Source organism: Anarhichas minor, unplaced genomic scaffold (assembly GCF_050575085.1).
Source record: "Anarhichas minor isolate MPS153535 unplaced genomic scaffold, ASM5057508v1 ptg000014l, whole genome shotgun sequence".
NCBI classification, from domain to species: domain Eukaryota; kingdom Metazoa; phylum Chordata; class Actinopteri; order Perciformes; family Anarhichadidae; genus Anarhichas; species Anarhichas minor.
Window position 1 is genome coordinate 7,811,413 of NW_027466460.1, and position 72,089 is coordinate 7,883,501.

At 40.9% G+C, this 72,089-nt stretch overlaps 3 protein-coding genes across 3 annotated transcripts; all 3 read right to left on the minus strand.

Moving 5' to 3' along the window:
- Window positions 1-12,098: 12,098 nt before the first annotated feature.
- Window positions 12,099-13,842, minus strand: LOC142949955 (uncharacterized). Its single transcript, XM_076091852.1, has 2 exons — window positions 13,686-13,842; window positions 12,099-13,429 (listed from the first exon to the last, which is right to left on the minus strand). Exons 1-2 carry the CDS (start codon window positions 13,840-13,842, stop codon window positions 12,099-12,101), a joined length of 1,488 nt encoding a protein of 495 aa, XP_075947967.1.
- Window positions 13,843-24,161: 10,319 nt separating this feature from the next.
- mogs (mannosyl-oligosaccharide glucosidase) lies at window positions 24,162-31,746 on the minus strand. The gene is made up of 5 exons (XM_076091299.1): window positions 31,673-31,746; window positions 30,676-31,039; window positions 29,130-29,353; window positions 28,821-29,014; window positions 24,162-27,735 (listed from the first exon to the last, which is right to left on the minus strand). Exons 2-5 carry the CDS (start codon window positions 31,022-31,024, stop codon window positions 25,965-25,967), a joined length of 2,538 nt encoding a protein of 845 aa, XP_075947414.1. The 5' UTR covers window positions 31,025-31,039; window positions 31,673-31,746; the 3' UTR covers window positions 24,162-25,964.
- A 1,455-nt stretch (window positions 31,747-33,201) lies between these two features.
- Window positions 33,202-48,277, minus strand: pdcd4a (programmed cell death 4a). Its single transcript, XM_076091300.1, has 11 exons — window positions 47,818-48,277; window positions 41,272-41,574; window positions 40,761-40,858; window positions 38,789-38,902; window positions 38,369-38,590; window positions 38,166-38,263; window positions 37,675-37,789; window positions 36,014-36,121; window positions 34,974-35,084; window positions 34,700-34,839; window positions 33,202-34,353 (listed from the first exon to the last, which is right to left on the minus strand). Exons 1-11 carry the CDS (start codon window positions 47,861-47,863, stop codon window positions 34,302-34,304), a joined length of 1,407 nt encoding a protein of 468 aa, XP_075947415.1. The 5' UTR covers window positions 47,864-48,277; the 3' UTR covers window positions 33,202-34,301.
- Between the last annotated feature and the right edge of the window lie 23,812 nt (window positions 48,278-72,089).

Sequence of the window (72,089 nt, forward strand, 5' to 3'; positions counted from 1 at the left end):
AGAGTCAGAACAAGATAAAATCAAATCTTAGATGTGTTTGTAATTGTTTGTGTAGACATTGTGTCTTGATGGATGATTGTTATCTTTTTTATCAGCCTGTATTTTTCTTATTTCTATCAAATCAGACATGCATAATGCTAAAAAATGATTAGCTGAATAGTGTAATATGTATATAGGATCTGACTGCCATCAAATCTTCTGTAAATATTAAAGAGAAATTTCACAAAGCTAAACTCAATGATCACAGACTTCACACGAATGCACAATGACCGGCAGCCTGGCTTCCTCAAATGATGAGGAATTCTACTTCAGTAAGTCAAATCGGCTTTTGCCATCTGTTAACACTCAGAGTAACACAATAGAACAACATACAAGCCTATGGGAGTTCAGCCAATATCAATATATCACCTCAAGTGCCAATTATACTCATTAAAGGTCTAAAATGTGATGAAACTGCAGGCTAACAGCTTGGAAATCATTATCACACTCACTGCACAGCAATGCAACTCAACTGTAAGTGTGCAATTTATCACCAGACAGCCCAGCTATGAAAAGGAGTGTGTGCAGTCACACAAGAGAGGCCAAATACATAAATAAAAAACATTTTGATTTCCGTGAATAAAAACAGCAAACTGCTGTTGATACTTACAGTTGGTGCTGAACAAATTGATCAGTATTCTGCAGAAATGTACAATGTCAACTATAGTGAGGAATTATTATCTAATTTCTCTACTGATACAAACATATATTTTAAAAGCTTGACGGTTCGGTCCAACGTTGTTTCTTGGTGTTTCAGACAGTGCAAGCTTTCATTTTCACATTAAGAAAATCAAAACTAGAAAATAAACGTTTATTTTTTTTTTAACTCACTGTTTGAATTTATTTGTCAAATTAAAATGCACAATCAAACATGAGCAAAAGTGTTTTGGCGTGATTTGTTTGCACAGTGTAGACAGAAAACGCATTCTGACACCTACAAAAATGCTCTATTTAAAGTAAATGCATATGACAAACATATGCACTATACTACAATCATTTTATTCATCTTACATTCAACAGATTAATATCATTTATGCCGAATATCCAGCAGATGTTTCATGTGGAATACATTTAAAATATTCTCCATTTGCGTCAACTGCCACAATAATTAGTGTAATGTGCAACTCATGTCTGTACAGGAAGGAGTATGTTAATCTTGAACATGGAGATAAAATGAAGGACAGAGGCGTTCGTGTTGCAGGCAGCTCAGTGTATATATAGCCATTGTTGAAAAGATTTCTGAATGGAAACTGATTTTGCTGACTGCAAACGCATTTATGTTCCAGTGTAGCGATACACATGGTCTTACAGCAAAACCCCATGTTTCACAATGACAACGATTATCCAATTCTCTGCATTCTTTGCTTGAGCCATGGATGTTGCCATAGTAACACAAGTATGTCTTATCAAGTACGGCCCTTGTGATTTTTCACTGCAACTTATTTAGGCTGTTCACTGTAGGTATGACAACAGGCTATTGAGTTGTTGCATTCATTTCCATGTTAATAGAGTTAACAGCCACTGTGTGTTAGCTCAACCTTTGATCTTGCCCTGTCACATCAGCTAATATTGAATTAGGTTAGTAATAGAGGCTTTTTATGCAAATGATGTAAAATGCTTTAAACCTATAAATAGGCTTAATTCAGCTGAGAGGTTAGTCGATGGTCTCTGGGATATCAAAACATGTTCTGCTGCGCTTTAATGATTCGATTGTGAAAAGTCATTTATGATAGAGGATTTTCAAACGTGCTGATTGTTCAATGTTAATCTCTTTCATCATTATCACAGTATTTTGGATTTAATACCATCATGGCTCAGAATGCATAAAGCAGATTTTTGCAGATTTGTTGCTGTAGAAGCTAAAATATAAGTCTGGATTTCACATAAATTCCATCAATCTCTATATAAATATGAGTGAAATCATCTGGAGAGACGTTTGAATCTCTGCAGCATTTTGCTTGCATAACATAACCACAAAGATTCTATTTGAACTTGGTAGTCACTTTGTAGCTCCAACTCGCCACACATTTACGCTTCCTCCCTCCATGAAAAATAATGAGGCTGTTTGATGTGAGACCACTATGGGCTGTGATGAGTGGAGTAGACTGTTCAGGACACATGAAAGCTCTTCAGTCCATTTGGACCACGAGCGGCCATTACGGCGCTGGACCGGGACACCGTAAAGGTCTGCTGACTTTATGAAGGGGTTGCGGGATTTAATGATGGAGGCAACAGCTAAATCTGTCACCCTTTTAACTTCTCGTGGAAGAATGGAGGAAATGTTTCAGAGGTGTTAAACACAGAGAGACCTACAACAATTCAAGGGCATAGTGAATGGGCCATACGAGCAGAAGCACGGTCACATTAAAAAGGACTGTCTGCAGCTTGGGTGCTGTGTGAGATCACAAATGAAGAGAATCTGCTACATAAATTAAAGTCCTTGATTGTACCAGCTCTGCGACTGTTTAAGTGATTGTTCAACTTCAATCATACTTCTGCATTCGTTCATAATGATAATTTATTTGAGGGTTATTCTTTGCTAGAAAAAAATACAGTTTTCACGACCAGCAAAGTGACGAGTCCAAAAATGATCTTTTTTTCTCGTCCAAGGGCAGGAAGCAACACATCTACCTCTCATCATATCAATCTCTTCCTCCTTCACAAGACGCCACTGTCAGTGGTGCCAGAAGAGACACAAACACAGAGAGTGGATGAGTAGGAGGAGGGAGAAGCTGATGGTGATGGAAGGATCAGCATCTCCTCATTTATCTGCAGAGGACGGCAGAGGAAGAGCCCCAGCTGAGATGGGGTTAATATTTCTCCAGCCTAAGTTCTGGGAGACATTGTGATTTGTCACCTCAGTAGTAAGTCAGAGTCCCAAGAATCTAGTTAATGGTTAGACACAGCATCCTGCCACTGGGCACCATTTTGGCTCCATAACAAAGGAAGACCTGCCTCAGCCACTGAGTACTGAGGAGGACCAGGGGCCCTGTCGCTATCTGTCTCACCAAAGATGGCAGTTCCTGATTAGTTAACAGTTAACGGTCATGTGGATGCATCAATCCTGAGGAGTGACAAGGAGTATAAATGCACAAATACACAGACGGTGGGAGCTCAATGCTGATGCTGTAAACATATCTTGTTAACAGGAAGCAGACCCTATGCCGCCACAGCATTGAGTGACAGGATCACTGATGACTAACAGCAACAGAGCCGACTCTTTTTTCCTCTCTTCTGTTTCCTCACTAAGCATTTGTGCTGCTAATTTTCCAAAGCTGAATGTAGCATAAATCCCTATTTGTATTCTTTGCAGGAAAGTTGATTTACTGGGAACCAGATTAAATGATTTGCACCTTTGACAAAAAATATGCATTTATGCCATAATGCAGGAATCGGAGGATTGTGAAATTAATACATAATACATGTATTTTATGCATTTTAGTATTACATATCCTTATCTAGCGTGCTACGGTATAAATCACAAATTTCACGTCCCTCAATTCTTCCGACTATAAATGGCCATAACTCTCCAAAGCTACAAAAGCAATTACAAAAACTACAACCTAAATCACATTGTTAATTCACATGGTGATTGCTTACAACACAAGACAAGGGACTTTCTGCAGTGAGCAGAAAGTGTTTTGATTTTTAAATGTGTGCTGCTGATCTGACTCATACACATGAAAGCCACCATTTAAAGCACAAGGAATCACAGGAGGGGGACAAAACACGTCTCTTTGGGTTTCCAACACTCGACGGGTTTGAGATCAGAGACAGCTTCTGTCTGATACATGGCCAGGGTTTTTAGGCTTGGAAACGTACTGTAGCCTACCGTATATACGCCCCTGTGTGACCCCAGCATGCCACACTCAGACAGGGAGATACGTCACTATATGCGCCCCCCCCCCCCCCTGTGAAAGTGACAGTCCATCACCAGCTAAAAGCCACTGGGGGGCAGAGCTGGCCATTATGCACTACTGAGGGGGAACCTCGAGGAATAAGGAGGGGAGGGGACTGGGTCATGGCTTTGCTATGCTTTTAACCAGAGGGGGGTAAAACAGCAGGTACACGCAGGCAGTGGTGGACAAGTATTCAGATCCTATACTTAAGTAAAAGTAGTCATACGTGTCAAAATACTACATTAGAGGTAAACTCTACGCGTGCGTAGGTTATATGCGTTTTAAGGCTGAGCATGGACAAAGTGGAGGAAATAACTGTTTATACTACTGGACAGTTTAATCTGCACCAATGCAACAAATGTAACTGTGGCTGTCAATCAAACTCCCTGAAGAAAAAGGTTCAGTATTTATACTATCTAGTCAGGTGCCCATATTTTTATAATGGTCATTAAGAGATCACTTCCTAATGTTTCTTCAATATTAGACACAGTCCTTGTTCAGTGCAAAAATACATTCCAACGTTTATCTGAGGTTAATTTGAGGCTTCACCAGAATGAATTAAATAAAATCAATAAAAAAATATATGTAACCGCTTTAACTCGTAATGGCATGTTTTATAGATTTTGGTATTGCTACTCTTACTTTAGTAAATTATTTGACTTCTTCCACCCATTGGTGGGAATTATAGCTGTTTAACTTTACAGTAACAGAACATATCAGACTCTATGTCATTGTACAGCCATAAAGCAGCTGAATAAAGAATAAACATAAAGACTGGAACAATGAGATGGACTAGACTCACAACTTTACGTTTACATTGACACATCTTCAGCAAAAACTTGCTGACTCAAACTCATAGAACAGAATAGAATAGAAAATAACATAACATAACACAACATAACATTAAAAAAAAGAATTGAACAGAACAGAACAGTAATAGGGATCGTCAAGAACATAATAGAATCTAACAGAGCAGAATAGAAAATAAAAGAAAAGAACAGAATATAACATAATAGAAGAGAACAGAAAGGAATATATCAAAGAGAACACAACAGAACAAAATATAATAGAAAATAACGTAACACCACATAATAGAATAGAATAGAACAAAATGAAATTGAATAATCCAGACTAGAATACAACAGAACAGAAGAAAACAGAACAGAATAGCACATATGATCTTAAACCTTTATAAAGAACCAATGTCTGATTAAATCTGTATGATTTAGGTCACTCATGTACCTGACTAGAAAATAATGAGGCTCTGTGTTCTCTGTTATTTTTTTACTAATGGCTCCAATTCAGAAACAGAATCAGAATTCAGTGGGCACTAAAACAACTGTTGCGGCCGAGAAAGCAAACCGCTAACGCTGAAGTAGCTACATTTTGCATACATTTCATGGAGATCCAAAGAGCGATGCTTGATTTCGATGGTTAATTTAGATGCAGAATACATACTGTAGTTGGCGTCGAGGCTGGTGTGCACATGCAAATCGCCGCCCTGCTTGACGGGAGGGTGCACTGTATGAGCTGAGCATGTTCAGCCCACTCATTTTTATACTACTAGTCTTTATGTCCCAGCCCAGCCTCCTCTCACAGTCTCTGATTCCATCTTGGCAATGACAGACATGCATAAACACACACACGCAAACACGTACACACACACACACACACACGCACACACACACATACTAATACACTTCACAAACACTCTCTCAATCGGCCTCACTTCTTTCTCTCAGTGAAAACACACATGCGCAGTGTCCTCAGACTTCGACACATTCTCTCTGCTTCTCTATGGGTGAGCCATCATTATCTAGAGAGAGTGCCAGTGTTTGGCCACAGTATGCCTCCTTCCAGCGTTGAACTGAGCAGCCGAGACATAGGCTGCCGGTAGTGACACAGCTGTCACAGACATGCCTCATTACTGCTGTTGCAAATGTCAAAGCACTAAAGTAATCACTCACGGCTCTACTGGACACATGGTCATACGGTAATTTATTTTATGGGAAGAGGGGTTAACAGTTGTGTGTATATGGCGATGTTTTTATAGATGAGTGGATTTTACACGTTTTTTTATTTATTTCAGATACTTTGCGAGGTGGCTGTATGCTAATGTGACAGCAGGTTTCTAGATATTTGCAACAAGTAATAGTTTTTTTACCCACAAGCACAAACTTCCTTCAGAGTCATTACTGTCAATCCAGGATATATATGCACCCGAAGCTTATTTCCGCAACAAACAAATGTATTTGTGCTGGCCATGTCATTGTTAACAGGTCAACGTAGGTGGGATTATTATAATCACCTCTGACATAAATCATGACTGATTTGACTGATCATTTATTGTTCACAAGTGTAGTATTCTGCCACCAGCTGATCGGGTTGAAGGTTAACATTTCATCCTATTGTCACTACAAGCTGCTGTCACAGCCGTCCAAACCATCTTGAGCCACAGTTATATCATATACAGGCCTTGTTGTAGCGTTAGTTATTTGAAGTCTCTGCTAATTGAGAATTATAAAGAAAATGTTCAGAAGAACTACCAAGCAAACCAAAACGGAGAACTTATTGTGTTATTATATAGCGCACCTACCATGCCGAGCAATATGTCAGAGCTCAGAGGTCTATTTGAGCTCAGTTAAGATCTGGCATTCTGCCTTCGGCTGTAAAAACGGTATGCTTCCATTCAGTCCCAGAAGAGGACAGAGAGTGTCACCTGTGTTATTTGAATGAGGTCAAATGCATTTTCTATTCTACTGTCACCGTGAAGTTTTTCCTGAAAATGCCTGTTTAATATGACAGATTACAGATTACAATACACGTTTGGATACAGTTTTTGTTAAACGCTTACTTTCAACGTATTTCAACGATGTCTGTTTAATTTGTTGAATTTGTATCTGATAAAATGTGTTCGACACACGTATACAGTGTCTTTCTCTTTGTTCTTTCTTGCTGTGAGGGTAGTGTAAGTAGCAAGCCCATGTGGGCTGGGCACCTTTAGGTGTATGACACTTGAATAAAAGATATTCATTCCTTCGTTATGGAAGGAGGGGGACAAAAGCTAATCAGGTCTGTTTTGATGTAAGAACATGAGCAGGTTGTCTTGATTGAAAACATGTGATTGCAATTTGCCTTTTTTCCTTTAAAATAAAAGAAAAAATTGAATTTGTCTCAAGAATAAAAATGTTGGAGGTGCCAGAAACAAACTATGAACACACATCAAATGATCATGTTGATATGGCAAACCTTGAATGCTTCAGTATGTTCACCAGCTAGTTACTATCTCTGTCTACATGCTGTTTGAGCAGCAGTGTAGAGTGGGCTTTTAGAATTCTTTTGTTGAAAACAGCTGCCTGCTGCGGCCAAAAACTACGCTATGAGCCGTATACCAGTGAATCAAAAAACAAAAGTAGCAAGTTGTGGAGCTAAAACAATTGTCTCTGTGGGTTTGTCACTACGAGCGTCCCCTATCACATTACACTTAGTCATGAAAAATACTGAATACAGCATCTCAAAATGATATGTTATGTTACAAGATACCAAAGAGTGCCCTGTTCCTATAACCTGAAGCAACAAGCATCTGCGATTTCAGACCAACAGGTTGAAAAGAAATGAACCTATGGTTAGAACGCTGTTTGTATGGACTGCAAGATTACTGGATCCAGGTATTGTACGGGTTCAAACCTGGATAGTTCCAAGGGCAGTTGCTATGAAGTCATTAATCTAGCACGGGTATGCTCACCGCTTTCCATTCACTTCAGATGCAGCCTATACTGCATCCCTTGCGTCCCTTGAGCTGGTTACCATAGAGATGACGTGCCCAGGACAAAAGTGGTAGACTGGACTCCTTGAACCTAGAGTTCACATGTAGTTCATGAAGGAGCAAAGTTATTTTCTCAGTTTTGTGCTTCGCCTGCTCAGTAATACAAATGAAGAAAATTTGGGAGCCAGAAGAATGGAAAGAATTAGGCACTTTAAAATGTGTGCATAACGAGCTCCTTCTCACCGCAATGGCTCTCTTCCTTTTAATCACCTGCACTCTCCAGACCACCTACACCCTTCTTCATGATCAGATACAGGACCGACGGGCTGATGTATGATCCGAGGAATTAGTCTGCTAAGCCTGATTGCCATTACCGCCATGCGATTATGCACCTTGATTACTGAGCCCACCCCAAGGACCATGACGTGCCCCGGTGAACATTTTAAAGGTGCGCATAAAATTATGTGGTGATTACCCCACAATAGATCAATCCACACGCGAATGAGACTGTGTGGCCATATAGACCGTCTCAAGTAGGACTGTGATTATTAATAGGTACTTGAGGTGACCTGATACCTGAAGCTTGAACCACTGGAGCTGCTTCTGGTCCTTCATATAGGTAAATAAATTCATTTTCATACATTCTGAAAGTCATTATTGGATTATTGTTGTAGAGGTAGAATTGTTTGGAGTTCAAGCATGGACAAAAGGGATGTTAGGCTCTTCAGAGACGACTAGGGCTGCACTTGTCCCTCTTAAGACGGACTTCAGATATTTAATGGCCACATAGATGTGGATGGGCTTGACAATGAGGAGGACATGCTCCAGTTATCAGCCTATATAATATATATCTACTAGTGGTCAGTAATTGCTTGTGTATAATGCAAAACATTAAAAAAAACAGATTATGCAGAAAAAAAAACCTTTGTGTGCCAATCAGCGGAAAAAGAAAGCGTATAAGTCATGTACATGTAAGTACATATCATTCTGCAATGACACTTATCCTCAGGATTTGGGCCCATCTAATCCTTCACTGTCATTTTTAAGGATTTTTTTCTATTTAATCCTGAGCCAAAGTACTCATTTGGTACAGCAGATAAATAGTCCCATTGATTTATCCAGAAGCAATCCTACATTAAGCGATTAATTAGATGAGACAATGAATAAGTGAAATCACATCTGTTCATGGTTTTCTCGCTGGTTACATATGCAATATGTTAGTCACACTAACCTTGCATAAACCCCCCCCGGTGAAACAGTCCTAATTTTAATATGTTCGCATTAGTAACATCCTGGCAAGGATTTAATGGACTTGATGTGCTACCATTCACAGCAGAGGTGCGCGTTCTGAGAAATCATGGTTCTCAGTGGCGGTCATGTGCCCTCGCTGCACAATTACTTAATGGCTTCAGCAATTACGCATATCTACGGGAGTAAAAAACAACATAAATGTCAGTCAGAAAAGAACCGATTTATGTCTTTAGTCTGCATCAAAGAATGAGTTCGGAGGGTTTATGACATGGTTAACATACTTGATAAAGACAACGCAGCTGGAACTGTACGCACATGCTGTAGATATATCAAGGACCATTTACAGTATGCAAATGTGAATTTGAGCTTTCAAATGCACAAATGCAGAAATTCCATCACTGGCCAGAGTTCAATAACTCTTCAGTCTTCAAGTGTCTGGATAATGGTCACTGTGACTGCACATCACTGCAATTCAAAACCTCAACTATCCATCACTGGACAACGTTTGCCACTAAAACAACACGGATAAGGGAGTGCGTACTGGTTGGGCCCTGTGCTATTGTAAGTGATGATGAGTGATGGACAGGAGATGGTGGGTACATGCTATTTACAGTGCTCCATGTGGCAGCTTGCATTTTCACACTGGTACAGTATGTTTGTCAGCTACAGACAACGCAGGCACTTACGCACTGCCGTGGGCAAGCATAGTGTTCTGCCAGCCGACTGCGTCATGGGCACATGCATGTCCTACGTACCACAGCGGAGTCCCTGGTAAGACATGCCTGTATAGTTTACAATGACAGATTGTATGATTTTGGCATCCTACAAAGACGCACGGAGCCCCACGCATCTTGAAATTCCATTTTACGTATAGACACAAGCTATTTTTTTATGGTCACATTGGCTTACCTTATACATTACTTGTGCCGCGTTCAAGGTGTTTTTACCAGTTCAAGTGAAAATTCAGCGCCATTTGGGTTTGTTCTTTATAGTGAGATACAAATTGTGTTGCTTTGAAAAGATGCCCTCACTATCACAAAAAGAAGCTATGGCTTGCACCACTTTTTTATTCTAGAGAGGTTTCAAGGCACAGGGACTATTAACTGCATTTTTGACAAGAGGAGACTTCAGTAGCACCATTCTGTGAGAGAGAGGGAAAAAAACATGATAATAGACCATAATCGCGATCAGCAATTGAGTGGAAATTAATATCCTTTTATTGCAAAAATGGATGAGTGAATGAACAAAGGAATGAATGAACTGAGAGCATCAGATCATTTCATTGACATGGCAAGAAAATGTCCTGTTTAACAAGTTTCCTGTAGAGATTACCACTTTGCTCATGGTGTTCATCTCTACATTTAGAACATGAGAAAGGGGATCTTTGAAGTCGAGGGGATTCAGAATCACAGCACTGAGTAATAGGGTATTCACTTTTATGTGCTTGAGCCAAAATCCTTGTGATTCACAGGGCAGAGTTGTGATGTCTAATGTTAGGGCTACAGTGTGGTGCCACAGGTGGACTGTTATAATGTATATTCTGGGAATAGATACACTCATCTGAATGCTCCGATGGGGGGGGGGGGGGGGGGGGGGGGGCAATGCTCTATGAAAAACAGATTGGACAATGGCAGGGAAAAGAAATAGTCGTTTGATCTTTCTAAACCATGCACAAGAAACTTGCTGCTTCCAGAAAATGTTTATTTTGTTCATAAACTTTTCATAAAAATAACAACATCAATATTAATTTGAAGTATTGTAGAAACTGTGTATGTACAAAATCTTTACTTGAACAGTTAATATAACTTAAGGCGAGTTAAATTACTTTTTTTGCAATACCCTGTTGGTGACAATTTCACCAAACTCTCAACATTGTTCTTTTTTTTTTTTTTTTTTTTTTTTTTTTTTGCTAAAGTTAACATTTCAGCATACAGTATCTCCAGCTAAAGATACCAGGAGTTAAAACCCTTTTATGGTAAAGTCCAAGGTAAAGTCCACAGAAACTCGCAGCAATGTGTGCTACCTGATTACTCAAAAGCAATGTTTATATGATTTGCTAGTCAATTCTAGCTTGATTAAACATACTTCTGTACATACTGTAAAATCATTTTAGTTGAAAAGCCGTACCACAACTAGTGTACATACTGATCCCTTTTAAATCTAGATCAGCAGTTCAATTAAATAACTCTTATCATACCAACAATGGGATGAAGTGCGAAAAGTTTTCTGATATCAAATTGTAACATTTAAAATATTGTGTTACTAAACAATATAGCCCTCAAAAACCAAGACATTATTAATGATTTAAAATACATTTCACCTTGATAAAGGACGCTCAAATGTGATAAATGTAAAATATACAGTTAGCTATAAAAATACAAAGAAGTACAGTAATACAAATATATTTATTTCCCATTTATGATATATCTTTCACAATTGTCATAATTCAAACAAGTGTAATACAACACAAAGACCAATGACAAAAACACTGACAGTCAAATGATAAGAAGTTAAACAAACACTAAATTTGATCAAAGATGGACAGCATTATGGTCAAAGCCATAAATATATTCACCTACATTCATGTCAATAACCCTCAGTGAAGGAGTACCTTGACAGTGGTTGATATTCCGCTTAAAGAAAAGAAAAAAAACACTGACATAAACATGCGTTTTAAGAAACATAGTCCAAACCATTGCTCTAAGAATGCTAAAAGCAGAAAATAAGAATCTTAAATGGAGATATTAATAATCTGTAAGTGCAATCCATCTAGGCTCTGAGGCGATGGAGGTTGGAGCTGTCCAGGTGAAGAGGTGCTGAACAGCAGTCATGCAATGCCGCAGCAGAGAGGTTTTAGCTCTACTAACAGTAAGAGCAACAAGTCACTGTTGATCTGTTTACCGACTTTTACAACCTATGCATCTTTGCATAAAGTCAGCAGCATCAGCAGCAAGCAATAAGGCCGAAGCAGACCTCTCTCCCCTTCTGCTCCTCAAAAAAAAACTGCAATATTTGCAAAACCTCTTGTGCCAGGCATTGGCTTTGCCAGTCGAACGAACTCAGACATCAACTCGTATTTAGCTGGCTTATCTTCCAAGACGGAAAGATCCTAATATTGTATGTGTGGACACATAGCCTCGTCTTCAAATCCCCTCGGGAAGAGTGAAAGTCCATGCGCCGGTGGTCACCTGTGGCTTTATTTCCATTTTCTCCTTCTGTTTCAGGTGTACGCGTCCGTGCCGTTTTCTCTCGTCGCTCCGGGCAAACCGTTTGCCGCAGACGTCGCAGGAAAACGGCTTCTCCCCGGTGTGAGTCCTGGTGTGGGTGGTAAGGTGATCGCTACGGCTGAAACTCCGCAAACAGATGCGGCACTGGAAAGGTTTGTGGCCCGTGTGAATGCGGATGTGCCGGTTGAGCTCATCCGAGCGAGAGAAGCGCCGGTCGCAGCTCTCCATTGGGCAGGTGAAGGGTTTCTCTTTGGCTGGGCCGTGAGAGGCAGCGGGGCTCTTCCTGGCCCTGGGGGGCTTTGTCGCACGGGTGGTGTAACTTTGGGCGAAAGAATCTGGCAACAAGGAAGAATAGAGAATGGAGTCTATGGTGCTCGGTAAAGCTGGTGATGTGTATAAGGAATCACACTGATTAGATTGCTGTGGAGGTTCGGGGAAGGGTTTCAGGTTGGAGGAGAGGCCCATAGGAGGGGGTGGGAGGTAATTATTGTAAAGGGGGCTTGAGTAGCTCTGAGAACAGGTGTCAGAGAAACACGGCTCCTGTTTGATACCTCCCTCCACTTTAAACTCCATCTCTGGGTTGGGACAGATTGGGGGAAATGTGTCTAAAAGTTCCTTAACATCCATCTGCTGGTCAGGGGGGAAATCACTTGACATCGGGAAGGTTTCTGTCTGGAAACTGGTCTCCAAACAGCCAGACTTACTGAATGCTCCCCACTCGTAGCAGCTGCTTTCAAACTCATTCTTGACCACGACAGGGAAAGAAGCGGCCTCTGACTTTGGTTCATCCTTCTTCTGGTTTGGACCTCGGGAGGAGCCGAAGCTCAGCTGGGAAGTGGACGGGTCTAGAGCCTGGCTGCCGGCCTGATCATCAGCATACCTCGTGCACGTCTGGTCTGGGGAGTATAGGGGGGGAGTAGGTCCGGAGCAGGTATAGGATTGCCTCTTAACGCCGGGATCTCCAAAATTGCCGTTGCTGCTGTCCATCGGCGCAGGCGATGGATAAGTTCCCCGACTGTTGCCGCTGTGTTGCACTTCTGAAAGTGGCAGTGTGGATATACCCACAATCTCAGTGATCATATTGAGAAGTGTTTCGGTGCTGCACGGCGCTCCCTGAGATGCCTCAACATAGAAACTGCCAGAGTAGGCGAGCGAAGAGGGGGTGTAGGTGTCTTTTGGGCACTCGCAGGGGTTGAACGCAAATTCCGAGTTGGAGGCTTCGGTTTTGAGGGTTGCAGGGGTTCCTTCTGTTGAATTAGCAAGAGAGAAAACTTTGTCATCGCGAGTGTTTTATATTTGAGAATATGTGCAAATTTAACGAGGATGACAAATAGGCGTTACGTAAACATTCATGCGTATTTTGGCACAGGAATGCCTTGATAAGATGCCTTGACATACACGACTGCACGGAAAGAGTTCTCTATCTCCTGTGGTGCTCGTATTCATTATATTCAAATTCTCATGCATGCACATTTTATCGACTGTGCAAAGATGCGAACTCACCGTGGCCAAACTGGGCAGGTACCCCCCGCTCTGCATCGACGTACACCTCCTGGTTATCTTTCCGCGCGCTGTTTTCCATTCCCAGGGAAGAACTGTTGCAATTCTCAAACTGAGGGTAAAAAGAATCTTTCGCATTCAAATCCATATTGTTCAACATACTGATGCACTTAGAAGTCCGTCTCTCCCAGGGAAAAAGGTAAAAGGGGAAAATGTAAAACAAATTATACAGACGGATGTTTTCTTTCAACCCCCCTTTTGATGGTTTTCAACAAATGATCCAAAGCAGTCTGTGTTAAAAGGTGTAAAAAGCAATTAAAGGTATTCCTTTTCGTCTCTGCTCCTCGGTGGCTATTTGCTTGCTGTGGATTTCACATCAGCGACTTCCCCTCTCTCTCCTTATATACACTTTGGCAGCTCCCTCGGCCCTCCTCCCCATTCATCAGCTCCAGTGAGAGGATTCCCCGCTGCGTGTAAACTTCATGCCCATACATGGAAAGAGGATGTGACGGAGTCCCCCCTCCTCTAATCCTCCCTCCTCCCATACTGGAGCGATGGAGTCTGACGTTGCAACAAGTGGCGACCAGTGTTGGGTGGTAAAACGTTGTAATGATGGTATTTCTTTCCACAGAAACGATTTATCATTTCGATTAAAATGATATTAAACTGAAGACGGTCTCGTTTCTCTTGGTATCACCATTCACCTCTCAGAATATCACGCTGGAGGTGAAATATCTCAAACGGCGTATAGGTACCTCCACCATCCGCCGGTTTAGTTTTGACCGTCCTCTCATGGTATGAGATGTAAGACCTGGTGGAAAAGTGGACACCAGCGCTGTTTGACTGACTTGATCAATCACACTGAGGGACATTCCAGATTTTGGAGGTAAGAAGGCATGCAAACGCCAGTAATGGGAAGGTAATGAGTAATGTGACATATCAGAGAGTCTTAGTGTTGGAATACGAATAACGAAATCAGAAACGAAATACTTTTTAGGTCTTAGGTGGAAACTAAAACTTTATCATCTTTTTATAGGATATATCCTGAAGGATATAATACTCATGTAGCCTACATATACTGTATAGGTCAAATACACATTTTTGGAAACCACATTTGCAACAGGTTTGTTCCACAATAATAATACATTTTACATTTTTGTATGTTAATGTTTAACTACTTAGGCTATATTCTTAAATTATGAACATTTTATATAAACTTGTAGTATTATAAACACAGCGCTATAGTCATTCTATCACACATTTAAGAGAGATATTGAGGCCTATAGTTGTTACAGCATGTTGTAAATGCATGTAATAATAGAACACAGATAAAATATCAGAAAACGATAAGATAGCACATACTAGATATTAACATGTAGGAATATCAAGATGCTATAAATATAAATAGGCCTGTATGTGAAAGGACAGTGTGAAATCATCAGCAGTAATATTGTACCGTTGTTGTTCCTTGAAGGTCTGTGTGTTTAGCGATAATACTAGCGCCCAATGTCCAGTTCAAGTTCAAAATCAACAAACTAAAGCAACACATGACAGATAACGAAAGTACTGTAATATGCAGTAGAAAAGAGGTTGATGTTTTGCCTGACACCTGCTCTTTGTAGACCTGACAGCCAACGTTGTTGATCGGTGCGATTCAAGGTCAAATAGCTATGTGAAGCCATTGTACATTAACGAAATGTAATAAAGTAAAACAAAGGAGTACAAAAGCAACACTGAAGGATGATTAATTAAACGATTTAGAGAAAAACTCTGAGAATGTGAACAAATAATAAGATATTTTCCTAAATCAGAGTCTGTCGGGTTGTATTTGAAGTAAACAATAATTACTTCGTTTTGAAGACAAATACAAAACCAACCAGCAGTCCAGTTACTAATCTCTCCCCTGACACTTCCCTCTCTGTCCGCCTCTATCTGGGCTAGACTGCATGGCCTACATGTTTCCAGTTAAACTGAACAACTCTTCCTGGCAGTCCACCGCTTTGATTTACTTTCACAAATTCACCCCCTCTCTTGTGGTCGCTGGAAATTGTGGTCGCTTACACCATCAGGGCGAATAACTGCAAAGCCCAGTCCAAACGAACCCTTGGCCTTTGAAAGCATCGAAGGGAGTCGATAACACCCCTGAGGTGTTCAGTGGTTGAACCCAACTGTTCACATGACATTTCAACCCCCAAAGCATTTTTTCTCTCTTTCGCATCTGTTGCCGGGTGCACACCGTGGTCACACTTCCTATTACAAAAAGTCGATACTCTTTTATAGGACGTTGTGGTCTGCAGCAGACCTCTGCTCTTCCACCAGTTAGAGGTTCAGGACCATGGATAGCGACGCTGCCGCCGCATTCAGCCATGTAATCACACATGAACCAGCAGCACACGAACACTTTACTTTCACTCTACTCTCAATGGTTCCCGTGGTTCTGCATTCATATAAATGGCATTCTTTTGCATAAAATCAACGCAATCAGACTCTGGGAAATTCTAACTAACTATTAACACAATCATTTTGCATTAGTCCTATACAACATATGAAAAGGCACTACACTACAGGCACTACATGTAATTGACAGCTTTAGTTAATAGTTTCTGTTCTAGATTGAGATTTTACACACAGAACATATGACCAGCCTGTATAATCTGAAACATTTTTATGGATTAAAAAAATCCAGCAAGGCTGTTAAAATGATCTCCATTTGAACTACAACCATAAAGTACTGTTTAGATGATTGTGTAAGAAATATCATAACATTGTCTGGAGCCATTTTGCACACATAATATTAGTTTAAGTAGTAAGGAGTAGTTTTTAAGTAAGATTTGGAATGCAGGACTTGTACTCGTGATGGTGTTCTTTTTAGTGAGGTATTGGTACTTTGATTTGATTAAATTATCAAAATACTGTATATTGTTGCAGTAGCAAGAGGGCACATGGCTGTACACAAGCAAGAATGTATTGATAAACAGACCAAAGCTATAGACAATCACTACCTTCACACCATAAAAGACAGCATTTCTTCCAATAATCACAGATGTTTAACTGTACTGAAAGGACTCCTGTGAGCTTAATCCATTTGAACAGTATTTTAGGGCGATTTGCTGTGGACAAGATTCGTTATGGACAAGATTAATTGCGGATAGGAAAGCTTGTGGGCTATATTGAATAAAATATATTGTGACTACTGCAACACAAAGGCAAAGACACTATTAGACATAATACAGAGCCCGCTTGTATTAGACTACTCAAATTTAATGGAATCTTCTTCCATACTGAAGGAGCAGTGGAAAATGTATCAAAGGATCTCTGAGTCGCTGCCCTGTCATCTTTTAAGGTAGTGTATGATAATAGCATATAAGCTCTTTCATTGCAGCAGTGACATTCTCCTGAACAAATCGTTTTCACCTCAGATGTGCACTCTAATTCTAGGCCCAGAGATGTTTAGCTTTGAGGAACTGCCTCCAAGTCATCCAGAATCTATTAAAACCAATCTGATCACACAGAGTTCAGATCACGGGATGCTGTTATGATAACTGCAGTGTGGCTAACCTCTCCCCTCCATAAAATGCCACAGCAAAGGGACTAAGTAATGGATTTATGTAATGTTAGCACTTACCGACATTATAGCGCAGGGGTAACTCCATACCTGTGAAAGTTAAATGAAAGCCTTTGTTTTATTCCTTTGCATCGAAGCAATGTGAGACAGAATTCTCCTGTTTCTAAGGAATGAATATGGAGCAATACAAAGTTGCTTCCATGTTTTAACAAGGATATTGACTTCAAAAGAGGTTGAAAGTACTGGCTAAGGACAGAAGATGAAACATTTCTTTAATAAAAGGATATTTTGGCACTTCTTCTGAATGGATTATTTCAGCAAAACACAAGTGGAATGCTTTAATGTGGTCCTGACCTGAAAAGGGTCAACTTGTGGTGTGTCTTTCTAATTTAGCCAATGTAATTTGTCTGTCTCAATAAGATAACAAATTAAATCTATAAATGTAGCTATAAATGACTCATGCACATATGGCACCACCATGAATGTATGCATTTTAATCAATGTATATTTGAATGCATATTACAACATTGTAAGGCTATGATTTGAGCCAAATGCTAATGGTAGCATGCTAACATGTTCACAATGACAATGCTAACATGCTGTTTTTAAACTGATATAATGTTTAAACCAACGTTACCATCTTAGTTTAATGTGTTAGCATGCAAATATTTGCAAATCAACACTCACAAAAAGTGCAGCTGAGGCTGGTGGGAATTAGTTTGGCAGGTATTTAGTCATAAACCAAAGAATTGGACATATTTAAATTTTGACCTGATATAGAGGTCAGAGGATCACCAAAGTGATTACAGTTTATTCTGAGGGGAGCTTGAATGTGAGTAGCAAATTTCATGGCAATCCATCCAACAGTTGGAGAGTAGAGACGTTTCACTCAAAACCACGAATGTCAACCTCATGGTGGCGTTAGAAGAAAAGTCCATCGTCCATCATCTGGGATCCATGAATGTCTGTATAGAGGTTTGTGCTTATCCATCCAGCACATGTTGAGATATTTCACAGGATAAGTGTAAACCTTGACCTGCTGGACCAAAGCGACGGAACTTCAGACTGACATTGAAATCCCTGGAGCCACGATAGTAGCATGGCTAAAAATGCTCATGCACAGCAAAAGTACAGCTCCCTTTACATATAATAAATCCTGTGTTTTTCAAAGTACAGTAGTTTATTCACAGCATGCCTAAACATATCAATGTCCTGACAATTGCAGACCCACTCTGACTTGCATTTAAACTGTCAAACAGAAAACATTTCAGTTTTTGTTGATTACATTTCTCCAGCTGATTTGATTGTGTGCTTGATACCCAATATTATTTTCATAACAGCAGTGGATGTTTTGTGCCCCAGGGAGAGGTAAATACTGTTCTTTATGCTGCATATGTAACCCCATGGCCGTGTTATTTTCAGGTTCACTCCTGGACAGGGTGTGGGAGTGTTGCTTGCAGGTGGGTGCCTGATAGAGTTGAAGAGGCAGTGAGGACTGACTGCCCTCTGAGATCACCGCTTGCAAGATGCAGGGCGGTTATGTCTGTTCTATATTTTCTTATTTTGACTTTTAATATTATTCTTCAGTGTTCCTTGGTGTTTTAGTAGGAAAGAGGGCTGCTATGCTGTCATCAATAAGCTAATCTGTAAACTGTATTAAGGTTTTGTGAAACATAACCACAAACGACATATATAAAAAGCATCACCTTTCACAAGATGATTCTACGTATACGGTCTGCTTCACATAAAGCTGATACATATCTAAGGACAGAATCTATGAGCTGTGGTATGTTGTTGAGTTTGCAAAACTGTGCAGCAGTCAAGTTATTTACAAAAACTAAAAGCACATCAATGGATCATATTACATCTAATTTGGGTTCTGTCCATGTTAGAGTTTAGACTTTCAACTCCCCATGAGAATGAAAAGCAGATCATCATTCTGGTTTAAAACAAATCAGATGTGGAGTGGAAGACTTTTACCCACTATTGAAAATCAGTAGCCAGTCTCTGTTCATCTATGGATTTGCTATTGGAATTCTAAATTCAGTGTAGAGTACAGCTCCACTGTTTTCTATTTCCTGAGAGATATTAAACCCAGGCTAGCTTTTGTCTCAAGACTGTAAGAATTGAAGTGTCAGCTGATTCTGGCATTGCATCCACATTACTACAAAAAAACAATCATTTTGTACTTATAATTCTGATTTTAACATGAAATATATCTCACTTGATGTACAGTAGCTTCTCAAAGTCTCAATGCCTTGGCATTTTGTCAACCAACTATGCAACCCACACTGTTTGAGAGTAAATAATAGAAGAACCTTATCCATACCAGGAAATCCACTGAGATGCAGAGGCTGCCATTTGCTGTTTGAAATGAAAAAGCATTTCAAACCATCAGTGATCTGGAGAGGTTACACAGGAAATACTGTGATGGTTCTCCAAGACAACAACATAAATAAGGTAGGCTATAGCTTTGCCTGCATCTAATATAATAACTAGATGCATATAGAACATAGAGTACATGCATTTACAGCCTCAAGTGCTGTGTTGTACTTTCGACTAATGCCAAAGTTTGTGGATGCAAAGCAGATTTTTTTTGAGCAATCCTTAGAAAGCCAGGGTTGCACAAGAGCTGGAGAAATCCATCTGCCTCCCCCAAATCACATTCTGACATGTCTCACAGTCAAATCTCCCCCCAAGGCGCTAGATGAGGGAACATCTTCAATCTAAACCTGGATACAATAGGGCCTGTAAGACACCGCAAAAATGGATTGGGAGTGCTAAAACCACAGAAACCTCTGCCGGAAACACGACTTTCTATAAATACAAGATACTCGCCTCAGCTGCCAAGTTCGTTATTTTCTCTCCCTCTCTCTCTCTCCCTCTGTCATGTTGGGCTCTGCATAGTTATATATACTACATCATCATTCAAACGCTGGGCAATTGAAAGACAAATAGCACAAATAAGAAAAATAAAAGCAGCGGAAGCGTGGTTCTTCTTTTGGAGGAACATCTCTCTCCTGCTCTTCCTCTGAGAGTGGGAGTGGGTTAGGGAAGCCCGGTACCAGGCCCCGATGCTGCTGTTGCTGCTGTTGGTGTGGCAGGTTTCCCGTGTGATCCAAAAATACTTTCGCACTCGCCCACTTTGGTCCCCAGCCGCCTGTACTCTTTGGTTCTACAACAGGGATGGCTGAGAATCGCATTCAGCTCTCCAATCGTGATTGCGGAATGCCCCAGTGTTTCTTTAACCATGCCCCCAGACTCCTCCACACACATTGCACTCGCATGGCACCCACCTTGCCCTCTTCTCTGCTGGATCCATTGCTTGCAGCACTCCGACTGATCCAGCTACTGTACCTGCTGTTACCTAACTGCTTGGACATTTTTTTAAGAGAAATCTGTAAAATAGGACAGTGAATTTTCCTATTTTGACATGTTTGATTCAAACTAAAAAAATGTCTTCACTCCCAGATAACTGACAGAATGTTATAACAGTAGATAACGTGTCAAAATGCAAATATAAAGCTTATGTGCAGATGCAACACAATCCCCTGAGAGTGAAGCTCAATAACATCCACTACACAAAATCCTTATCACTCAACATATATGACAACTATACCAACTAAAGTAAATATCATATTCTAGTCTCTGACTCATCTGCACCCACACCTATATATATATAATTGTATGTGTTGCATTGACACCACAACATGTAGGAAAATATATGATTGTTAAGAATCAGATGCACATTCAGTCATTAAGGGGACATGCAGTGCAAACAGATTCAAACAAATAGCTAACAGCAGACATGTGAGGAAACAGATGAAGAATGTTAAGAGCTTGCAGCTAACAAAAGTAACTATGGAAACGGCCAGCTCTACATTGCACTAGCTTCCACAGCTCTCTCCAGAAATAAAAACTGTTGGGCTAAGAGCGAATCAGGTAAAGACAAAAGATCCCGGGTGAACCTATTTATAGTGGGCCTTACATAACATACATAGACCTATGTTGGCTGAGGCAGGTTTGGTGCTCAACAGCAAGCTTCTGGGGGGCAAAGGCAGGGTACAGAGAGCCAGAGATGCTGGATCCTGGAGGGTATTTTATAGGGGAAAAAAACAAAGTATAAACAGCAATTAGGCCAGTGTGGATGATGATGCTGATGGCAACCAAATTAAAAAGAGGAATGACGGCTTTCTGTTTTGATGTCAGGGAGAACAAACACTGTTACACAGTCCTGGGAGGGCAGTGATGTCAACGCCGGAGTTCCACAAACAATATTAACAGGCAGTCAGCAGATGAAAATTGACACATTAAGAAATTCATAGCCATGAGGCTCGAGGGATACACAAAGACAGAAAATGGATAAATTGATACGTCACGAGGAGCAGACGTTCATAGCCAGTTTGTTCAAAGGCTTGCTTATTTGTATCAGAGGCAAAAAAGTTGTGTCAAAGGAGAACACACACACACACACACACACACACACATGCACACGCACACGCACACACATTATACTGTGGCCTCAGGACAAAACATCTGACATCTCCAGTGAGACAATATGAACATATAAGCCCACATACGCACAGAAAACCTATGTGAGCCACTCTAATGTAGCAGCAGTGATCATCTAGAAATACAGCCTGCCACCATATCTTAAATCCAAATTGATCCATTAGCATAATTATCCACTTACACTGCTTTAATTCCAAGTAGCTCTCCATTGTAAGTAAAATGATAGCTAAGCTGTATTCAAAAAGCCTCTTTTCCACTCACAAATGCCTTATTAATTAGCTCCCTCTAGCACAAGTTCCCAGTAATTACATTCAATATAGCAGTCAGTGCTACAAGGGGGGTATTTCCAGCAACTATTAAGACAACTTTATAGTTACTCTGCAGATGTATAATGATTTCTAGCATAAAAAATATCCTACTTCAACACGCAGCAGCGGTGGACACTGCATTCTCTCCATGTTCACTGCATTCTCTAGCAAATTCATTGGTTGTAGGTCATCACAAAATATTCACTGTATCGAAGCTCTGATAAGGTTGGGATGATATGTAAATGAATACTCCCTGACTCATCTGTTTATTATGCAGTCACATTAGTTAGCTCTGATGCTGTTTGGCTATTATCCCATCTCACTGTGAAAAAAGGGTCTTGGGTGAGGGGGATGGATTGCGCAGTGAGTGCTTTAGTCACACAGATTGTCCGCACTCTTCAAAGAAATAAATGCATTTTCGACTGTAGTTGCATTGAGGGGATGTGGAAGCCATTTCCTCTGAGAGGAACAGAGAAAGGCAGAGGATATGGCTCATCTGTGTCCAAATCCCTTGATACCGTGCTTTGCGTTAACAGGTCAAAGGGCCAAATGATGAGCTTGTGTCTCCCACGACTGAGCCCGAAAGCAATCATTGCACACTGATACATCATACACCGGTTTTTAACATCGAAACGATTTAGCCAAGCGAACGTTTCACAATGTTGAAAAATTTTAAAAGATGGATTTCAAGCCTTTTCCAAGATGCAAACGGGTGCGGTGTATATTTGTGTTGCTGTTAATCCACGGTATCTATCGTGAATCCTGAATAGAAATACTGCAGCTTCTAATAAATGTAGTGAAGCTACCGCTCTTCTGCTGTTCTGCTAACTGATAGAGGTACTATTTTTATCCATGAAACCTTAATGCACCATGCTAAGCCATCAACTATACAACTGCACATCTAGCCCATTCAAAGGATTCATAAAAGTCTAGAGGTTGGAACCCAGTGGTCATGTAAACAGACAGAGAGAACCCTTAGCAGTGCTCCCAGTCTCTATGTTTTATATTTGGTGTCAAAGTATTAATAAGAACATTGCCACTGTATGCCCTGGTGTGTGAATCTATGTCAGCACATGTCAAGGAGTGAAAAGAATTTGCCATCTATATACTCTCTATGCCTTTTGATTTTAGCTAATTAAGCACCAGGACCACACAGCAACTGTGCTCCATGGAAACCATGTAAAGAAGCAGATTGACGTCAGCTCGAAGCCTTCGAATGTGCCGTCTGACAAAAGAAAGACAGGGCTGCTGTACTTAAGGTCACAGCAACTGTCTGCTCTGACTGACAGGAAGGCTGACATCTTTACAGAACAGGTGAGGAATAATTGACTTGCCAGCTGAATGAAATATCACGTAATGTCAATACTTTACATTACATGCAAAATGGGGAGAGTGCATGTCTATAGCTGGAACTGGAGGTAGGTCTCAAATCAATGAAATCCCTGCTGTTAAAGCTGTACATTGGGTATGAAGATAACATACCTTGGCTCTCCACTATACTGTTAAACGTTCATTCAATATTACAACTCTTAGATCTAAAGCTTATTGCCATTTTGGGGCAATATGCATCCCTAGGCATTTGTGTGTTAGAAAGATTTGAAAAATAAAGGAGAAGGAGCCTGCGATGGGATTTCAACTACCGGCAATAAGAGCAACTTTATTAATGCAAGATTATACTTACTATCCAAAATATACAATGTGAACACATTGTACAATCCTACCCGTGTTGACTGATGATGCATTAATCACACATGTACTGTAACATGAATTTAAAATGCAGTTCTAGACACAGATGTTCTATGTTAAGTTAATGAAGGACAAGGATTCATTGATTGTGTTTGCAAAGGATTACAGAGTCAGCTGACACTTGTATCCACAGCAACTCACGAGTAGAGATAGAATAACCACCAATCATCAGAGGCCCGTGTAAAGGTGTGTTCGGCTCTGAGCTGCGCGTTATGAAGGGAGGACGGGTCAGGTAGAGGGTTCATTTCTGGTCTGTTGCATTTCAAGCAGAGATTGTAGCTTTCTGCTTAGATTCAATGAATCATTTGCACCAACATTACCAAAAAACAAACAGTATGACAAAAGAAAATTATTCAAACCATTTATTGTTTTTAACAAAACAAACCAATGTCACAGTCAATGTTGTATTCCCTGCCAGTCAAACCACAGGCTGTGTGTACAAAACATGGCTGCTTTTAGAAGCAGTCGTTTTAAAAATGTTGAGCAACACTGTATAGAACTTTTTTTTTTTTTTTTTAAAGACTGTGATCAAACAATTACATATCAAAAAGACCAATCACTAAGACAAAGGACAGAGGATTTAAAGAGAGATGACACAATAGAGAATAATGGCTCTCAATCATTTTCCCAGAGAGAGAAATCTAATAAAAGTTGTTCCTATGCAGCACCACACATACGGTGTGGAGGCATGAACCCTCCCTGAGAGAGGTGCACCTGCGGTCTCCTGCGTATTTAAGAGCCGTCTTGATTTTCCATATCAAAAAGTTACCATGTGAAACAATGAAGTTGCATGTGGGATATGACCTCATTAAAAAGGACCTCTCCAAATTAGGTATATAGTGTGCAGTTGTCACTAATGTGTTGGTGTTCGGTATGAAGCACTTGGTATACAGAAGAACTACAGCTGAGAGTGCTACTCTCAGCTTTTGTAGCTGTGGGTTGCAATGCCGCATAAAACTTCTTGTTCTTATCGCTTGTGTTACGTTTGTAAAAGTGAAAACATGAGTTCAGAGGATGTTGCGGATGAGGATCATTTACAGTGCACATTTCAGATATTTTCCGGCGTATTCAGCGGGAGAGAGGCAGTTCCAGGCTGCTGCTGCAGCGGGGAGGATGAGGCCGGCGGGGATCGTCCAGAATCTGAGCTGCCGAGAGCAAACACCGACTGGTGGTGCCTTTGCTCAAATTGCCCTCCGATGCCGACAGAAACGGAATCATTCTGCTGTAATGAATGTCAGCGTGGGCAGTCAGAGAGACCGAGCTGTGTGTGCGTTTAAATGCATGAAAGTTTCCCTCCTCCCTCAGACAGAGGTGTGCTGGAGACCTTCTTCGGGATTTAATGGTAGAAGGAGTGAGGGCCGCCAACGAGCTGCTACATCGGAAAGCCGGAGAGGCAGAGACACAGTGGGGGGGGGGGGGGAAACCAGCTTAAAGAGTCGGCATATTTTCACATCCAACTCTGTGAATTAAGGATTTATTTTGACCAAATCAGTGGCTGATTGTTGGACAGTGGAAAGACCAACCCAGACATGTTTGGTGAGTTGTATTTTGTTTCTATTTAGTTTAAATAAAGTGTGTTTTACGATGAGTTAACAAGGCAATTAAGCTCGTCTTCGTTCGGTGTAAAAGAGAAACTTCAGAAGGTGTCCGGTTGTATTTTTTGGTTTATGTGTAAGAATATTTTCTTCATTGACGTTTGAGAGTTTATTCTGTAAATTCATCAGACGTAGCGAAAACTGGGGCACACACTGGGGAATATATTTAAGTGGACTACTTTTACCATCAGCACTGATTGGAAGTCCACATAAAAAAAAAAGGTGGCGAATGTTCCTTTGAAGTGTTTCCTTAATGCATCTTGAGTATATAACCCAAGCACTAAAGACAGGGCTTGGCTACACATAAAGTAAAGACAGGGTAGCTGCACTTAAACTCGTTTGACATTGTGAAACCTGGTATTTTAATTAATGGTTAAGTGTGGCAATGAGATCATAAATGCCTATTTTTCAGCTGGATCTTATAATTGCAGTTTGTCGAGTTTCATCAACCAGACAAGACCCATTGTATTTACACCTGATCATGATGTTGTTTCAATCACATCCAGACAGATGAAGGCCAGTATCCTAGAAAACATGACATGAAGCCAACAGTTCATCAGTACTGCTCAGCCATCATTAACACTGTCAGGGCCGACCAGCCGGTGAAGGGGTGGCTTCCTTGGCCCCTACCAGTGCTGTCATTGTACTGTTCCCAGATATACCCTGTTTCAATATACTGTCTATAAACATTATTGACGATGTTAGTCCTGAGTTCCTCATAAAGAGCAGCTGCCTTCTCTTGGTGCGGCCCTTCCGTGTTGCTGTAGTGGTGCAGGGCTCGGACTGCCAAGTAGTTGATGTTAATCCATATCGGTCCCCTCCAGTAGGGGGCGTCATGCTCCGTGTTTCGCTTCATGTACATTGGATCGGCTTTAGAAATTGAACGCAGGCCGTAGGGTGTCCACAGCTTATTGGAGTCTCTCATGTCGCGGAAGATGTGTTCTAGTTTGGGTGAATCCGGTGTAAGAATGTGCAGCAAGAAAGGAAACAAGCTAACGTAACCCAAAGCGTTAACGTACTGGAGCTTGGGGGCCCGGCGGACGGAGCGCACGAGGCGCGCCACGGGGAACTGGTGACGAGGTTGTCCGGGAGGCACGTACACCTTCTCCTGCTGCAGGGACACAGCCTGGGTGTGGTTGCCAAAGTCACTGAAAGCACGAAGCTGATCCGACCAGTGGAGCTCATTCAGTAGGTCGTTGTCACGGAGCACCTGGTGGGACAGCTCGTAATCGTGATGGGGCTCGCCGAGAAGCCGAGCTACACTTGCCATGATGCCGGAGGCCAACGCCATCCAGCAGTGTAAATCTACATGGCGCTCATCTGCTGACGGATGAGAGGCCCGGGGGTAGTCGTCTAGCCCAGAAGTCAAGGTCTTGGGATTGAGGAAAAGATTTGTGTCCTTGTCGCGCCCACGCCAGCGGTAGGAGTTTGGTAGAGGCCCCGTCTGAGTGGTGTTGTACCAGTCGAACCAAGTTTTCAGTCGGGGGAAAAGCCGCCGAAGGAAAGGCAAAGTCGGTCGAGATGCCGGCTTCTCTGGATTTGACGAGAGCTGTTCGATAAGCTCCTGAAGAGCTAAGAAAAGTGTCGGCGGGTTGGCGTTCTCGTTGCGCTGAACTACAAACTCAGCTGGGACTTTACTGCGAGCCTCGTCTCCCAGGATCTGCTCGCGTGGGATCCAGCCCTCCATATTCATCAGGTCTATCCAGTGGGAAATCGCCTCCCTTGTCACATGGGGATCCCACTTGCTCAGCAGCAGCTGGTGAAAGCCCTCGTCCCAAAGGAACCCTCTCGGAAAGAAAGAGCGCGATGGTACGGCGGTGAACAAAGCGCCTTCTGGGTACAGGAGCGGGTACTCATTGTAGGCTGACTGTACCACAGACTGGCCATGGAAGTAGCCCATTCCACCCAACATGTTGCTGAGCGCTGCCTTGCCAAACTTAACGTGTGCCTGGCTAAAACCTTTGCTTTCGAGGCCAAATATCTTCTCGAACTTTGAGTCGAACTCGGCTTTCCTCCTCTCCAGCTCCTGAGTCATGACTGAGCCCACGAGCTGGTTGGGACGGCTGTGGAAGCTCCCGGACTCAAACAGAACTTCGATCTGGAATGGCGTCTGGACGGTCACCTGGTGAACCACGAAGTCACTCTCTTTCCGCGTGTCGGCGGCTTTCTGTTGGTTTTGGTGGTGGGGGGGCTTGTAGGTGTCTACGGCTATGTAATGCCTTTTCTCACCAGAAGGAGAGCTGTAGACAAACCTACGGTTCAGACTTTGCTTCACAATGTCGGTCAGCTTCTCCAAGCCAGGAGAGACAGTCTGAAGATAGTTGTAGCTGGAAAGAAAATAAACTGTTGTTAAGATTATTGAGTTTATATATTGTGTTATTATTGTGTTTTAAAATGATGTGAAATCAAAGCAATCGCATCATCTTTAAAGTCGTCTATCTCAACTGCACTAGCTATGTTAGTGAAGCCTAAGCACACTGTGTCATAACCTGAGTCCCAAAAACATGTACTGGTGAGGTTAAGTGACCATGTTAAACCCCACATATAGTTCAACAACCATCTTTCTACAATAAGCTATAATGCAAACAATTCTTAGAATTCCTATCAGTGCATACTGTACCTTTATATTTTTCTATGCTGTCTTCTCAAGCCCTCGTGAAAGTCTGAAGAGTCCTGATCCACTCAGTACAAAAAATACTGAAAGGGTGCATATCACCCTTCTTTCTTCACTAATTAACCGACAGTTGTGCCATTTCACAAAAAGCTAAAAGAGTCCTTATGGAAAGGAGCTGCTTTTCAGATGGTATATTTAACATATATCTGCTATAATGTTTATCAGCACGTTCAAAAAACTCTCAGAATTAAGAAAACCTAATTCCTCCAGTGTGTTTTTCGATTAACAAATTGATGAAACAAAGCTACAAATCCTGCTTTTGCTGCCATCTAGTGGTCGGAGTTATTGTATTTCTTTTTACCAATGTCGTTATGTCTATAAACATTCACTAACAACATGACATTACTACAGAGTATCATCAGAGGACTGATACTGGGACTCAGGAGAGGTGCAACAGACTTCAGGGTCATTCAAATAGTGCTATTTTTTGTCATGCATCTTTTCCTCATATGCAGCTTAAATGTCCTCTGTTCAGCTCTGCTATATGTCAACGTCTTCTCCCTTTTCTATTGACATTTATCTACACGTGACTTTTCCTGCACTCACTGATTGATAATTGAACTATTGGGATCAGCATTGCAAAACAGAACAATATTCTGTGAAAGAAAACAACCAATTGTTGCAGGTGATAACCCCCAAACTGACTATAGTATGCTTCCTCCAGCTGCCTTGTCTATGATCACTCTCTTTTCAAACTGCTGCCGACTTAACCATTCACTCCTGTATTTATGCACTTACCTTGCATATTTGGCACTGGATAATTCCCCGGTAACCGGCTTCCGGAAGGTGATCTTAAAGTTTCCAAGCTCCTCTGAGGAACCAGTGATGGATGCGAGGCGGTTTCTATCCTCAACGTGAGCCTCCAGGGAGCCCTGGGTGTCCGCTGCTGTGTAAAACAACAGGGAGATGACTGGCGCTTGAGGGGCCGAGCTCTGGTGGGTAAAGACAAAAAGCCTACAATTATCACAACTTAACAATAGACATTTTTCATTTGGGTCACGTTTGGGAACATCTGCTCAAAAGGCTGAATGAACAGTCAGTACTCACATGCTGTTTAGCAGTGACCCTCCATGTCCAGTCTCCTCCGTGAGCCCCTCCCATCCTCTTGACAAACTCTGTCGTCAGTGTGAAGTCGTTGTCGCGGATTTCCTGGACGCCAAAGGTGATGCCATCATGCATCATCCAGCCATAGCCTTGCAAACGATCCCCTTGCTCACAGATGTGCCTCAGGTTTACATCCATGTCGGCAAACTGACGCATCCACATCATACCTGGGGAGACATAACGATGGAAGTTATTTGGTTGTATTGTACACCACAGAGGAAGCACAAATATTTCATTTGGAAAATAATAACTAGTCAGCTGTCTCACAGAAAAAAAAGGTAAATCACAAAACTCACTGGATACATGCAGCAAGTTACCGGCCAACTGGGTTTTGGGAACAGCAGTTCTGAACTAAGTGTTGGTACTCAATATTGGCAAATGTAGCCCACTTTATGCTGTTACCTAATAAACAATGTTGGTCGTCCAAATTGACTGACCGGGTAAACAGCTCTAGGGACTGAAGCCAAAATTTACTTGAATTTGTCAAGTGCCTGAGCTCGTTTCCCACCATTTCCCCAATCTAGTGCAATTAAACATTAAAGATCTGATTAGCGCTACGAAGCAAATGTTTTTGTGAGTGCAAACTATTTAATATTAAAAAGGGAAAATCCACCTCAAAACAGACTGCAGTGTGCCAATGATTTGAGACATGATTCTACTGTGGATATGAAAATAAAGACAGCATCAACAACAGAGAAAACTGTCTATGTATACATTTATAGTTATATACACACATATATAGTTATATACACACATATATAGTTATATACACATATACAGCTATATACACATGTACACATATACAGCTATATATACATGTACACATATATAGTTATATATACATACATATATACAAATACATACATAATATACATACACAAACACATTAAACATTGTCGGGGGTTTTGGTATTATAGTGGTACATTTAACATCCAGGTCTCCTGAGACACCATGTTGTTTATAGCTTCACCATTCCATAACATGAAGGAGCTCTGGATTAAAATTGATGCTTTGTTTTATGTCAATTTCCCAAATATTCTACCTGATATATTTAGTATCTTTAGAAACTTAAGGAACTCTGCTAGAATGTTAAATGAAGCTCAGTGTATTGCACAGCAGCATCAGTAGGGTTTAAGAGGTTAAACGTGTATTTTCATATTAATCTGAGTGAACAATGCTCCTTTACTTGCTTTGTCATCAAAGCCAACAAGTCTGAAATATGAAAACGTTTTCATATTTAACAAAAAAGTTAACTTTACATATTTAACAAAAAAGTTAAGTTGGTTTGGATTTTCCCTTTAACTCTTCCACCACAAATTAGGAGCAGATTCCTGAAGACAATGTTTTTAGATGTGCCTTTTTTCTGTCTGTAACTATGTGTTCTAGCCCTTGGGTAAAAAGATTCTTATTCTCAAAAGGGATTCTCCTGGTTAACTAAATCAAACATAACCGGCACAGCTTCAGCTCCACACTGAACGTGTCAGCCTACCTGCCACAATGGACCTGGGACTCCTTGTTTTCATGCCGAAGTAGACCTGAGGCCTGTATGAGCCCCAGAACCTCTCGGCAGAGACCTTGGCACTGCTGCTGTTGGCATCCAGGACAGGAGGGGACGGGTGCAGGGTCACCACCCGTTTGGCCAGGCTTGATCGCATGTGGAGGGCGTAAAAGAACCAGACCAGGCTGAATATGCCAAGACCAATGGAGATGTTGATGAAGACTTTGCCAATATCAACTTTCTTTTTCTTCTCTTTTCGGGGAAATGCAGGGGGCTTCTCGTCTTTCCGCAGAAGGGGAACAGCTTCACCGGTCACCACCCTCTTCCTCTGCCTACCCATCCTGCCCTTCTGAAGCTGGAGACAACAGGGAGGAAGACATTTGTATTTAATAGTCTACCTTTGTGTGTGGCAGTGTCAATGAAAACTGGGAGGGATCTGAAGCTCTGCACTTATCAAGCAACAAACTGATTTGTGCTTTTGCCCTTTATAAAGAAATAATAATGCATACAAAAATATGACTTGACTTCCTTGTGTGCGGGCTTGTTGTACTTGTACAATACAGAATCTGACCGCTATCATAATAATAACCTAGATCGTCCTCATCGTTCCTGTTGTGAGTATGAGCTGTAACGTACGTTAAGATCACGTCACATCAGGCTGTTAGGTTAACATTGCAAGGAGTATGATGGCAGGACACGTGCTAATTAAACTCTGCTTCTATGCAAAGTGTTTCCAATTTAATTAACGTTAAGTAGTAATCACCTACACCCGTTTTAACCAGAACACATCCAGTTGGTAAATCGCCACTCCGCCCCGGCAATACGTTGCCTGCAGGTTGCACGCTTCTCGTTTGTCATGCTAACGTTCCTTTTTAGCGAAACCGACCGGTTGTGGCAATATAAAGTGGCTTTAATTGGTAAGGAAATAGAAAATACGGCGAAGGTCGACCGTTTTAGCTTGATGTTCATTGAGTAAATAGACACTAACCTGTCAAAGTACCAGAATCTCAGCTGCTCATTCTACGTTGCTAGCTTACTAGCCACTTCCTGGTTGGCAATTTTCTTTTCTTTGACAACGTCATGGCCCGCCCTTCTCTGCCTATGATTGGCTAGTACCTGTTGCCTTCGTAGGCTCTGGGTTGGATTGGTTAGGTTTTGGCAAGAGGCGCGAGATTGGTTAGGATACAGAGGCCCTACTCAGAGCAGAGTAGGGCGGGTCATGCCTTCACCATTCTAGGAAACAAAAATATCACTTGTTTTCACTGACGTGTACTTTTTTATTAAACACTATACATGCAGTATAGAGGGGATAGTATACAAACAGAACAATAACAAGAGCCAGGGGTAAATCACACTACACAAGAGTATTATAAAACCTACAGCCTTTTTTTCAGCCGAATTAGAAAGTAGTTTTATATAATGTATACAACATCCTTCAAGAAAACCACAAAATTCGATTTTCTATTGTTGAATTTACATTTATAAGAAGAAGAAAAAAATTGCCAACATAACCACATTTATTTAAAAAAATATATTTGTCTTTTCTTGGATTTTTGAAAACCACCTCATTCACCCACAATGATCAAATACGTCTTTAAAGATATGATTAATGACATCTTCAAGGGTCAGAATTTCTTGGAGTGAGATCAATGTCAACATACATAGGTTTAAAAAAAGTTTCTGAATTTTCATCACAATAGGAGAAGTTTGTTTGTTTTCATTTATGCATGTAGTAATTAGCAGAGTAATTATCTATGACCTTAACCTTATTCACGTTTACAATTTTATGAGGAAGCATCGAGACCTTCTTCCATGCATATAATTGACCACTAACGTGTACTCCAGTGTATTTGTATGTGATGTTATCAATTACCCTGTTGCTTGCTCATCAACTAAAGACTATATAATATACTACAGACAGTAGTAGAAAACAAACCATGCAAGTAAAACATTGTAGAGGTAAATATGTAATTTAATTGAAATTTATCAAATGAAGTCCTTATGTAGAGGAGTGTGTTGTGAATAGTTTGCCGAGCTAAATAGTTCAAATAGCTCAATAGTACAAAGATGATTGGATAGAATACAAAACATTAACAATTATAGCACCTATTGGACAGTAGACAGCCACATGCCAGAATGAGTGTCCTGTGAAGTACACCAGTTTCCAAATGTCCCTCGACCGCTTATTTACACTATAAGCATAATAAAACTATTATGACCCATGGCCACTTATCTTAGATGTACCATAAATGGGGTCAAGAGTCAGAGAAAACAAATCCAAGCTTTGGCCTTAAACTGCTTCTTGGTTACAGATAAACATATTTACACCTGCTCTGATCATTAATCATTTAGACTTACAGAGAAGGTACAGGTACAAGACAAGGTTAAAGTATACATTAAGGATCACAACTGACTGATCAGCAAAGGTGATTGATCTCTACTACACTTGCCAAATCACTTACTCCTGGTTATTCATCAATACTGCTGGCATAACCACAAAAAAGAAAAGCAGAAACATAATTTTGTTGCTTTTTAATGAGTGAAATATATTTCTTAGCCACATCTTTAACATTCGTCAACATGAAAAACTGTTACAAACAGTGTCGGAAAAGAATATGCATATCCGAATATGCCTTTAACATACAGTCTTCCAAGATAAACCGAGGTTGCCATTTCACAGACGTATCAAGTTTAAAGACAATTCCCAGATTAATTCTGCTCTCCAGGGTATCATCAGGTTACCTGTCTGGAATCCATTTCTGACCATGTGAGCTGTAGATTTATTTATTGCAAGCAACATCTGAATGCTCAAAATAGTGCTTGTTCAATCTTTTTACTTTTTTTTTTTTTTTTTTTTAAACACAGATTAAACCCCAATTTCTTTTAATATTTTTTTTTTTTTGGAGAAAAGAGCTTCCAAAGTATATTTGCCCTAATGCAAGTTTTAAATAACCACCCAAACACATCTTGATTTGACTGCTTTGCTTTATAAAGTGAACGTTTGGTCTGAGGGACCCAAGATGCAAGAAAAAAAGCGCAATGTCCTTGAAAACATTTCAAATGATGTGTGGCAGAAAAAAAAAATAAAAAAGGAAAAGTTAAATCTTTGTTGTTGAGCTAAATTACCAAGTGCTCACCGACTGTACAGTATCAGCTGTCTTCTAAGTGCTTTTTTTTCATTTCTAGCACTTTACATGGAAAAAAAATAGAGACATGGCAACAGGTGAAGCAAAGCCAGAGACAAAACACCCAAATTCATCTCCCACACACCCCTGCCTGTCAACCTGTTTTTCTGCAGCTCTGACTCAAACTATTCTTGAGAAACAGGTACAAAGGGGTGCATCAACCCAAAAAATAAAGAACTTTCTTACAAAAAGAAAATGTCCAAAACAGTGATTAACAAGATGAATGGAACTCAACACTTCTGTCTACTTTCACCAAACAGCAATGCTGGTTTGTGTAATGACAACATTATTGGGAAGGAACAAGGAAACTTAGGACTGCCAGCATGCCTGGTTTCAGAGGAAAACATGCTGGAGCGGAATCTGGGTCTAACAACCTGTAGACACCCCCCCCCCTCCTCCTCCTCTTCCTGCTGCTGCTCTTCCTCTTGTGGATTAGTTCTTTATTGCCCCTCCATCTCCCTCGCTCACAAAACGCTTTCGTCCTCTAGTGGAAGAAAGAGAGTTTAGAGAAACATGTTAGTGACCAAAAAACCCCAAAACCAAAAATGAATTGATCCTAATAATCTCTCTGTTGTCAAAGCTCGATATAGGTTATTTCTCTGTACCATAGAGCTACATTGGTGTTCAAAAACTTAAAAACCCAACCAGATCAATGAGCCACACTATTGTACTGAGTGACATAATTCTTCATTAAACACTTACACTTTTTGGTTTTCTTATTTTCATGATATTTGTTGACAATAAAATAACACCAGCCATTAGGAATGATTTAATTATGGCGATAGGAAAATAAAACAATGTTTTAAAGTGGTGAGAAATGGCCAACTCACCTGGCGGGATATGCATCCCTCAGCTGTTTGGTGATGACGGCCTCCTGGTAGCAGAGGTCCACAAAGGTCTCCATGATAGAGTGGGCATGTGGCACATCAAGGCTGATTTCTGGGAGCTCATCATAGACACGCTGGAAACCCTACATGGAAGAAGCAGCATATAAAATGGATAGTATGACTACAAGGTGGAACGCACATGAATTTTCATCCGATATGCAAATCATGTCCTTAATAAAGAAAATGATACAAAAAAAACTAAACGCAAGGCACTGACCCTGTTCATCTGATCCACAGTGATGAGGCCTGTTTTCCAGAAGGACTGCAGCAGCTTTATCATCACGTGACTGGCAGTGTCTCCTTTCGACTCCAGCACCATCACTACAGCCTGAAAAAAATAATATAACATATAGAATGTGTAAGAAAGAGTATTCTGCTGCCATCTAATGTCTATCACCTAATAATGAAAAGTCAATGATCAATCCAGATGTGCAATGACCACGTTTAACCACATGGTGGCAGTATTTGCCATTTTACATTAGTTTATAGCAAGAAAAGAGAAGGCGCAGTATTTAAACATTTAACAAACATATTTGAACAAAAACACATTTAATTTGTGGTTATTTGTAGATAATAAAACTCTGAAAAAGTCCAGCCGGGTGAATCCTTTCTAAATGTGCTGCATGTGTAGAACAAATTCCACCTGGCTATGCAACAGTACATGGTGTACTTTGTACACAACTGAGGCCAAAAAAAAATAAATAAAAATAAAATAAAATAAAAAAAAAAACTGAAAACTTGATCAGCCATTTGGAACCAACCCATAATCACACATTTTTATTTACAAAATAAGATGCCACTCAGTTTATTGCCTTTACAGCTACACTCTGTAAATAATCACGAAGCAATTACATTTGTATGGAGGATAGGCCGTTCCCTGTTATGCAATGTGCCTTTCTATTTTGGATTGATCAATTTGGGCTGAGCTCTGTTAATACATGCAGTACAAATGAGACACGCCTCTGCCACACACACACACACACACACACACACACACACACACACACACACACACACACACACACACACACACACACACACACACACACACACACACACACACACACACACACACACACACACACACACACACACACACACACACGTAAGAGACTTTAACCTGTGTAGCTGTTATCTTATCATTATGTGGGGAGAACATGGAGAAAGCTTTTGTTTGTTTTCTTGGTGAATATGTGGAAAAGTGTGTGATGACAAAACCAAACCAAGACTGACACAATAACATCACGTCTTTAATACCTCATAGACCAGCTCATGGTGGAAGTGTGGGACTTCCAGGTCCCGCAGACAGTGCTCTGCCTCAGACACGTCTCCTGATATCAGGTACTCCTTGAGCAAGAGGTTCATCTGGAACAAAGACACAAACAAGCACACACAAATGAAAAAATGAAGAGGGTTGCTTGTTTTGCCTATAAAAGCTAGCTGAATGTAATAAATATCCTTTGGAATTTATTGTGAAGAGACTAAAAGATGGATAGACTGTTAAAAAGACAAAACCAGAGCAACAGAGTGATGATTGAGGCATGAATATTGATGGGTTAGAGGTGTAGAAATATGATGCTAATTATGCGGGATTGTCCATGTTTAAGTGCAGGTACCTGGCCTTTATCTAGGGCACACCTGTATTTGATTCAACACACCCTGGATAAAGAAAAAATAATTCACAGGACTTAAGAGAGCTTAAGTCCTGTACAAAGAGCTGTGTGTGTGTGTGTGTGTGTGTGTGTGTGTGTGTGTGTGTGTATATATATATATATATATATATATATATATATATATTTAAAGGGATTTATTCTAGCAATAACCTGACTTCCTTGGGAAATAAAACTCAGCACACATCTGTCTTCTTGAAAAAGATGAACATTTCTTTTGGAGCTGTGCTTGAATATTTTATTCTCTGCTTCATTTGTTAGTATTCATTTGTTATGTCACTCATAACACATGAACCATTTTGCTTTAAAGCTATTTATGGACCGATTACTCACGCCACTTGAGATTCAAGAGGAGCTTGACAGATGCAACCAGTAAAAGAAACGTTAAAGCTACAAGTCAATTCTGGGTCTAATTCACGGAGCTGGGGGAATGTGTGGTCGTCCGAACATCTGGGGGGAAAAAAACAACATGGGGGGGGTAACGTGGACAGGCAGGGCAGTGACAGAGGACAGCCCGTAGAAACTGAGAGGCTGCAAGTAAGAGCACAACAATAGAGTGACTCGGAAAAAAGTGAGAGCAGCGAGCGAAAGAGGCCTTGTGCCTCCTGCAGCCCAGTGTGTCCCCCTGAAGCTGCGCAACCAGGCAGGAAATCAAAACAGCCTGAGGCTCTGGGGGCTACTGAGGCTCACACAATGCTGTATGACTGAGAACACACTGACAGACAACTCGCACATTTCTAAACATCACTTAAAATGTTGCATAACCTACAATTTACAAGATGTGCACAAACTCCCACACTATCCACACACCCACATTGGCACAAATAATTCCAGAAATTCCAGATCATAGAACAACAATTGTAAACAAAGACAAAGCCGACAGCACGTGGGGTGCAAATGTGTGCATGAACACTGTATGCGTGTGTGTGCGTGTCAAGTCTGTTCAGTTAAAGGCTAGGGTGTGTATCCGTGTCCGCACCTCCTGTGCCCTTGTTTTTGCAATTCTCACTTTTCGGAGGAGAAAAGGCCTCTGCTGACACAGCAACATAGCAGAGGGTTGGCCTGTGGCTCTCTAACCAGCATGCATTTCTGCCTTCTGTTTACCTTACCTTACGTAATGTGAATAAATAAGCAGAGCTTGTCAATACAGACACTCTGCCCTCAGTGCTATGGATCATGAATAAAGATAATTTTGAAAATGGAAACAAGAATGTGACTTATCAGTTTAATGGTTGTTGTTTTTCTTACCTCTTTGACGAGATGTTTGACAGGTCTCAGGCCTCCACCCACGCCCCACACATTATCGAGACGAACCATCTCCCTCTTCATGGTCAGCAGCACTTCGGCACGGTCTAAAGCCACTCTGAAAAAGGAAAACACCAAAAATATTATCTGCACATAAATGGGCGTACATGAAGTCTAGTTATTTTTATAAGCTAGAGTGAGTTACCCAATTTAGCACGAAGCTCCAAAATAGCCAAGATAACACCACAACACCAATGTTTTATTCCATTTAAACATGATTTGATAGGAGGAGGACAACTGCTCCTCATAAAACGTGAAAAGTAGAAGCTTTTCCCAACACAGGGAAGAGGAACGTTTCAGTTGCATCTGTAACCAGGTTTTTGATCAAGGTGCGGTAAAATTAACTAAAGAAAGGCTTAAGAAATCGTACAACTGTTGCAAACAAGGTTGATTTTTTTTGTATTTGCATTTAAATTGCACTCGTCTCAGCTCACCTGGCATGGTCACAGTCCACTTTTCCCTTGTAACAGTCCAGGAACGACATGGGGAGGACGTGGTCTGCTATGGCTCGGGCTACAAACTGGCCCAACATCTGTGAGACATCAGAAGAAAAAAAAACAACATCAGAATGCACGTCCGCATCACATATTTTAGTAGTCCGATAAGTTCAGCAATATGACAAAATGAAGAGGTCTACCTGCGGAGCCTCCGGTGTATCCAGTATCAGGTCTGGCAGCTCTTTGAGTATCTTGTCAAAGGCGCGGGCCATTTCACTTTGTGACAGCATCTTGCCCGACAGATCAGACAGCAGGCGGGAGGTCAGCTCTCTGTGGCTGGCTTTGCCTTCCAGGGACAGTGCCACAGCCAGGGAGGAGAACTCGAACTTATGCTGGCCCAGGTTGAGTCCTTTCAGCAACATCTGATAGGCAGGAAGGACAAATAAGACAATTGAAGATACTACAGTCTCTAACCAGTACTGTTAAGTCATCTAATGATCTGTGCACACAAGCCCTCCATTACTTTGTTCATCCGTCGATCAATTCTCTAAACTCGCTCATTCTTGGTCTGCATGCATTTAGTGAAAGGAAGAGGAAATGCTTCATTTGAAATCATTTACCTGGACCTCTTTGGTGTCTCCATGTTCAAAGTACTCCTGTACAATGGGGTTGACCATTTTTTCCAGTTCCTTCTCATCTACCTCGGGCACAACTGTCGCATAAACTGTGTCTCCCTGTGCAAGAACAAACGCATCGTCAGTCCATCGTCATACACACATATGCCCAGTCATTAGAACGAGCTGTCGAGTACACCTATACGTTTACACTATCAAGGTTTTATTCATGTGCAATCCAAGTCTGAAAAGTTATAACATGGATTAATAATTTCAGATCAATATCACTAAGATTTCTTTTGAAAAGTGTTATCCGTCGCCTTTCTGTTCTTCTGTTATGATATAACAAACTTCTCCCTTTCATCTCAACGTTAGCATTAGCCAATGCCAAGAATGTCGGTCAAAACTGGTCCAACCAACTTTACAGGTGACCAGGTTTTGATTAACCTGGAGAACAATGGACGCATTTATGAAATAATAATCTTAGCAAAGACATAAAACAAAAAGTTCCTACAAACTATATCAGGAGAATAACTACTTTTGTTTTTTTTAAAGGGAAAAGCTGGCTCCAATTGTAAGTCCAACAGCATAAAAAAGAATTACTCAATTGTCTTGACCTCTTGTAAAAAGCCCAAGTTTATTTAACAAGCAAACCAATATCAGTATAAAGAAGGGCTGTAGCTAACAGTCAAAAACACTTATTCACGTTCCTGTTTCCTGCTCATGGTGTGTGATTGTGTGACTGCAGGAGTTGATGGGAGAGAACCAAAACAATCATTTATGGCCAAGTACAGGCTAAAGACTGAACCTGAATGCAACATCTCTTAATGATACTTTAACCAAGATTTGATCAAAAGGTGAGTAAAGGGAGCATTCTCAAGCACATTATAGTTTCCATTACATGGATACTGAGATTATTTTCACATTTTCTCATGTACAAGATGACCTGTACCATTCAGAAATCCTTCATCAGGTGATCCCCTCAGTTGGATTCAAAGGGGCACCGTCTGCACACGTCCCGTGAACTTTTCTGTACCTCTCTGTCCCAGTTCCCATTCAACACACTGACGGACATCTTTCCACTACTCTCCTACGACATTCAAGGACAAATCGCACTGGCTTTTCTGAGCTGTTCCCAAAACCGATATCAACTATTTGACTGACAGAAGCTCCATTCCCACTCTGCATTCAGTCAGCCTGACCTTTACAGGAGACTAACAAACTCGGCCTTCAGCAGCGTCGCACAGAGCATTTGCTTGATAATGGGGTTAAAGATTTAAAAAAAATACTGTTGAATGAGCTGGGACGGAGCCACCGGGATGAAACATTCATGTGAGCGGGTGAGTTTTTAAATGAGCTTCGGTCAAATCATGTGAACTTTTATATATAAAACAGCGTTTTTCCAACAGTTTAATAATAATAAGTTATAATAAATCTTTTATCACATGCCACCCAAGGTATTACAAGCTATCAAAAGAGTTTGATTCATTAGATTGTTGTCCGAGTGAGGACAATCATTATCTGGTTTACAGAGCAACGCCTCTTTTATATTTAGTGGGTTTCAGCAGCAGCCCCTTCAACATCAGCACGTTTGTTTAACACAAGAAATAAAAGGTGTCAGCTTTGATCGATGGGCCTCTTTGGAACAAAAAGCTGCTCCGCACAACAGGTCGAACGCAACAACAACTGTGATAAACCAGCCTCTGCTGGTGAGGCTCTTTCATCAGTGGCACACACAGTTCAGAGTATGTACAGACTGCTGACGGTCAGGTGATAGAAACATTTAGAAAATAAAGGATCAACTTCCACAGCGGAACATAATTGTTGGTTGCAGGCAGCCTGACTTTAGTGACAAAAAATCACTTAAAAAAATGAAACAAAAAAAAGCAGAGAAGCTATGTTTTTTGTTTGAGTCCCAACTCTTTCTCTCTCTTAATATGCATATTATTAACAGTCCATGTCTGCTGTACCCACTCACCTGAGCAGACTCATCGTAGTTGGGGTCCCGCAGATCAGGCTCCTCATCTTCATAAACCATCCCAGCAGCCCCCCAAACTCCTTTCCCACCTGCTCCACCTGCATACAAACCATAAAGGCATGTTCACCTATGTGATTGTGGGGAAAAGAGCCATGGCCACAAACACATTTGGTGCAGGGATTGAAAAGCAGGTCATGTAACATTTCCAACTAAACTAATTGCTGTCGTCAACAACAATCAGTACATGTGCACGAATCACAGGCACCAGAAATTGTGACAGCTTCATGAGCAGAGTCTAGAAGTATGCTAATCAATGTCGTTTTTGTTGTTAACTGCTCAACAAGAAAACAAAGTAAGCCCATGTATTAAGCTCTCGCTACAAAGTTGAACTTTCTCAGGATATAGACAATGTGTCCATAGTTGTTCTCTTCCCTGTTACTGTAAGAAAGGCTGTGCCAGCTTCCCAAACAAAAAGCAGAAAGCTGCATACACCAGAGTAGTTCAAATGTACCTTTCTTTGGCAGGCCTCTGCCTTTACCCGTCCTGGATTTGCGGTCACTGGTGTTGACTTTGCCCTTTGGACTGTTCGGGTCAGTTCCTGACACTTCTCCTGACTCGGAGAAGGACTCGCTGGTGGAGTTGCGTGATGAGGACTTGCGCAGGCGGCGCTTGGCTTTGGCTTTGAGTCGAGCCTCGTGGAGCGCTTTCTCCTGAGGAGTCCAGTTGCCGTTCACCTCCGCCTCATTCAGCAAGTCATCGTCAACGCTGTAGGGATGGTTAGCCTCTGCCAGGTTGTCGTCGAAAGAGAACGCCCCTGTGATCAGAAAAATGGAACAATTGATTAATAATAGCGTTTGGATTTTCAACGGGACTGTAACAAATACTGCAAAGGAATTTTGCCATTACACTGTCATAAAAACATTTTATTTGACATCATTGGACACTAGTAACATATACGATATAGCTCAAAGTTTGGGGAAGACTCTTTCTGCCTTTAACATGACAATGTTCACACAATAGGACAGAACTTGTCATTAGTGGACCTATCTGATGCCCTTGTGGCTGAACGGGAGCAAACCCCTGCAGCCAGTTTCCAAACTCTTGTGGAAAGCCTCTCCAGAAGAATATAGGCCGTTATACATTCAACCGTATGTATGGGTTTATGGTGTCCACATAGTGTTTGCCATGTAGTGTGCATCTATATCTTTAATTTCACTAGAGCGACAAGAGTCCCAGAAACAAAACATATTAGAAAACATGTAAACCACACAACTAAGGAAATCCTGATGGGATACTGAGTAATGATATGTGAATCTATTCTATTATAGATTAGTACAAACAATAGAATACTAATAATCTCAATAATAATTAAATCGTATTTACATTGGTAAATTTATTTCAGACGCATGCCATTTTTACAACTGTAAACTGTAAAAATAATAACAATGAAACTGTTGGAGCTTTGAGACAAAAACCAAGACTGCCTGTACACCTAACACGGTTAATGTCGGTCAACACAATGCTGCCGTTGTGGTGAAAAGACACGGTAATGTTCTGCATTTTGTTGCTGTACATGCAGAAATATGACTCGAGGATTTGGTTTGCACCAAATGGCTCACAACAGTCAGACATGTTTATGGTGTTTGTCTCAGGCTTATCTACGCTACATTACAGATCATATCAGGTGCATTTCGAAAACTGCACCACACCTTTACACCGCAGCAACACCGGCTCAGGGCTTGAAAACAATGCCTTCTGCCTGCGTTTGCTACAGCCACCTCCATATGCCAGGGCCATGTTTTAGGCACACATTAAGCCAAACAAAAAGGCCTTAAACATTAAACACGAGACTGGCAGCACATACTCATGTTGCCTTGCAACACTCACCAGCTCTATCAGCAGCTGCTGTTAAGTTTAGGAGTGACATTTAGTGTCAAGGAACTGCATATACTATTCTATAGTGAGTGTACTGAAAATACTGTTTAATGTAACAAAACATCTGCCCAGGTTGCTTCTTGTAGGTACTGAGACAACAACAACATCATCATGTGGGACTGGAGTGTTCCCGCAGGCATGGGAGGAGGGAGGGAGCAAAGTGGAGCACATGCTGGAGAAATGCTTACACCACATTTTTTATTATTATTCCTGTCTTCTCGCGATCTGTCCGCAGCAGCCAGGACGTGACTACATATGGCATGGTTGGGTCCATGACTGGTCACATGGCCAAGCAGGAGGAGGAAGAATGTCTGGGAGTGTAATGAATACTTATAGTGCTTATGCATGTGCCCAAATGGCAGTAAAATAAGTTATGGCTCTGTAGATTACAGGACATGTGGAGAACACACACACACACACACACACACACACACACACACGCACGCACGCACACGCACACACACACACACACACCTGTTCAAGCCACAGATAAAACTAACTATCTTAAGACACAGCTGCAGTCTGTGTGTTGCAAAAGTACCAAATGGTTTATTAAAAAAATGTTTATTATTCAACAGGTCTCAGATGTTTGACTTGGAGCGTGAATAACAAATGAAAGGAAGCACCTTTGCATGAAGCAGGTCACCTCCGTGAATTAACCCGTTGCAGTAAAAAGCAGCACCACACCCATGGCCTTCAAAGTCTGTAAACAGCCCACCATGTGTCGTGTCCTCCTCCTATTCCCTCTCCTTGCCTCATGTAGGCCACAGGGCCTGCCAGTGCAGGAAAAAACTAGCCAACGGCAGCGTGCCATATACATGACCGGCCAATTGGAAAAGAGCAGAAAAATGAGAAGGCAGGAAAAAGTCGGAGCAGTTTGCCAAGGCGAGAGTTGCAAAACAAGCAGCACATAATGCAGCCAAGCTAACACAGTTTTGTTGTTTTTACCTCTGCAGGGATCATGTGCCTGTGTGACACAGACTTCAACTGCTAAAGAAGTTATTGTCTTAAAAGTTCTAAAACCGTCTGTGTGTCACGATTGGTCTCATAAAGCTGCAGCAACAAGCTCACTCGACAAAATGAAGACCAAACCACACAACAGTGTCATGGTGGCTTTCAAAACCGCCCCCACATTTTACCAGTTCCTCAACACACAGACAGATGCAGAACAGCCAAGGGCCTCTGAACATGAACAGCAGTGTTATGGTCTCCATACAGTAGCAGGGTTTATGAATGAGGGGGGGGGGGGGTCAGTGGAGCACATTCCTCCTGAGGGACAGTCCTAGATTTTGTAACTGTAAGTACGCAGTAATGTATTTTTTGGGGGGGGGGGGGGGGGGGGGGGACATCTGTCAAATACAGCAGCATTTTTTAAAGTCCCCCTCCACCTCATAAAACCAGTTCTACTTGTTTGTGCAGCATTTGACACTGAAAAGTTGTTTTGGCATTTGTCTGCTGGAAGGGGAAAGTTTCTCTGCGCTCACATTAAATCTAAGATTGAGGTGTGTACATATGAACAGGATATTCAACAGCAGCTGGGTGCAGCAGGCAAACTTTTAATGACCACAATATTTGCATTTTCCATAAATTCTTGTTGTTGTTGTTTACAAGTTTTAACTCAAAGACCCAAATCATTATTTAGAGCAGAGTATTCACATGTTTTAAAGCAGCAACACATTTTTCTGCAGATGACACAGATTTTCTTTGCAGGTCTACTGTCAAAATCCTCAACAAACTCACAAAGTGTTTGGATTTAGATTCAGTCAAAACTTTGACCAAAGTTTTCTCAATCTCAGTTGAACATCCTGGTTAAATAAAAAAAAGATCTTTCTCTGTCTACCCATGCACAGAGACACATAAGCAAAAATGTGTGACATCCTGTAAAAAGGTCAAGCAAGCATCTGCTAAATAATATAGGGGACAGACAACCGCTCTACTGTGTACGGACTTGTGGGGATTATCTGTCGGAGGAGAAAAGGGCGGGGACGTCCTGAGGTTTAACTGTCATTTCATTTAAGGAGACTATGACAGAGCTTAACTTGAAAACACGTTTAAGACACATCGCCTAAACGCGTGCGCCTAATGCGGATTAATGCTAATGTACAACAGTGACATTGTAAGCTGGGACCTGGCCGCACATGCTCCACAAATACAAGTACAAGGGTTGCCACTTGTGAAAGACGGTTACAACTTGTTTTTATCAACGCAGCAATGCGTTTTTGCTGACTGTGCTTCTAGAGTCTTCCCATGTACCAGCAGCAGAGCGTTAACACAGATAAGGTGCACGGGGAGGTACATAGAGAAGATTAGAGCTACTAAGATAAACAGTTAAGAGGCTGATAACGTGCTGTTTTTTTTTTTTTTATATATACACAATCAGACAGACTAATTTCCACTCATGTAAAGCAACGCACTACTTTACGGTTTGCTCAGTTTCCAAGCTGAGGAGCTTGATGCCAACGGACAGGACAGTGTGTGCAAACATGTTTTCATGAATGCATGTGAGGGAGAAGGGTTAACAAAAGAGGAGCGGGCAAGACAATAACATGTGTACTCAGCAGGCCACGAAGAGATCTGGCTTGACATCTATGGCAGTGGGATTCTTCTCAGAAGTTTGTAACTGCATGTGTTTACACAAGGAGGTGTGGAAATGCTCTCACGGGTGGGCCTCTACACAGGATTTACAATCTGCAGCTATGAAGGGCTCTTCTCACCGCACAGACCTGTAAACAGGTTATTTGTGGCGAAAAATTACAAGTTGCTTAGTTCATTGATATAAAATGAATCGAGTCTAATGGTCAGATCTAATTTCAGAGTTTATTAATCTAAATGCACCCTCCCTAAAAAAACACAACAGCAAGAGGATTTTGCTTCTAATGACAAACAAAAGCATTTCAGTCTCCTGCACATAGCTGCACCATGGCAAAACTTCATAACTCCAACACTTCAAATATTCATGGAGGGATGTCCACTCGTTGCAGAGGCAACTGCAGGGACGCTCGACTCGACTGGCCCGGTGGCCGCTTTTGCAAAATGACAGGAGGCCAGGAGCCAATTTAAAAAAAACGTTTATAAGTTAATTTATAAGATAAAAATGTATGAACATTATCGCTCTTTGAAATTTTTCCTTTTCAGAATAACTGATTTATTAACTTAAAAACTGACTTAAATTAACATTTTATATGCTGTTCTATGCACTCTGGCACTTAATTTACAACTCAAGTACAAAAGAATTCACATAGTAAATCCATTTAATTTTATAGTTAATTAGAAAATGGTCGACGGGCAACATGGCACCCAAATCCGGCCTGTGCCGCCCGTAAACTAAGTATCACATGGGCTACTGTGTGTAAGAACTATTAAGCGTTCAACTGTTTTGTTATGTGTTGCGTTTATGTCATCAAAAGAGAAGTTATCATTCTGTAAAACTATACTCAAGAACTCTCACACTCAACATAGATGATGGTTTTAGATCTAAAAAAAAAAGAAATTCAATGAGAGGCTTGTTTTTTAGAGATATTTATTATTTTAAAATCAAGTACTTTGGAATTTTCGGCTGCCGGTCAGACTAGTAATTTTAAGACATTGCTTTAGGCTCTGGCTACTTATCAATAATAAATGCATAATAAAATGTAATCAAATGACCCCAAAACAGAAGTCTGTAAAGCCTGATGATTTTGGGAAGATCCATGTTTGAAAAGACATGTGTGCCATACAATGCACGGTTTACATAGTTCTCATACTGTTGACCCACAATGTATAGAGGAGTTGCCCCCCCCCCCCCCCCCCCAGCACAGACAATAGAGTCTTTGACAGCGTGTGTGACCACCCCATCAACAGAGCCCGCTCAATCAAGCGTGGGGTCGTTGAGAAAAGACGGATAAGTCCACACAGACAAGCCCATCTGTGCACTATAGCACAGGCTGCTTTTACGCACACTGCCATAACGCACCAGTTTAACAAACCACGTGGTGTCTCAAACGCACTTTGTCTTACCTCCGTGTAACCTGTGAATCAGTTGTGTCTGACAACACAAACCAAGGTTGTAATGTTTGCGTTTAAATGCCACTCACACCTGTGAACTATCCGTTTGATACAACACAGCTGATCTCGCGGTGCTAACAATACATTATGTAACCTTTAAATACACAGCAAGAGAGCGCTTATGTAAGGCTCTATTGGCTCTTATAGTAGGCTATACATGTCGACGTCATTGCTAGGCTGAGCGAGGAAAGCAGTCCAGGGTAGCATGGGATCAAATACCATTCAAATAAAGCGTCTAATGATTATATCATTATTCAGACATGGTGCGTTTAAGGGACGCGTGTTTGATTGAGAAATCATTATTTAATCGTCGGCGCTACAAGGATCGTTCGGTTTAAATCAAACTTGCTTCCTGTTTTTGTATTTGCCCATGACGAAACTGGCCACCATTGTGTTGTTCAAGCATTTTGTTTATCAACAAATATATAACGCCATGCATAAAAAGGGGATGCAGGCATGTAACGTTATATGCCTGCATCTGGCTCTAAATAACCATTAAAATGCACTGGCTAACACACAAAGTGTTGACACACAAGTGGGTGATTGAGGAAGCATAACATCTTGCAAAAGCACGATCGAGAAAAATAAAAAAAATCAGGAAGCAAGACAGCTCAATCGTACTCATGCATACTCTTGTTTAACACCGTACTCGAACAGCAAAGATAAGTCTGTGTATATAATTACACTCAGCAGGCTGCGCCAGTGTGTGCAAACAACGACTTGTCGAGGCGGAAGTGAGCGTTGTGAGCTCGTCCAATCAGAAACGTGAAAGGGTTAAATGTAAAAGCAGTCCAACAACAAACGCCATAACAAAGCCTAAAAAGAACAACACTTCCAAAAGGGAGTTCGGTTGTACGTGCAGCGTCGTATGTGCAAATATGCGTCCGTGCGCAGTGATTGTTGCACCAATGCACGTTGTTAAGTGTTTGTGACGGAGCACATGGTGGGGCATGGCGTTGCAGCCCATCCCATGCAGGGACAATAGACCTGGGAGAGGACGCCAGCAGGCCCTCGGCTGCTCGGTGACACTCTGCACCGATGCACGCGACACAAAGTGGGGCCGAGTTCATTAACTCACCGTCGACTTTTGGAGCAGAGGACCACGTATCCACTTCGGTCGCCATGGCGCTCTCCAAAAGCTCGATTAGAAATCCTCACGGTGGGCTTCTCCTGTCGAGCTTCAGCTGCCACAAATTGCCCCCCCAAAAAAAAAATCAGCAGTCAAACGTCTGCAGAACGAGGTATTTCAACAGTCTTTTGACAAATGACACGTGCTGGAGTGGAAAATCGCGAGTCCAGGCGCCTATTTTTCGTGCAGCACGGGATCAATGGCAGAAAACACACAAAAAAAATAATTAAATTTAATTACAAAGAGAGGAAATACTATATAAATGAGGAGTGAGGGTTTCGTACTCTTCTCAGCGTTTACGGCTGAGGCGAGTCAATAACGCTGAGCGTGGAAAGGAAAGTAGGTTAAACTAGTCGGAGAGCATTTCAGCAAACAACCTGCAAGATAAACAAAGTCTGTTTTTAACTTTGCAAGAGCGAACGGAGCAAAGTCACGTGAACAAAACTCGGATGGGGAGTGGTCAGTAGAGGGGGTGGGTGCTGGTCGTCTCTGACCAATCACAGAGCAGGACGGGAACAACACGTCTCAATGTAAAGCTTTTTTGCTATGTTATTAGGACAAGCATTAACACAAGTATGTACATCTATATCATTATTATTTTGCCAAGTAATGTTTTACTTAATATATGCCAGTTTATGACCCCAAACATAACATTGAATTAGTCTGTTCAAGAACTATTATGCTTTTTGTAGACATTGCTGCAAAGACTGTTGCTACTGGATGTGTTTGTTTGTTGGCTTTATCTTACATTACGCGTTTGCAAATCTTATTTGTTTTATACAATAAATAGTTCGAGCCTAGGGGTTTGAGATGTTCCTAATTTCTATCTGGTTGGGGACTTCTAAATGTCGCATGTCATTTCCAGCTCACTAGTGTCTTCTATCTAATAAAGGCAAACATGGCATGCAAATACTTCAAAAGGAAATAAATAAGATTGAAAATTGTTTCTGCTCAATTTTAAGGGAGTAATAAAGGTAAACTTGGCAAAAACCTTATCATCTTTATTGAAGTATTTTTGTCATCCAAATTTACACCACCAGATGGAGCTGAAAACATGTGCAGCTAAGTTTGATGATGGCCAATCAGCATTTAGGTGCCCTTGGTATTTAACAGCAAACTATCTGTTTCTAACCAAGTCCTGTAAATGTGGGCCACTGGTTCCTTTTTTCATCTGCCTAAGAAAAGTCCCGTGACAGTTAACACACGAAAACATACCAGGCTTATAATAATCATGGGGTAAAAATGGTCATTTAGGCCAATATTAACCCCTGATTCTTCCACTGTTTGAGCAATCCGTACAGATTTTCTCGGCTTCCTGTGTGGTAATGCGATTAAGCACATATTCATATAGGAATATGCATCAAGACTGAAATAATGAAGGTCTTGAAAATACATCTTGACACAGGGATCCCTCTGCAAAGGTTTATGAAATAGGATACATTTAAATCTGGAGCTTTTGTAGCCCCCCCTATGGTTAGGAAGGCCCAGGGCAGTTACTCACTTTGCCTGTTTGGCAATCTAGCCTTGATGATAATAAATAGGCAGGACAGTAAATTCCTGGACTTTTTCTGCTCTGATCATCTCGTTGGAGTGAGAGGAACAATGCGAACGGATGGGTTTTGTCAAGGCATATGGCAGTGGTTGATATATTGCAAGCATGTTTGACAACAAACGACTACTGATATTCTCCTACTGCATGTTGTATTTGTCATCACTGATGCACAGGTCTGTCAGCTACACACAATCCCACATTTCAAACTCTCTTTTTTTTGCGTTTTACTTGTGAAAAGGTGAAGCTTTCAGAGTGAGTGCAGCCTGATGATTCATCCTGAGTCACAGTGACAGCTATACTCATGAGTGGGTGTTTTTTTAGCTCATTCCCTGCTTAGATAAGTCGGTGCATTTGCTGTATTTCAGAGCAGAATATTGTTTGTACCCCCGGCATCTACAACGAGAGATGTGTAGAATGTTCACAAAAGTACAGACATGTATTTGGTAGCGCTTGTTAGCATTTATTTTGACACAAAATCCACAGTTTTTGTTGAATAAAGTAGAGCAAATGTCTGTGGTCAACAAGGTAGAATTCCCAATGGTCATCAATGAAAAACCTCAAATGGAAGAAACCTAAATACAACCCGACCTTCTGGGGGGGGGGGGGGGGAAAGCACCAAAACAAATATATCTAAAAATGTGAGAGCATCTCAATGTTTGGATTTTACATCAAAGTATGCATTATACATCTCTATGCTATACACCAAGATACCAAATTAACTTGATATTCATGATGAATTAAAAATGTTTGGATATATATATATTGACAGATACCAACAACAATCAACTTTGTGGCTTACAACATAGTAAGCGACAGTGATTTAACAACACAACAACACGGCCGACGATAACTCTCTCACACATGCGTACAACACACTGAAGAGCTGCAGGTAGAATTGCACAAGGAAACCCTCAAAAGAACACCACAATTTGTAGCAATAATACTCTGAACTATTCCACATACAATCTAATAAAGATACTTCTATAAATCCCGCTGTCTCAAAGCTGCAGGAGTAAAAGGAGCAACACATTGTTTCCTGCGAACAAGGTTTGATATTACGTTTTTTTTTTCCTGGCAAACACTTTCAGCCGTACCAAGGTGGGCTCTGTTGTTTTTTTTCCAATTCCTTAATTCTTGGCATTACAAAATAAAAGTCAGTAGAAATATATAGTAAATACTATCTTGACAAGGAGAAGTAAACAGTCCTTTGCAGTCAAAACTCAGCGAGGTAACAGTCTTATATCAGGCCTTGGCCTTCTGTTTCAATGAGGGTTGAGTTTGGGCATTTAGTCTATACTAGCTGCTGACGATGCAAAAGAATATCAAACTAGTTCTATATACACTGAACTCAGATCAGTTTGGCTTCAATATAAAATCAGAGCTGGGTTAAAACTAGACTGTTTGTGCCACGGGTGTCTTGACTACATTCACGTCACAGAGCTAACCATCTGTAATCTGCAAATACATTCTCAAACAAAACAAACAAAAAGTCCAAAAAATAAATCAATAAGGAATCTTTTCAATTACTTATTAAAGACCTTAATGTCTGCAATGAAATTCACAAATCACCGACAAAACATGCACTGTATAAAAGTGGAGAACTCTTCCATTCTAAATGTAGTCATTTGCATTAGACAATATTTAATGGTTTTGTTGAGCCATTTTATGGGAAATTGTTACAAATTATCATGGTATGTATATAATATATATAAAAAAATGGAACTCACTTTCCATTTCCTCCAAATCCAGCTGCCGCAATAGTGTTTCCCTCCTGAACATTGTTGAATGTGCAACATATTTGGCCTCAATAAAAACAAGATGTAACATATGGTTCAAGACCAAAGAAAACAAATAAATAGAAAGAAACATCAATATAGAAAAATGAACAGATAAAAAAACTTTGTGGTTGATGTCATACAATTGGAGCAAGGACAAACGTTTTTCCAACTACCATTTTTTGTGGAATAGGAAACAGAGTTGCAATTGAGAAATGCCTTCAAAAACTTTTCTATCATATTTTAAATCCAAATGGACAGAGGAGTCCAGATGAATCTGGAAATACCTTCAGAATAGATATTTATCTCTGTGACCCAAATGTAATGACAATACAAGAGAGGCACAAACTGGGGCTAAAGTAAAACCAGATAATCTGAGTTTGCACTTGGGAGAAACCTTAAACCAAAGGCATTTAAAATACAGCGATATGTACAATCAAGGGCCTTTGCCCAGCACAGCTCACGGATCAGTTCTAAAGAGGTAAATGTCTTTTTCACAACAGTTCATTTCCTATCAACCAGCATGAACTAGAGTAAGGAAAAAAGTGTGAATACTATTGCTAAATACTATTTTTGCAAGTCTCACATGTACTACGTACTGTGTATATTTTATAAAGAGACTGCCAAGCACTGTTAAAAAATGTTTGCCCATTTAATGTACGACTATACACAATTTACAGAGAACACACGCACTCGCATAGCAGCAGTAAACTATAGAATGCCGAACAGATAGTCTATTTTCATCTAGGCACCATACACTTTGATAAACATACATTAGCTAGAACTAGTGAAAAAATAACAACTGTCCAATCTTTAGCCAAGATATGTACACAGTAGCCAAAAGGCTTTTATATTGATATGTTCAGAGGGTGAGCAGTCTCTGTCAGAGCATCAGCCACCTCTGGGACACACCTCTGAGTCACTGCAAAAGAGCTCAGATGATCAGAGGATGTCAAAAGTATCTTCATAGCAAACCAAAACCTCCCTATACACACACGATTTGTCTATGACAAATAAGGTATTATCAAGCTGAACCAAGGCAACGTTTTCTGTCCACATAACTATGAAGGAGTTGAAAGCTTTGCCTTCCCTGCGTTAGACAATTAAATTGGCTTTGCGCTGAGCCAAGGACACAACGAAGTGGCCTCAATGAACTACGCAGACGTTTGTCTCATAATAGCTACAGCAAGACAAGCATGTACAAAAGTGTGATTGGATACATTCTCATTTTCTAAATCTTGCTCTATGTCTCAGTACATTTTGTACTGAGAATAAATTACAAGAGTACATGTGTGCTATTGCCACTGCTAACACCAGGATCGACTTGATATAAATCCTAGGAAGTACAGAGCGTCGCTCAAGGTATATCAACTTCACACTGAGGCAGAGACCTCCCTCTACTGAAAGACAAAGTACAACTGGACATCAACTGACAAATGATTTTACATACAAAAACAGGATCGACCGGAATACATTTAGAGAAAAGCATTGAACTCTCAGAAGTGACCACATTTTTTAGCCACTAGCGGCATTACTCTGACCTTAAACCATCAGCTCGTACGTTTACATGAACACCTTTGATATCTCACAAACCATACTTGACTCAAGACAGAAATGACAATGGGCACTTCATTTAAAAGTGTCTTCTCAAAATCCACACCTGGCAGATTGTATTGCCTTGCTGCATTTTTGAGCACTTTTCCAGAGGTCCTCAGTCAAGCGATAAAAATTCATCGTAAAACAATTTAAGTGTATCATTTTGTTGTGATGCATAAACCTTTTACATTCATAATCAGCGATGAGATTAGGTTTAATGTTTCTGCCTTGTAAAAACTCAATGGAGGAATCAGATTTACATTGCCTTGCAAAAATGGCAACGACCAACCAGGAACATGTTCAAACACATTAAATCTAAAGTCAAACAGCCAGTTTCATTGTACTGTATAATCATGTAAGTCTGAAACAACAATGTATAATCAATACCATTGTAAGGCTTTGCCACCCACACATTAACATTAATGTTTGCACCCCTTTGCCTTTAGGGAGCAACATAAGACAAAATGTATAAAACACACACTTCTTGAATCAGTTATAACTGTTCCCTTCTTATTTCCTTAAAACAGAGGGAAGTAGGCCGGTGAAAGCAAAGATTCACCCTACAACGAAAAAGGTCACAGGTTAATCAAGTCTTGTTCAATGGTTGTGAAACTCTTCAACAGAAAGAATACAGTTGATTAAGGTTATACAACGTGATCCAGACACAATTAGTTAGAGCTGCTCTTTTGAAAATGAATCGTTCAGAGATTATTCTCATTTGTTTCAATTAAAATAAGATTTTAGCACAGTCTGTGACCCTATCACACATTGCATAATGTCAAAAAACATTGTGAGCAGGGCAGCTAAAGATGAATTTTTGCTTCTCAGATCGTTTCATTTGAAGAATTTTTAAATGCCCACAAAGGTAAAACTATCCACAATTTTACATTAAAAAAGCCAAAAATAGAGAAGCATTATCTTGTAATTTAACTTTCTTAAACTTTTCATCATCACGACCCCTCTGACTCAGCTTGTGACCCCCCCAGGTTGGGAACAACAGACTATTAGGGTTTTCCTTTCCAGGAGCTAAAATGCTTTTTTTTCAGCCATGTTGCGTCATGAAAAGTAAACGGTAGAGGGACAGCTGGATGTTGACACAGAGCCACTGGTAAAAATGGATTTGGTTAGCATGTGGGGGGGGAAATGGAAACAGAGAAGAAGCAATTCATTAGCATTTTCATCACTTAAGAGAAAAAGGATATGCCTTCTCCCAAAACCATAAATAAATTAACTACAAAGTAGAACTTTCCTGTGTCGGCTTCTCTTGGAGTTTCTCATTTGAATACAGAGAAAACGAGAATCGATCACACATCCTCTCCCCAACTATCTAAAGTAAGACCTACAAGACCTTTCACCTACTAGTCTTGATCTGTGACCAGCGCCATCAAGCAGAAACATCTCACTTTTTCCACTTGTTCGATTACATCTCACAGGCTGTAAGCTTACGAGGACTCCACGGTGATGATGGCCTCGCCTGTCTTCTGGTTGATACTGGAGGATGAAGAGATGCGGCCACGCTGTTCAGCGCGGTCGTCCAGTAGTGGTGGCTGAGCAGAGGCCTTCGCTCTGAGGGAACAGTCCACGCTGTCGTGCAGCACGTCTGCACTCTCCTCTTCCTTCACAGCCTCTTTTCCTCCTTTCCCAAAATGCCCCATCCGGAGTTCCTCTTCCTCTTGTTCCTCTCGCTTCACATGGCAACGGCATACCTCGATGCCCGAGTCACCCGTTAGCCGTCGATGCCGGAAATGATCCTCCTCGTCATCTTCTTCTTCTTCTTCCTCTTCCTCTTCTCGTTTTTGCTCTTCTTTGTTGTGGCAATGTGTGAAAACAGCCACATTTGAGGGGAAATGGGCCTGTTTAGGGGGAGACAGAGTGGACCTGGGGGTTGGACCACAAGGTGGGGCCTCTTCTTCTTTCTCTCTCTGAATGGCTACAGCTCCAAGTGGGTCTGAGAGGACGAGAGGATGGACTTGACCAGGAGGAATGGAAGATAACAGAATGAGGGGAGAAAGTGGGAGGCGAGAAGAGTGTGATGGACGAGAGTGTAAAGGAAGAGAGAGAGGTGGAGCTGAAGACGAGACTCCTTCACCGCCGTTAGAGGGCCGTCTTTGTACCGGTATGACATCTGGAGTGGCCGCAGGTATAACATCAGGTGGAACTTGCGATGAAGGTGTCGGGGAAGAAGTTGGTGTGAAGTTGGCCCCAAACCTTGACATGACCGCCCAGTCGCCCCCTGCTTCACTGGGTGTGGAGATGTGGCTGCTGTCATACGTCTCGTCTGTCACCTGGACAGAGAAGGAGGTGCTGCAGGGGGAAGTGAGGGAGCAAGACTCGCAGGAGCAGCTGGTGTAGTTGTCAGAGCTCTGGGAGGAAGTCAGGCCACTGGGACCGGGGCCCAAATATGGAGGGCAGGGGTGACGGTGGTGGTGATGATGGGAGTAAGAAGAGCTAGGACCCCCCATGGCACCTCCCTGCAGGGCGAAGACAGAGCTGTAAGGCGGAGGAGGGGTGGTGGGCTGCGCCGCCACCTCCTCGTAGGAGGGCAACTTAAAGGAAGCCAGAAAACCTGTGACAAAAGAAATATCACAAATCAGCTCAAAAGTACAGCCTGCCACTTGACTTGTTCAAGGAAATACTGGAGATACAGTATTCCATATTTTTCTTAATATTATTAATCCCAGATTTAAAATAGTCTAACAAATGCACTATATACTTTTAGTTTGAGTGACGTTTGCTAAAAACTACAGTGCGCAGCTGGACTACAAAAATGACTTGGCCTTTTTTCTTTGTAGCATGGATGTTGGAATGAATCAAGACATTTGTTCTTGTATTTAATGGTAACTGATTGATCTTCTATTTAATACATGCCATTTATTTAGTGTTTCTATTGCCATTATTTTATTGCAATGGTGTAATACTGTCTTAACAAGTGGAGATGATTGCTTTGACCATAATATGTACCGTATGGGTGTAAGGCAAAACATTTGTTGCTTATACTATTCAGTATCTATTTTTTCAAATGAACCCCAGGAAGACTAGTCGTTTCTGAGTTAACAATGAATAGGGATCCAAATAAAAAACACCTAAACTGCAGAAGCACCTGAATGTAGATGTGTTTAAATTCTGTTTCCTCAGGAAAGCAGCACACTAAGGAAACCAGAAAATATATAAGTTCTGGAATATAGATTTGAATATAATAAACACTTTATAATCCTCACACTCTGTAGTTCCTCTGATAGTTGACCTACACAATTAAAAATAGAATAAGAGATGAAATAACATGAATAAACCCACTGAGGTCCAGCATTGAGGAAGGGTAGTTGCAGGCTCCGTTGTAGGCGATCAGATTGATCTCCCTCTGTCTCTGCTGCTGTTGGATCCTCAGCTTTGCCCGGCGGTGGCGGTAAGCACAGAAACAGCTGAAGAGGATCAGCATCGTCCACAGCAGCCAGAACCCTGCAGAGAACCAACACCATTATTTATGAAAACAAAAGTTTTGTTCTGTTGTATAAATTACATCTCAGATCGACTTAGATTACCTAGAGGCAGACTTTTTTTAAATGACAATAATGGTGGTTTTGGAGATTTTGTCCCATTACAGACAAATCCTATTTTTCCTATATTTTTTAGCTTTGTTGGCATTCATTTGACCATGATATCAACATTCTTTTCACTATTTAAGGAAACAAATTAATTTCTGTAAAGAATTTGCTGCTTTTATTTTTAACCAATCGGTATGAATATTTTGAAAATTCAAAAGTATAATGGTTGGCACATTCAAGGAGAACTAATGAATGCAGTGGTTTTTAGTGGCCCACACTGTAGGGGTAAAGGATAAATCCCTGGATGTCAATGTCATTAATTACTTAGCCTCTTATATATATACATTGAACATTTACTGATAAAGTTAAGGGTTGTGATCTGACCAAGAAAAACGTATAGTTTCAGATGTCATTCTCAGGTGAATATTAAGATCTAACAATCAGCATTGCAACATGCAGCCTGTTGTTTGGTGCCTCCAATGAAAGGTGATGCAGGGAGAAGGGAAAATATAGGCGATATAGGTCCATTACCTACACCTAAATGTTATAGTATAAACTCTTTTTTTTTCAATTATGTAAATGAAATCAGATCTTTGTGTCCAGATGTTTCACTTAATGCATAATAAATGTGACATTGCAGCGTTAGCCTCAGGAACTTGTCTACTGTAACACAATGGAAAAGATGTCCGTCAGGTGACTCACACCAGAGTTCATAATAGTAGGTGCAGCAGCCCGTCTCTCCGCAGCAGTGCCCCGTTTCACACAGGTAACCTGGATTGTTGTTTACCCCAGGACAGTACTTCGGACTGACAACAGGCTGGCTACCAGAACCCCCGTGATGCTTCACCACCTAGTGGACAGAACACAACATTACATATCACCACTGAGAAAATAATGTTACTGCAAAGTTGTTACTACAACTTCTCTTGATGGAGTACAACACTATGTAAATGGAGTATCATACAATGTATGAAAGCAGAACAAAATATGTTGTTTGTTTTTGTATTTATGTATCTGTATTGATCTTTTTATCTTCAGGATTTGTACTCTTGTCTTTCTTTTAGATACTTGAAAAATAAAGTCTGTTTGCAAATTTGTTGGGTGTGTGTTTCTGTATACTACTGTATATAGTCTTATATTTATGTTGATTATACTTATATTTTGTTGATAGATGTAAAGCATTTTATGAGTTTACATGTTACGACGTGCTATATAAATAAAATTGCCATTACCAACTCCTGTGGGAGATATCTGGCTCTAGCTGGTAAATGCTCCGCTACATTCACCAGCTAGTCCGTCTATCTGCTGGTTGGGGCTGTGCTGGTAGTGAACAGCGGTATGTGAGCCGGAGTCTTCAAATATTGATTAGTTCAGCTTTCAGATTATTTTGTGAGATGAGAGTATAGTTTGTTGGCAGCTACAGGTCAATGTTAAATTAAAAAGAAAACCTCACACCTTATTAACTGTGTGCATGTCAGCCGCCTTCTGAGAAACAGCCACCTGAAATGAGAAATGAAAGGACCTCTGTAAATTTTACAGTTGAATCTCTCCCTCGCACTGACTTGCTGATGATTAAGATGCAAGTGAAGAACTAAATCACAGATATTAACATCAGAAAAAGCCGGCAAATTTCAATGCTTGGGGAGAAAAATCGCAATGAGCTCAGACACTTCAGCAAATCCATAAACCACAACAACAATGCAGCAAGAAGAGATTTCTGTTATGTACATAGTTACCACACATGAGACTGAGAAGTGCTAAAAAATAATTATGCATTGCCATAGCAACCACTGTGGTTACGCTTGGAGTTTTTTTAGTTTTTTTTATACTCGTGTGGACAATGTTTTATACTATCCAGTGGTATGAAATGTGTAGTGGTGGTTGAAGGTCGAGCTCCCTACCGTAGCAGCTTCAGTCCCATCCGGCCCCTGCAGGGATATGGTCATCTAGTAAAAGACAGAGATGTACAATAACTAAGAAGGAGCAGTAGAGAGAGAAATTATATTATGTTAATGGTGAGAAAAAAAACAAAGGATCGGCACAACATGTTTAAATCTGACATGGGCACATGCTTCACAAGAAACAAATTATACTGTGCTGTCATTCAAGTAATCAAGCATGACAAAAAAGGCCACTAAACACATTTTCCAGTCTGACGACGCTGGTTACCCTCCTGGCTCTTCAAGGAGCCGGGAAGGTCGATGGCTTTTTAACAAAAGCTATTTCTCATCTCCAGATAGAAGACAGAAGGCACCAATTCCCCGACACTCTGCCTTTACCTTTTCTCATTTCTTCCAAACTCACACATGCATGCAAAAGGTACACCTCTAAAACTGTGATGACCTAAATTAACAAGTAACTGTTTAGTTTATAAAATTTCAGGGGGACAAAAAGAAAGAAACGCCCAACATGCATTCAAAAAGCCCAAAGTGACACGTTCCGATTGTTTGTTTAGTCTCACCAACAGTCGAAAACCCAAAGATATTAATTTTACAATTACGTAAAAGTGAGAAAAAAAGAGCATTCTAACACACACACACACACACACACACACACATTATATATATAAAACATCTGGTCATTTTAAAAGAACATCAATTATCCTCAAGGGATTATTTTGAAAAGTGTAGCATCTCAACAGGCAATGACACCTACAACAACCACACAGGCTGACCTACCTATAAGGATGAGTGCTAGCAAATAGGCCCCATTAGTAAACGATCATGTAATGATTTAGGTCCACATATGACGGAGTAGAAATAATTATGTACGGTTACGCTACTCAATGCAATTCTGTTACGGTCCAGATTTTATAATTCTGTGTGTTGCTCACGCCTCTGTAAATGTCATTCAGACCCACTGTGAGGAAAAGGAAAATATGCCTGTGTGTGTGCTGCTGGATGAGGCCACTGTCAAAAACAATGTGGAGACACTGGGGGGCTGTAGCCATGTAAATGAGACCTCTTTTGTTAACAACTGGCTGCTGGTTATATGGACAATGTTGGCTGCAGTGTGTGTGTGTGTGTGTGTGTGTGTGTGTGTGTCTGTACATGCATACATGCAGCTATGTTCAGGTCCAGGTAATTACAACTACTGTCAATTTTTAACAAAGTAACAAATGACAATGAGCAGCAAAAATGTAACAAGCAGCTAACTCCACACACTGCCTTGAGGCTGTACGAAGGACAATAACAGCTGTCAGTTAGCGTAGAGATACTCATATTTACTACAGTATACAACTGTGCATAGCATACGCTTCTTCAACACCTGATGCAGCCACAGGTTTATCCATATTGCATTACGCAACATTACATGACACTTTGGTGGAAGAGCCATGTCTAACCAAGGACGTACTGGCTGAGCATTGAACAAACTGATTAGGTTCCTGCCAAAAAGTGATCCGGTGGCGACGCTACAGTATGTGGCCATGAACACATGATTAACACAGGCATTTTTCAATACTAGTGCGGATACAATACTTAAGTTTTGGTACCATTGCAATATTTTTTATATCTTACTTTGAAAAAATGCACGTTTTTTTACAAAACATTTTATTAGGCTTATTTAATAAAAGAAGTCAAAGCGCTTGAATCCGTTTTTACAACCGGACTTGAACTTTGAAATATTCTAAAACCAGCCAAATTATGATTTAAATCAGAAACTATTTGATCAAAGAATAAGTAGAGCACACATTTGAGCAGACATGCCAGCTTTGGGTACAATGATATTTTTATTCCCCTGTGCTACGGACATGTTTTGTTATACCAGAAAAGTATCTGCAGGAGTCCTGGTTTATCAGTGACGTTCCCACTGACAATAAACTGTTTGCTTCAAGATTCTAAATAATTTAATGTTTGCTATTTTTCATCTACTTTGCTACGGTTCATATGAATAAGATATTCTTAAAAACTGTGTTTGTTTCTGATACGGGAAGACCCCTAAATATTGTGCCACAACAAAAACCCAACAGAAAAGTCATGCTGCGTATCCAACTGTCAAATATAACCTCAGGTGGTTCATAAGTTAGCTTTTATACTGTTATGAAAGTCAGTCGAGAGCGTTTTCAAGAGGGAGCTGAGTTCCTGTGGTAAGCCCACCACACGGCAGAGTACACGCACATGCGTGTGAAGTGATCATTCAGACTTCCCCAGAGACCACAGACTAACCACAAACGATTTCCACCCCTGGGGTCCTACGGTTCTCAATAGCATGACAGCAAACACACACCTTCACTAACTCCATCCTAGATTACATGGATTTACATACACTGTCGTTGTCTGATTGAATTTAAAAAAAAAAGACAAATACTTTTTTGCTACACAAAAGAAAAGATCCCGGCACATAAAGACAGGCACTAGATCTTTATATGGAGACCAATGTCTTTACCAAAATATAAATCAAATGCCAAGAACTTGACACACTCTTAAACCAAAAAAAATGTACTATGGAAAAAAATTACAATAATTATGCCAATAAAGGAAATTTGAACTTGACAATTTGATTTGAAAACATAATTTTCTCTCCTCACAAGACTTTCACCTTTTAGTGCCAGAGGGTTCGTGGTCAATTGTATTTTACATGTCACAATGACTAGCTGAACGTAGATGCATGTCTCTTTCAAATACTTTCAAATAGATTGAAGCCAATGTAGTTTTCACTGTGCCATTATCAATACAGGTGTATGAGCCTAAATATTTACTGGCAACAACAACAGACTTGAAAGACACATCATCCTCAGTGTCCTGAATCAGCAGTATGGTGTTCTCCTGCTGGACAAGCACACGTACGTTCGATTTATCAGGCTATAAGGGTCTGGCAGTTAAAGCTCTTTAAATCACGCTTGCATAAATTAAAGTTAAATCTTTGGCGCATTACGACACATTCCGTTAGCTACTTTGCTTGAAACCAGGAATCAACTTAAAATCTGCAGTTTTAGCAACACAAGTCAACAAGTTGCAAACTACTACTGACATTAATACTATATAACATTCCTTTAGTATTTAGTTAACTGTATGTCTGTGGCACCCTCTCAATTTAGAATTAACCTAACAGTACATTGTTTTATATTTGTCACATATTCCCATAATACTCGGGACATGTTGTTGTGCATTAGAGGGCCCATGCTTCTGAAACGTATCATCAACTGTTGTGCATTAACAACGTCATCACAGACAGAAATGCCATTGACCACAAACAATCACAATAGAAACCATACCTGACTGACTTTACTGCAAGCAACAACATTTGCTGTAATGATGCAACAAATGCACCGTTTGTCCTCGAGAAATATCTCAAAAGGAAAAAAGATACAACGACTCAAGATGAAGGAAAGAAAAGACAGATGGGTACCGAACAAGTTGAGGCCACCGTTTGTCAACAACAACAACGCAGACCAAGGAAAGCATGTTGCTCTGCAGAATAAGTAAAGGAAAGCCATGCAGTGCATTACCTCCTCAGCCTTCAGCCCGAGGCAGAATGTCAACGTTTTCTCTGGATCCATGGCGAGAGCTGAATACCAAGCTAAACAGAGAAAATGTGCATGCAGAAGTCGGGATGTTATTCTGCTAAGCCCCCATCACTGCTGTCCCACTCCACACGCATCCGCCATTGCCCCCGGACGGACGGACGGATGCCCCTCCCAGACTCCGCAGCACTCTCCGGAGTCCCAGGGCCAGATTTCCGGTGTATGTTATGGATGGGACCGCGGGGTATCGCCGTGCAGACGATGCTGTCGTCGATCGCAGCGTGCAGTAGTGCAATAAATACGTTTTACTCGTTGTGTTCGCAGTGAGGGTCGGAGCTGTGCATGATGTCATGCTTCTCCAGCCCCTAAAGGACTTGTATGGGAGCGCTGCGGCTTTGATTGGCCGGAGCTCCCAGCAACAGCCGCACAGAGGCTGCCTCGGCGTGGCTCTACTCACACACTTGCTCGACTGTTGCTTTATTTAACGACGGCCGAGCATGAAACCGAAACGCCAGGTGCGTTTTTGCAATTGTAGCGAAACAGAGCCATGATATTTAAAATATGTCGTTGCACACAAAGGTTAACTAATACAAAATACAATCACTGATGATTGGTATGAGCCGGACATTGCTATACGGGCCTACTCTAGAAATGGTGTGCAAATATGAACCTAAACGTATATATACAACCTAAACATTCATTTTAAATGTAAATCCAGGTTACGTTAGATTTCTTAGTTAGGTAAAATGGCACGTTAAAATACATTAATAATACTTAATTCCTCCACTGCAAGTAAAACCTAAAGAATTTGTAAACAAGAAGAGACGTGTGAAATGTAAAGAACGTAGTATATTATTAAGAATGGTCTTTTTACAGTTTTTAATCATAACGTTAGTTTCATTCTGTGAAAATCATATCATTATGGTTAAGTGGTGACGTTAACTTTAGGTCTGAACTTATGAACTGCATCAGTTGTTTGTATGAACATCTTGAATCAGCATCAAACGTATTTATTTTAAACTGTTTATAAAATGAACCTCTCTTTCTTCCCTCTTTTTATGTTCGCCTACAGTATTTTGAACATATTTTTTGACAACGTGCAGTATATTCGCAGATAATAAACACTGTACAGGAGGTGTCACAGGTATTTTCACAAAAATAAAAAAAGTCCACCATTCAATTTTAGTAAAAGGTCAGAGTTCAAAATGTAATCTAATCAAAGTATCAAAAGTATTTGTATAGTACTTGTTATGCATAATGACCCCTAACAGAGTTTTATATTATTATATATTATAGAGCATGTTGATGTTGCTGCAAGATCATTTTTTAGTAAAAATGGTATCTGTAAAGTACAGTATCCCAGCCTATAGAGTCAACAGTATAATATTTCACAATGAGATGAAGTAGACTAAAAGTAGAAAGTAGAAAATCAAGATGAGTAAAGAACAGAAACCTCAAAACTTAAGAAGCCTAAATGTACTTAATTACATTCCACTGCTGAACTTTAGTATTATATGTCATTTTTTGTTTGGCTTTGTCCAAGCCTGTATGTGTTCATGAATCATTATTTCATTTTACAAGTTTTTGTAGTTGTTGCTGTCATGACCAGGACCATTGTAAACTGGTTAATTTAAAGGAGACATTCCTGGCAAAATAATACTAGTATAAAATCAATACATTCGTTAGGCATATTCAGATATACAGGTGTAATACTTTTTTATTTTGGTAGTGTGTAGTGGAAATGGTTTAAGGAGGCGATCAGTTTTCATATAATATTGACTGTCATGTGTCTTGATCCACATCATTGCCAAAACCTGCTGGTACTCAATGACAGTTTGTTTCTGTCAGGCACTAGAGGGCAGCAAACTACAGGCTTTTGCTTTTTGTAATAGTTTACTGCACTTGGGCTCTGAGGTTGGTTACATGACCCGGAGTAGAAAAATAAAACTGCAGCTCAGTAAGACAAACAGTTAAAGTTGTTGAAGTTAAAGAAGTGTTCACGTGTCCTCCTCTCTCTCGTGACACAAAAGGGGAACAAGGAACTGAAACTATTTCCACCGCCCCACCTATTGTCTTCCCCACATGTCATACCTGTGGTTGAAAATCCTCACTATGAAATACAAGTTTGAGCTCTTCGTCACCGTTGTGCATTTGAGTGTAAACCCTTTGTACCACCTGGATTACAATTAGCACAAATGAACAGGGTGTGTTAGCCCCTTAGAGGTATTGTGTTAAAGCAGCTACGGTTGTTAATTAGTTGGTAACCACAACAAGTTCCATACCATGTCAATGAGACACATGCAGACAGGAATTTATAAAGAGTCATCATTCTCAACTGATGGTCTCTCTACACTAAAAAGCAAAGGACTCAAATGGGAGAAGGATAGCAAGAAAGCTGAGACAGATGAAACAAGTCTGTAAAACAAGAACTAAAAGGAGATCAAATACATTCATATAATCTTATAGCTTTTCAATACTCGTACAATTAGATTTGTGTGCTAATACAATAAAATAGATCAATATTTTTTTCTTGTGAGAAATAAGAGACGGATTTTGAAAATCTTGGATACCTAAACTTCTCAAAACTTTCCCCACATGAGTTAATACTGTACCCGGATTAACTGGAATTTTCCTCTGCATTAAAAAGGAGATGTTTGGTCACCACCTAATGACACAACGTGACAAAACACACTTCCCTTCACTCCTCTTAGCACACGCATGTGTACTCCAACACACAGGCACACACACACACACACACACACACACACACAAACAACAAAGCCATAATAAAAGTAAATGGGTGGGTGAAGTTATGTTTCAATTTTAGTGAAAATAAATACATAAATGAACCTTGCTGGTATATGAATTGAATTACAGCGTGCAATAAATCTTCTAAATTAAGAACTATTTCATTCAGACCAGCTAGAGGTATATCAGAAATTTCTGTCACACAAGGCTTGTCAATGTGGAAAAGCGAGACTTCATAAACCTTTGTTAGAAACAGGAACTCTTGGGAGTACGTATACACGAGAAGAGCAAACACATTTACAATTATTGAGAGGAGAGTCAAAATGAAACTCATTTTATCTTTTGTTTTACTTTCTATGGTGAGGTTAAACATGTGATTTACTCCTGCTAATTACTTTATGATCATCATTTCCTGGCACAGGGTGATTTATTATTTTAGTGTCAGGAGCTGAAATTAATTTGTGGACATATTTACTGTAGGTGTACAATACAACAAATATTAGTTTGTTCCCTATTCGTTCCAACTTCTGATGAAATCTCAACTGCACAATCAACATTGTAGGTGCTTGTACAGAAATTTCCACTGTCAAATGTACAGCTGACAATCACGTCTTTAACAGCACACACAATGGATGCTTTATGACAGCATGGGGGATGACACATCACAGGTTGTTTTGTGAGAGATTACAAGCAGCCCGGTCCCAAAATCAGGAGATCACACTAAAGACTTTGACACAGTTGTCAAAAATAAAGCCCTTATACTAAGGTAAGGAATGTTTTCTTGAGGCTACATGGTTGCTTTGTTATTTTGAAACCTGCCCATCAAATAGCAACTTATACATTTTCCCAATGATGTTACTCTGGAAAGCTGATAGGGAAAAGCACAAATCATGCAACTTTAAACTTCCTTTTTCTCTCTAAATGCCCGACAGAAAGTCTGCAAATTAACCACCAAAGCTTAATAATTTGCTAATGCTGGGAAATGCAAAGTGATCGTGTGCTGCAACAACAACATGCATCTGCTTGCACTTACCACATTGTCAAGTCACATCCTGTGCCTCGTGGACATGTGACATTTAAAAATGCCACTGTAAATGACAACACAGTGCACGAGGATGGGTCCCTGAAGGGGGGAGAAAAATTCCACATCTTGAGGAGCACCAAGCTTTTTGCTTACCTGCATGTTAAATTACCGCCACATATGTTCAGCTTTTTCTCTGTGTGCCTGTGATAAAATGTTCATGTCAGAAACCCTGATATTTGAGTTTCATGCAAGCAACCCTAACCTCCTATTCTCTTTATGATGCGTCTCCCTCGGCCCTTTTGAAGTCCCTAATTTGCACTGCATTTGACTCGATACTCGAAAACAATTCAAAGCCACAGGTTCTTTAGTTACTGAGATGGCTAAGCAAAGATCTACAGATAAAAGTCAGTCAGTGCTAAAGTTCAAAACAGTAAGACAATTTTATTGTAAAAAGAAAAAACAATTCAACATCTCCTGTTCTTGTTTTTCCATGCAATATGCCAAAAAAACCGTTTTCTAAATCAGCTTCTTCTTATTAGAAACAAGGTCCAACATGAATACAAACAATATCTTCTGCCTAACTTAAAACAATAATGGTCTTTACATGAGGTGTCTCTATTTCTGTATTTGCCTGTCTTCCTCTTACTGTTTTGAAGTGGAGTAACCAGAGATGATGTCACACATATCTAAGCACCAATCAGAATTTAACAATATAGGAATAAGGCCATCTTGTGAAATACTGTATAGATATACCTCTTCCAATCTAAAACCATTCAAATTAAAACCACCTACGACAGTTCACCATACTATACATGTTGACCACTCCATGTCCATAATCTCTGATGGAGGGTCATACTTTGTTTTGTCACAAACCAAAATGGATGGGAACCCCTGCCCGATATAATAGACGCTTAATAGTTATATGTTGTGAGCAGTAAATTGAGATTTCCAACACATTTGAATCTTCATCATTTCATGTCTTCACTGAATGACGTAGCTGTTGCATGACTGTCATGACATTGCTATACATTGTGACAGTGTAAACAAAAAGTAGTTTGTAACATTGACATTTCAGACATGACGTAGCAATCAGAGTCTGACTATTTTGTTTAGGTTTGTTGTCTATGTTGCCAGGGAGATGCCGCTGTCAATCAAATAACCACAACCACACGGTCGTAACTATACCGTTGGTCATTGCTTTAAATATCTAATGTGATAAGGAAATCCTCCACATTTGAAACCAAGTTATCAGGGGCTTTCAAACTTGTCAACTGTCCATGCGAGCAATACTTAGAAGACACCTCGTCATCACTTGTCCCATCAATCAAGTACCTGCCTGCCAGGGATACCTGACATCCAGCACAAGACCTTCATATGCCCACTAGAAGATCATCCACCAGCTGTCGTTAGTTAAGTCAGATTGGTCTCTTTGTTTAAAGTATGACTGCAGTGTGTTATCATCAGCATTGTAAATCAGCTGTCCCTGTGCCAGTATACTACAGCTGTCAAACAGAGCTACAAGGAGACATACACAAAGTTATTTCTCTGATGTTTGTTGAGGGATCACAGGACTAATCTGGCTGCAAACATTTGTCATTATGAGCCGCGATGCAGCCCTACACCAACCACACGCAAACCAAACGCAAAAAAACAAACAGAACTAATAAATTGGCCTATATGTCAATACACAGACACAGCAGGCCCTACTGCTTACACGGCATTATACTTTATGACGCGTCCTCGTCATGCGATATTCAGTAGGAGACGTGTTTTTGCTGAGGTGTGCCCAATCTATGTGCGGTATTTGGTTCCACAGAGGCACAGCAGTTGTATTAATGTGAGTCACTATCTATTGGAAAGAGAGCACACCCTGACTCTGCTAAATAATGAGCTGGCAGTAAGGATCTGCTGTTTGGGCACAAATGTCTCACAGGCACAAACAGCTTCCTGATCTAACATTTTTCTACCCTAAGTTGTCCTCTTTTTTATTCGTATGAAAGTACTGTTTCCATGTGAAAATGGTTGCTGCTAACTTAATGTATTGAGACAAACATGGTTTTCATGGAAAGCACACATGACTGACAGGCTGTTTTGCACCCCTGCTTTCCTGTTCCTCTCTTTGACAGCGGATTAAACTGACAGACCTCGCCCCCCTCAGCACACACACACACACACACACACACACACACACACACACACACACACACACACACACACACACACACACACACACACACACACAGACAGTCTGGAACCACAGGCCAAACAGAGGTTCATGACAAGTCCTGGCAAGTCATCCGTAGTTAACTTAATGAGGGTAGTGGAGACCTTGTCACATACACACACACACACACACACACACACACACACATACATACAAGCGCATGCTATCGAACATGATTGTCATGCTGTTGAGTGAAACATCCAAAACATCATAGGAGAAGACTTGCATCAGGCTACCTCACGCTGCTCCCTGAAATCCAAAGCTTCACATCAGAGTATCATGATCAAAGAATGCAAACAAAATGTTGTATATTTTAATCCAGAGACTTAGGTTGAGATATTTTTGTTTACTTGCAGGTTTAAAAGGATTCAATTCAGAGGCATGTGCATCCCTGAGTAAGCTTGTGTTATTTCTCTTATGTAGGACAGACGTCAGATATATTTAAAACATTCAAAAATGTTAAAAAAATAATGTAGTCAGGAGAAATTTATAACCACCAACAGTAAAGAGTAATGAGAGGGAAAACATGTCGGCTCCATGTTTGTTTGGAAGCAACATAAGTAGAGAGCATTACTGTTTGTGACTCCTTACTGTAATAAATCTTCACAGAGGATATATGCTGCTTTTGGAAGCCACCCCTTCAGTCTATTTATGATTGCTTAAATATGCACACAGCAGTGACACAAACAACAGAGGTTTACAAAGCTGAGCAGTGGAAAAACAGAATATGTCAAAGAGAAATGACATGAAACCCACAATTGAGGTCACATTCAAAGCTTCTACCCCTTAATGAATTATCCATTGTTAACTGAGACAAAACTCTGGCTAGAATAACTAAAGCGTTGGAGAACATGGATGTGAAGAGGAGTAAAGAATGGGGGAAGGGAATTGAAAGATGTGCATATGAAAACAGAGAAGGAAGTTAAAAATGGGCCTCCATATCAGTACAGTTCCTCCCTTGACCCAATTGTGGATTCCATTCCCTTCACAGGACCTTGATGTCTTTCTTCAGTGTTTGCCTGTGCTGCTGCTGACATAAGGCGTTTGTTTCAACACAAAAACAAAGGAATAGAGAAGACGAGCAGGACAACAAGTGCACCTGACTGAGTTGCACCACTGACTGCCAGTCAGCAGAGAAAACTCCAGCTCAAGCAGAAAAGCTGGTTCCCAGTGCCTGTCTGCAATGTGTCTGTTTCCCCCATCTGCATGTCTTATTTGAGTTCAATGACACTGTTTCAAGTCTTACTGCTGCAGCCATATTTTGATAGATCTGCAGCGCTTAGATATGCAAAAAGAGAAAAACATGCATTTTGTTTGTGCTGCAGCCTGTTGTATTTCCATGATGTCTGGTGAGAATAAAGACTGGAGAGAAACTGTCAATATGGTATCTACAAAAAGGGACTGACAGATATTGAAACATGCCCCCTCTGTGCTACATTTCAAACTGATTTTAAGGCTTGCACTTTTCTGTGTCACACCTGCTTTTGGGGACACAAGATGAAAGCGTGCCTGTGGGGAGAAACACTTTTGCAAACACCACTAATATATGACACTCACTGTAAAGCATTTCTCAAGTAATCTGGTGTCTGAGTAAATCCAGTGAATTCCTTGCTGACTCCACTGACTCTCTCTCAGTTTTCCCTTTCCCCCGCTCTGGTGATCTCTATTTTCTTTCTTTTTTTCTGGAGTCCTGAGACACAGTGACCCACTTCCAGTTCCTTCCTCACTTCGAAGCAGAGTGTGCGTGAATGTTAAAGCTAACGGTTTTTGTTTTTGCAGCATTGTTTGCTCCAAACCCCCACCCCCCCCTTTCTTTTGCTCTTTCTCCCATATAACACTCCCACCACTCACTCTCTCTCTCTCTCTCTCTCTCTCTCTCTCTCTCTCTCTCTCTCTCTCTCTCTGCATGACCAAGGGAAGTGTCTTGTTTGCAAGTGGGAGTGAATAGGGATCTTTGCCATAAGTCATTACCAGGGGACCCCTGGCACTCGGCTGTACCCCTCCTCTGCATGCAAGGAATGCTAGCTAGATGCACTCCAGCCTTAATGAAAGGGGGCAGTCATTCAGATGCCGACAGCAGAACTGTATGAAAGTTTGATAGACAGCAGGGTGTTGACAAAGAAAAGCAATTTTGAAAAATGAGGATTTTCCATGTGTAACAAGTCCATCCAGAGGACCAGAAAATTGACGGTCAGGATGTTTTTATGAGTTATTTCCCCCCCCCCTTTTTTTCTTTTTTAGGTGTGCACAGCTGTACTTTGGGGCTGAGGAAACATTTGCCGGCACGCACAGGGCTCTGGCCCTCTGACATACTCTGTCATTAAACATGAATGCACACCATGCAACCTGTGTTAAACCTATACCTGCACAATCCATGATAACACAAAAAAAGCAAAGCCAAAGTCGTTCTGTCCTTCTCTCATCTTTGTTTCGCCCTGTTTTTTCTTTCTACCCCTCTTGACTCCAGCCTCTCCTGCCTCTTGTTTTTCTCCCTCATCCCCTCTACCTTCCCCCATGGCTGAGTCTGGCAGGGCCACGGGTTCAAAGACGTGCAAGCACCAGAATGTAGGTCAGCCATTGGTGCTGAGTTACCGATTAGAAACAGCTGTGCATTTGTGGGCCATTCGCTCTGTCTGCAGAGACCAGCAGCCATCACAAAGCCATACTGACTTATAACTTCACCGTTCAAATGCTCGCCTGCTCCACTTTCCTCACCTAAAAGAACATAGAATGCAAACAAATGTTGTGAATCCTGCTCATCACTGCTGTCCTACTGATCTCTGTACACATAGAGAAGTAAAAATGTGTTATCATGTTTCCCCTCTTGTTGCTCTTTCGGTTCCCCCTTAAAACCCCCTTCACAAAACCTTTTAAAAACAGCCGGACATATCTGTGGCTCTGACTATTGTTGTATGATGAAAGCATTGCTTAGCTGCAGAATGTGTTTCCCTCCTGCTGCTCTAAACAATAGCCAAAATTAACCAGTGAGTGCCTGAGCTGATTCAAAGCTGCAGGGGTCCTGAAGGTGACACTAATACTAACATGTCTGGATTAGCCCTCCAAGCCCTCGCAGCCCTGCCCTCATTGTCAGTGCTGGTTCTTATATACATATATACACACACAGCACCTGGGGGTAATTACCTGTCACGGCCCAAGGGGATGCCACCTGTCGGGGGCCTCAGCGCGTGTATGGAGAAAAGAAAGATGGCTTATTTTTGTAGAGAGGAGTGCCTGGCATATAAATCTTCCCATTCAGTACAACACCATTACTCACAGAGACCCCTCCCCAAAACCACACAAGCAAGAAAACACACCACTGAAGTTGTGTGTGAGGAAAATGAAGCAGTGGAAGAGTACAGCAGGAAGAGAGCTGTGATGACTCCTCACAGTCCGGACCCTGTACCACCCCTCCCTCCACTGCCAGCTCAGCAGCGGATGTGAGCCAAACACTGTACCTTGCAGCTGTGGGCTCAAAATGCCAGATGGGCAAAATAATGCACCCAGACTCCCAAACTCACACGTATATACGTAAAGCACACTCACAACGCAAGTGTGCGTGCAAGCATATAAAGAGCATAAACAAGGGTTCACATGCAATGCAATCACAAAAACAAATGTTGCAGTGTTTGACCCTGTTAAGATGGTAGTAATTACAGTGGCCTGTTGTCTCTGACATTTGTCCCCGCCACGCCCTTTGAGCACATGAAGCTTAAGCTTGACATTTCAGCAACGCAGGTATTCCTAACACATGCAACAAATTATTGGTGGGGCACGTGTGCTTGTATGCTTTTCCAAAGCTTAGGTAAACTGAGTGACACTCCAACCAAAAATTCTTTAAAATATGGGATCAGGTGGGATGACTGCTTTGTAAAGTTTTCAATTATTTAATGTATCACTCATAGGCAAGTAGGCGAAATATTCATAGTTGTTCAAGAGGTTTCTGTGGTTTAATAGCTGATATTCTTGCTGACAACAGGATAAGAAGATCGATACCACTCTCTTGTAAGACTGTATGTCGATCTTCTCATCAAACTCCTGGCAAGAAAGTAAATTAGTATTCCCAAAATGTCAAACTATTTATTCATGTTTTACCTTTGTATTTTTTCAATTGAAATCCACTGTGGCTGTTTTCTAAGAAAAACTACAAACCTTTAAGGCCACATTTAACGCCTACAGGGGGGGATAACTCAAAAGACACATTTTGGGTGGAGTATCACTTCGACTGAATGCACGGAAATGCACCGTAAACAAGTCACAAAGGTTAGAGGCAGTGGCACACCGGGGATTTGTAAATCC

What these genes read in the sequence shown, in the direction of transcription:
- LOC142949955 (XM_076091852.1), bottom strand. Translation starts at nt 13,842, where the DNA reads ATGTTGAACAATATGGATTTGAATGCGAAAGATTCTTTTTACCCTCAG. An exon ending in ACCTGCCCAGTTTGGCCACG is followed by an intron (nt 13,430 to 13,685) that starts GTGAGTTCGCAT and finishes CTAATTCAACAG; the next exon opens with AAGGAACCCCTGCAACCCTC.
- mogs (XM_076091299.1), bottom strand. Translation starts at nt 31,024, where the DNA reads ATGGGTAGGCAGAGGAAGAGGGTGGTGACCGGTGAAGCTGTTCCCCTT. An exon ending in TCCCAGGTCCATTGTGGCAG is followed by an intron (nt 29,354 to 30,675) that starts GTAGGCTGACAC and finishes ATGTCTCCCCAG; the next exon opens with GTATGATGTGGATGCGTCAG. An exon ending in TCCAGTGCCAAATATGCAAG is followed by an intron (nt 27,736 to 28,820) that starts GTAAGTGCATAA and finishes TTTTCTTTCCAG; the next exon opens with CTACAACTATCTTCAGACTG.
- pdcd4a (XM_076091300.1), bottom strand. Translation starts at nt 47,863, where the DNA reads ATGGCGACCGAAGTGGATACGTGGTCCTCTGCTCCAAAAGTCGACG. An exon ending in ACTACGATGAGTCTGCTCAG is followed by an intron (nt 38,903 to 40,760) that starts GTGAGTGGGTAC and finishes GTTCTTGCACAG; the next exon opens with GGAGACACAGTTTATGCGAC. An exon ending in GTGGACTGTGACCATGCCAG is followed by an intron (nt 37,790 to 38,165) that starts GTGAGCTGAGAC and finishes TTCCTTTTTCAG; the next exon opens with AGTGGCTTTAGACCGTGCCG.